The 53,735-nt window shown below is 41.7% G+C and overlaps 4 protein-coding genes across 4 annotated transcripts; 2 read left to right on the top strand and 2 right to left on the bottom strand.

The window, feature by feature from the left end:
- Window positions 1-519: 519 nt before the first annotated feature.
- cbx8b (chromobox homolog 8b) lies at window positions 520-5,133 on the top strand. The gene is made up of 5 exons (XM_061733099.1): window positions 520-677; window positions 770-813; window positions 1,059-1,124; window positions 1,966-2,032; window positions 3,652-5,133. The coding sequence occupies exons 1-5, from the start codon at window positions 609-611 to the stop codon at window positions 4,444-4,446; spliced, it is 1,041 nt and encodes a 346-aa protein (XP_061589083.1). The 5' UTR covers window positions 520-608; the 3' UTR covers window positions 4,447-5,133.
- Window positions 5,134-7,050: 1,917 nt separating this feature from the next.
- On the bottom strand, window positions 7,051-10,779 carry c1h17orf67 (chromosome 1 C17orf67 homolog). The gene is made up of 4 exons (XM_061733098.1): window positions 10,634-10,779; window positions 9,508-9,608; window positions 7,976-8,103; window positions 7,051-7,277 (listed from the first exon to the last, which is right to left on the bottom strand). The coding sequence occupies exons 1-3, from the start codon at window positions 10,716-10,718 to the stop codon at window positions 7,987-7,989; spliced, it is 303 nt and encodes a 100-aa protein (XP_061589082.1). The 5' UTR covers window positions 10,719-10,779; the 3' UTR covers window positions 7,051-7,277; window positions 7,976-7,986.
- A 3,174-nt stretch (window positions 10,780-13,953) lies between these two features.
- On the top strand, window positions 13,954-31,342 carry dgke (diacylglycerol kinase, epsilon). The gene is made up of 11 exons (XM_061724692.1): window positions 13,954-14,559; window positions 18,946-19,105; window positions 19,936-20,055; window positions 20,868-21,011; window positions 22,066-22,223; window positions 23,076-23,124; window positions 23,217-23,330; window positions 23,440-23,511; window positions 25,068-25,195; window positions 26,023-26,134; window positions 30,584-31,342. The coding sequence occupies exons 1-11, from the start codon at window positions 14,108-14,110 to the stop codon at window positions 30,803-30,805; spliced, it is 1,731 nt and encodes a 576-aa protein (XP_061580676.1). The 5' UTR covers window positions 13,954-14,107; the 3' UTR covers window positions 30,806-31,342.
- A 2,905-nt stretch (window positions 31,343-34,247) lies between these two features.
- Window positions 34,248-53,143, bottom strand: LOC133453432 (E3 ubiquitin/ISG15 ligase TRIM25-like). Its single transcript, XM_061733097.1, has 10 exons — window positions 53,039-53,143; window positions 51,531-52,136; window positions 41,948-42,043; window positions 41,600-41,833; window positions 41,351-41,519; window positions 40,971-41,036; window positions 39,027-39,215; window positions 37,216-37,251; window positions 35,616-35,651; window positions 34,248-34,929 (listed from the first exon to the last, which is right to left on the bottom strand). Exons 2-10 carry the CDS (start codon window positions 52,125-52,127, stop codon window positions 34,787-34,789), a joined length of 1,566 nt encoding a protein of 521 aa, XP_061589081.1. The 5' UTR covers window positions 52,128-52,136; window positions 53,039-53,143; the 3' UTR covers window positions 34,248-34,786.
- Between the last annotated feature and the right edge of the window lie 592 nt (window positions 53,144-53,735).

Raw genomic sequence — 53,735 nt, 5'->3', positions numbered from 1 at the left:
TTACGTAACAAAACTGCATGAAACGACAAGAACAAACAGGGACACGTGTGTGTGAGTTTGGTTTATTCATTTTTATTAATCACATGAACTGGTAATTTACTCGACATCAAATAAACACACTGCTTGACTTGATGCAGATAATAAAACCTCCAGTTTCTGTATTAGTCAAGAACAACCGTCGTCAGCCACATGTTTCTCTATTTGACGATTACTCTCCACCTTCACGCCCATTTTACCGGGCCACGTGCATTTATATACACATCTTGTCCTAGATGATTCACTCTTTTGCGCGGGTAAAGTAAAAAAAATAAATAAATAAAAAAATAAAGCCTCCATTTCCCCCTCGACAGAACTCGCGCAGGCATGCAGGCAGGCAGAGGCTCCGCCCCCCTTAGCAACCACAGGGCCCGTAGCAACGGCTCGGCCAATCAGCGTCCTCCTCAAGGTTCCACCGACTGCGGTTTCCTAGCAACGCCGTAAAAAAAAAAAAAAAAGGAAAAGGTCCCACCAGTGACGTGTGTTGTGTTGGGGAGTATTATGGTCTGGCCGGAGGATCCAGCGGGCAGGACTGGGAGCTGCTAGCGGCCAGCAGCTAACGGGGCAGCGGCATGGAGCTGTCCGCCGTCGGGGAGCGAGTGTTCGCGGCGGAGTCGATCATCAAGCGGCGGATCAGGAAGGTAAAGGAGGCGGCGGGGTCCGGGTGGTGGTGGAGGGGCTGGGGGGGAACGAGCTGCTTTAATAATAACCCCCGTTCATGTGTCTCCTGCAGGCTCGGGCTGAGTACCTGGTGAAGTGGAAGGGATGGTCGCCCAAGTAAGTCCCCGCTGCTGCATGTGCGGGTTAGCCGCCCGAGCTAAAGGGAATCAGGCTCTGCGTGCAACCGACGCAGAGCCTACGGCGTAGGTCTCGCGCTTCCGCGTACCCTACGCCGTACCCTACGCCGTACCCTACGCCGTAGGGTACGGCGTAGGGTACGCGGGGGCGCGCTTTAGCTGGCGGGCTAGCGCCGTCCCCGTGCACCGTGCACCCCCCGCTCACGCAGCCCTCTCCCCCCGCAGATACAGCACCTGGGAGCCGGAGGAGAACATCCTGGACTCCCGCCTGTTCACCGCCTTCGAGCAGAGGTAAGAGCAGCCCGGCCTGCGTGCCTGCGCGTCCCCGCAGCAGCAGCGCTGCTCCCGGGAACCCTCACCATAATAGTCCATGGGCCAGAACAGATACCAGCACCACTCTAGGTGACCAAACTTACTTGTGATTTTTGAAAAGATCCATGTCTGTAGATTATATTTTGGTATGATAACCCTTCCTGAGTGGCAGCTGTATCATAGTTATCAGCTCATGAAGTTCAGAAAAATTACATTTTAGATGCTGGTGCATATCCTGGTTCAAACTAATGTACAGGATATCTGTCATTGTTTCACAATATTGTCTTTGGTATCATCTTAAGCATTCATTCAAGCTAAGACGTGAATCTCTCTGACCAACATAGAGGTCACTGCAGCTCTTTAAACTATAAACAAAACACATTTTTACACAATTTTCGCCTAAATGATATAGTATATAGTATATTTTATCCCTGTGTCATCTAGGAACAACAGAGACACAAAATACAAAAATTGGAATACTGAATGCTTTAAAGGTCCCCTTTAAAATGATACCAAAGACAATATTGTGAAACATTGACAGATATCCTGTACATGAGTCTAAACCAGGATATGCAGCAGCATCTAAAATGTAATTTTCTGAACTTCATGAGCTGATAACTATGATCCAGCTGCCACTCAGGAAGGGTTATCATACCAGAATATCATCTATAGACATGGATCTTTTCAAAAATAATACGCAAGTTTGGTCACATTGAGTGGTACTGACAAGTGAAATTTTGGGGTCTGGCCCATGGACTATAATGGCTGTCTGTCTGTCTGACTGACTGACTGTCTGTGTATCGGTGTGTTTCTCTCGCAGGGAGCGTGAAAGGGAGCTCTACGGGCCCAAAAAGAGAGGACCGAAGCCCAAGACCTTTCTGCTGAAGGTAAATGTTGCAATGTGTTACTGGACTTCCCCCTGTTGTCAAACACGCACCATCTTTAACTCTTATTATACAGAATAAACCAGGGTTCCTGCTGCTTGTTTACAGCTGCAGGGTTCCTGTACGGGTGCTTGAAATCCTTGAAAGTGCTTGAATTTTAGTTTTAAGTGCTTGAAATTATAACTGTGTCTTTCACAAAATTGGAATCGGACTGTATAGTTTAGTTATTCCAAGCAGGGTTCCTACACATTTTTCAAGGTCAAATTCAAGCACTTTCAAGGGTCATTTTCAAAATCTTCAAGCACCTTATCGCCGGGGTAAAATATCTACAGGAACATGTATACTCATAATTATTTTTTCCGCTTTTTATCACAATTATGTACATTGTATCGTGCTGTAAACATCTAGCTATGTTTCATCTTACTGATTACTGATTTTATTTCTCCTTGTAATAACCAGGGTTCCTTCGGGTGCTAGAAATCCTTCTAGAAATCCATTGAACTTCAATGTTGTGTTTTTCAAGGCCTGAAAAGTGCTTCAATTTTAGTTTAAGTGCTTGAAATTATAACTGTCTTTCACAAAATTGGGATAAGACTGTATAGTTTAGTTATTACAAGGAGAAATAATATCAGTAAGATGAAACATAACTAGATGTTTACAGCATGACATGTACATAATTGTAATAAAAAGCAGAAAAAATAATTATGAGTGTATATATATATATATATATATATTCCTGTAGATATTTTACCCCAGCGATATGGTGCTTGAAGATTTTGAAAATGACCCTTGAAAGTGCTTGAAAAGTGGGCCGCTCGGTGGCGCAGTGGTTTAAGCAGCGGCTCATATACTGAGGCTACAGTCCTCCTGCAGCGGTCGCAGGTTCGAATCCCAGCCTGCGCACCTTTACTGCATGTCATCCCCAATCTCTCTCTCTACCCCCTTTCATATCTGCAGCTTGAATAAAGGGCCACTAGAGCCCAAAAAAATCTTTAAAAAAAAAAAAAAAAAAAAAGAAAGTGCTTGAAAAGTGCTTGAATTTGACCTTGAAAAATGTGTAGCAACCCTGCAGCTGTCACTTGTCCTTTAAATGCCACCACGACCACTTACAATTGGGTTTGTATTCAGCTCGCTGATTATTCAGTGTCATCCAAAAAGATTTGCATACCTTCACAAAAACCTGCCAATGAGGAAGTCCCTTTATCACCTTGATTTATTTTTTTTTCCCATGTCAATATCTCCCTACAAAAAATCCCACAAAGCGGTCATGCCTGACCTTTTCTAGTCAGCCAGGCGTGAAAATTGCTTAATGAGCGACAAGTTTGTCTCAAAGGAAATGCCACAATCTCTGTTGACAAAGCTGCTTTTAAAAGGGGCGAGAGGAATTTCGCAAAATAGATATACTCTTGGCCTCGGAGGTGTCAGTGCATTATCTGGTAAAGGGTGTCTGTGACACAGGGATCAGCTTCTGGCTTTTTTAAAGCCATAGATGACATGTCAAAACAAGGAATGCAACAGAAACAAAGGTTTACAGTGTTTCAGTGCATCATGCAGGCCGACTTGATGATGCAAAAAAATCAGTATTTACCTTTTTAACTGTCTTTTTTTTTTATTTTTTAAAGGCCCAGGCTAAAGTTAAAGCCAGGTCCTATGAGTTCAGGAGTGAGGCAGTCCGGGGGATGCACATCACCTACCCGACGGCAGAGCCAGTGGTCACCCCGAGGGCCAGGGAGGGCCTGAGAGCCGTCGTCCCCACCATCTACCCGCCCAGCACCGTCAACCGCGGAGAGAGCGTCCGCGTGCAGGCCAGCTCCGACACGCTCATCCACCTACCCAAGAAGAGAGGGCCCAAGCCCAAGCCCCGCTTCAAGGACGGGAGCTGCAGCATCGCCGTCTCCGAACCCCACAAGAGGAGAGCGGCGGACCAGGAGAGCCACGTCCCTCACAAACTGGCCAAGCTCGGGGGCGGCGAGGAGCGGAGCCACAGACACCCGGAGAACCACGGCCACAAACACCACCACCACCACCACTACCAGCACCACCACTCACAGGTCCGGGGAGGCTCCAGCGGGAGCTCCTACAAACACCTGTACTCGGACCACGGCCTGCACTCGGGCAGAACAGACTTGGACTCAAACAGGACTAAGGACAGCTCCGGCTACTTGGCACCGGCGCACTTCAAGCACCACTCCAAAACCCACAGCCCGGTCCGGCCCGCGGCCCCGCCGCAGATGGAGAAGCCGTACTTCCTGGACCGGCCCTCGCCGGCCCGGCTGGACGAGGACTTCGAGGTGACGTGGAGGCCCTGCGTCAGCAACGTGGAGCAGATCCTGGTGACGGACGTGACCAGCAACTTCCTGACCGTCACCATCAAGGAGAGCAGCACGTCCCAGGGCTTCTTCAAGGAGAAAAGATGATCCGGGACGCTCTGTTTTCTGACCGGCGTCAGATATACTCAGATGTTTATAGGATATAGTTTGAATATAAAGCAAAGCTCTTTTTTTTTGTATGTAATGTATAAAGGCAAATTACATAATGTGCATATGTGTATATATTATAAAAGTTGGGCATCTATTTAACAAACTGACCAAATCAGTGGAAGTCAAATTCTTATCTTGCACCGGTGAACATGAGTTTCCTTTGTGGCGGAGAGGCCGCTTTCTGCGTAGTTTGTGAACTCACTATTTAGCAATTACAATTAATTAGAATGTATTTGATTTGTTTCACCCTAATATTGAAAAAAAAAAATATATATATATATATATTATATAAAAATGGGTTGCGATGTGAACCAATTTGACTTGTCCTTTTTTTCAGTGGTCTAATATTAATATTTCAAAAACAAAAAAATACGTAAGCACTTTGAATTCAGACATTTAAAAAAAAAAAAAGAAAAGACTAAGTCTGGGATTTTATTTTATTTTTTTTGTCTTTAACATTTCTAAATATGAGGTAAATTAATACATTTAACATGCTCTTCAGAATTTTCCCAAGGTGCATATAACTACTTTTCTCCCATCTAAATCCTTATATTTTACATTTTCATAAAAATGTATGAAGCTTTGATGTAATGAGATTACAAGTGTCTGACTGCTTTTTAGAAGCTTTTCAATAAATCATTGGATTTTCTCACGTTGTCTTGTCTTTATGAGAGAGCCTCCCAAATTCACTATTTAATACGTGTGTATGGATATATATATATTATATGTGTGTGTATGCGTGTGTGTGTGTGTGTGTGTGTGTGTGTGTGTGTGTGTAAATGGGATAAATCGCTATAGTGAGTTGGGTTTTCTGAAATAAGCTTCTTTTTTATTTGAAACCTGCTGTTGATGCAACAGGGCTCATTACAATACAATTCAGTTTAAAAACGGGCTGCAGGCCTTCAGTGCGCTCATTTATTTTAATATTTAACTTCTTCCAGGCTCAGCTGATTTTAATTGATGCTTAGGCCCCTTTAAAACCCGTCCTGAAAATAAAAGATAAAATGTAGCACGCAGTTACACGAGTCTCTAAATCCACTTTACATGTTTCTTATAGGCCTAGAACTTACTTAAAAAATGACATTCTGAGAGACCAAAGCGTCGTTATTTCTGTGCATTTAACGCGCGGGTTTAAGGACGGTTCCGTGAGTTTACAGCACCTCCGTGTATTTCACGGTTTCAATATAAAGTCTCACAAACATCTGCAAAGTTGGAAAACAAATAAGCAAACAAGCGCGAGAAACCAGACCACGCGCTCCCACCGCTCCGTAAATTAGGTTTCGCTTTTCTATTTCTTTTTTTTCTTTTATTTTACTACTTTTTAATTCAGATTTTTTGTCAGTGCCTGCGCTTTAAGAACACACGTTAAAAACCAACATGTGCACACATCTGCATTTGTTTTATACTGTTAAAGAAATCACAGCCTCTCCCCCCCATATATATAAAATAGATTAAAATGCTCTCTTTATTAATTTAATGCTAAAACAAATCACCCAACCTTATTTATTTTCCTAATATAAAAATGTAATAATGAAGCTTAGAAAAATCACGGACTTTTTGATATAATTTCATTTTCAATACAATCTGTTATTTATCCAATTTTTTTAATGAAAAGCCTAAAAATCCCAATTTTTTTAATTTGAATGTAATTTTATTTCATATTTTTAAAAATGTTTTATTCAGCCAAAAATGCACTTCGTTCTTTTTAAAATAATTTAGACAAAGTCTTTCTTTCTTTCTTTCTTTCTTTCTTTCTTTCTTTCTTTCTTTCTTTCTTTCTTTCTTTCTTTCTTTCTTTCTTTCTTTCTAAAAAAGTGACATGGTGTTTCCACATATAGAAAAAAACGAAAGAAAGAATATATAGAAGAAAACAGTAAATAGTAAGAGTGAGCTTTAAATGCAAAAAATGTGTTGCAACAGTAATATTACATAATAATAATAATAATAATAATAATAATAATAATAATAATAATAATAATAATAATAATGATTAATAATTATAATTATTATTTTAATTATTATTGTTATCATCATGATCATGTGGTTAAAACTTCATTCGTTTCATCTCCCAGCAGGAGTCCTTCTCTGTGGATTTTGCTTGTTCTTCCTATGTAAGTAGAATTTAGAATTTAGAATTTAGAATTTAGAATTTAGAATTTAGAATGTAGAATTTAGAATGTAGGATTTAGAATGTAGAATTTAAAATGTAGAATGTAGAATGTAGAATGTAGAATTTAGAATTTAGAATGTAGAATTTAGACCGTAGAATCATAACTAGGTTAACTGGTGATTCTGAATTTCCTGCAGTGTGTGTTGTTGCTCGTCTCCATGAGGCCCTGTGGCCTGTTGACGTACGTCTAGCAAGTCTGAATCTGCTCTGCAGGTAAATCTTCCCAGACGTGTCTGATCTGTCAGGCAGCCCCGCGGTGGACTGCACATCTGTCCAGGTGTATTCCTGCCTTCCACACTAAAAGACAGCTGGGATAGACCCAGCCGATCCCTGAATAGGAATAAGAAAATGGATGGATGGGTACACAAATACGCTGTATGATTATGATTTATTTTTTTGTTCTTTTACACATAGGACACTAAATTAAGAGACTGCTAAAGAGCAAATTATCAGAATTTACAAGATAATAGAATATCTGCATGTTGTCACATGCACTTAGAGAGTAATAGAGAGTAAAAAAGAGTTTCTATGTTTTAATTGTTCAGAACTTTTAGTGTTGCCGCCGCTGAGTCCATGTCCAGCCCCATCTGGTCCTTTTCTGCATGGAAAGAGAAAAAAGGAGTGTTTCAAACATAAAGTGTCAATATTACAACAGTGAGACTTTCCAAACAAGGAAACATGTGAGAAGGAATATTAGACTATTATGAGAGATGTTTGCTGTTTTTTTTAAATAAATGAGAGATTATTTTCTCTCTATTTATATCTTAAAAGGAGGCTTGAAGTCTTAGTCTTATATTTGTTTGGGTTTTTATTTAAGTGAGCAATTCTATACAACACAGCTACATCATGACTCCTTATTTTAAACCGCTTTCATTTTTTTCTCTGCAAACAGCAAACCTGTATGAGTGAACTGAGGTCGTTTTCTACTGATGCACACTGAGCTGAAGCGTGCGGTCAAAACAGAACCGCTGAATTAATTCAACTGCAGAAATGTGCCAACATTGAAATCCAGATGTGATCCAGGTCTGATTCCAACAAGGAAATCATTTTAAAACATCCCAACCCGATCTGTGTGTGAGACTGCTGTCGGGCCCTCAGGGCCTCATTTACAGGTCAGATAACCACTTGCAGGTATTTAGAGAAAGGTCTAAGCGAAGCCTTGTGAGGAGCGGTGATGAAACGTATGAGAAAACATGACGGTTCTGGTGAAATCTCATGAGACGTTTTGGAGCAGAAACAGAACACGGTGCCGCCCTCGGGGGGGCTTGAGACTGAGAGCGAAAGACGCCTGGCCACCTTCCTCATCCTCAGACCGGGTGTCCGTAGTTCCTGTCGCAGCGCGGGGGGCAGTGAGGGTTCATCCAGTTCTCCATGTTGGTCTCCCGGGCCCGCTGGTCCAGGGCCTGCATGTGCAGCATGTGCTCCTGCGGACACATGGGGGTTTACAGAAAGCGCTGAAACACAAAGACGTGAATAACAACAAAAAGCATGAACGTCCAGCCACGTCTGCACACATGTGAGCCGCTGCTGGAGGACGGGAGGATCCCTGAGTCAGACTGAAACACGCTCAGTCGGCTGCATCTGACTCAACACAGACGGGAACTGCACACATGACTGCAGCTTGTATGTGCATCAAACGTGCAGGAATACCTGACAGGGGTTTATGTTTTACTCCAGTCGGAGCAGAAATGTGAAAGCACTCATCCAGAGACCTTAAAGGGGTTTCCCTCCTCTTACAGTTAGGATTGTCCGCCGTTTAAGCTGAGTTTCAAAGTTTCAAATAGCTTCAGAAAATCTTCAGGTTTATGTTAAATTATAGAACCTTTAAGAGTTTTGGTTTAAATATGTGTTGCTCTAAGGCTTGACCCCCCTGGATGTATCATATTTGACACATGAAGGCTTTTCTCCCACCAGGGGAGTTTTTACCTGCCATAGTTTATGTAGTTGCTCGGGGGTCATGTTCTGGGTCTTTGGAAAGATCCTAGAGATTAATTGCATTGTAATAGACGCTATATAAATAAAATTGAAATAGAACATTTTAATTTTTGAGATCCCTGCACCCCCGTGATACATAAATAAATAAATATAACAAAAATAGAAATATATAGAAACATACATAGGCGCAGTTATAAGTAAAAACATGTTAATTTATAATTAATTTAAACAATAATTTAGAAACTGCTAAAGCCAAAATTTGTTTTTAATTTCAATAGATGTATTTATAACAAACTCAAATAGGAAATGGGATTTTCTGCTTATTATTTCATACGTCAAGCTATAAATGTTCGCTCCTTCACTTGAACTTCAACTCAGCTCTAAACTAACGTTTGAAATCCATTGCACCCATTGGCCCACATCTTTCTTTCTTTATGTTTTAATCTTTTATTTTGGACCATCAGTTTTTTTTTTCCTATTTTACTTTGTCCTAATGATTTTAATTATTTCTTTTATAATTGATTGTTTCTAAAACTCTGCTATATTCTTTTAACTATGAAAAGCATTTTGATTGCTTCTGTATTTGTTCTAAGTAAATCAAGTTTCTTTGCCTTTCCTGAGTGGTTTTCAAAGCACTTCCATCTGTTGCATGCACGTGCACAGAGCTGCATAAATGCTTCATAACGTTATTACTTAATTTGCTGTAAATTCACTGATAAAGAAAAACGTCACATTTCTTGAAGGCCAACTGTGTTGTGAAATATACATTATATTTTTATTCTACTGATGAATTATGGGTAACGAAGAAGGATAGAAATGTTGCAGTATTACTGAGTATAATTGAGTATTTTCAGCCGTGTCAGAGACATTTGCTCCCCCTGACTGGGCCTCACCCTCATGGGCTCGTCGGGGTATCCAGCCTTCATCGGGCGGTCCTGCCTCTTGCTGCGCAGCAGCTGCTTAGCAAACTTTTCCTTGACGACTGGGTTTGCATCTGAGGGGGAAGGAAACAAGCATTTTTATGTAAATGTTTTAATGCTGCAGCATTTCCTTTCAGGTTCATGACCTTTGGATTTTATTCCTTGAGTCAGATGTTCTGAGTGTTGGCCCTGAGTTTAACCTCTGCCCGGATTTTTTAAATCTTATTCTTCTGCACACATAACAGCTGTTTTCTTAGCAGCAGAATATTGGCTAATCAGAGCAGCATTCCTCTCCCTGAAAGCTGCGCTCAGACCTACGAATATCTTTCTCCCCACTATCTGCTGCTGCCTGCCCTGCCTGACCTGATCTGTTGAACTAGTGTCTGTGTGGAGCTGCCGGCTCCCCAGCACCAGCCCCAACGGAGCCGTTCTGGCAAACACTGCTGCTCTCTGCAGAGTGAGGGGTCTCTGTGCCCCTCGCTCCCAACCCAGGCCTGCGTCAGGAGGCCGGCCGAGTAACAAAGTGCCCATTCATCATCCCGGCCTCCCTGGGGAGCCGAGTCCGTGCAGCACGTGACTCCGCCAGGCAGCCAGGGAGGCTCAGCCTTCCTCTGCTGCTGTGAGAACGAAGCCAGTTCTGTCAACACAAGGCCAGAGCTGCTGCTGCTGCTGCTGCTGCTGCTGCTGCGGGGGCCTTCGCAGCAACGTGGCAAAAACACTCCGAGGGATTCCTCAGCTACCTCAGCTAGAAATAGCTTACAAGAGAGGACCTTTTTGGTGATTTATGCAATCATAAAGCAAGCAAAAATAACAGAAACAAACATGAAAATTCACACGCGATTAAATAAAAAGAGCCTAATGTCTAGTGACAAAAATATTGATATTTTAACTATTGCTACAAATCACCCATAAATGCAACTAAATCATGCAAAAGTGTCCAAAACAATCAATATCTCTTTTATAGCATGCATTACTCTTAAAGTTCAGTCCTTATATTACTGTTGGAAAAATAGGGTGACATCCAGGAGGGATGCTTCCAGGAATGAACCTGTAATTTAGTGTGATAATCTGCAGCAGGTAACTTCTCAGATGCTCCTACCTGTCCAGACGGTGAGCACGACTACGCAAAGCAAAAACACCAACAGCTTCTTCATCTTCTTTCTTCCAGTCTCCTGCCCCAGCATTCACTGCTCTGAGGTCCAAAACACAGACCAGAAGGGGTGAAGGGGTAAATTCTCCTCCTCCTCTGGACCTCCTCCCCCTCTGCACCCACACATTCTCACATAAATCCTTTGAGTACAAAGTAAATTATTTAAAACCCTACATGCAGTAATATTTCAGTGTACACTGAGATGTATTTTATATAGGTTCAAATGATTGGTTTAAATAAGAAAAAGCACTGATGGGATTTCCCTGCGAGTCTGTCCTGTTAGGAGTCCCTGTAGGAGCGTGTCCACTAGATGGCAGCGCAAGCGCAGTCTGAAGTATTTATGAGACTTCAGCTTAATAGATCTATTTGTTATCAATTTGCTGTATGTGCAGAACATGTAGAAGAATTGAAATCATCTAGTCTTCAATGACATGCAATTAAAAACATAGAATTGATTAAAATAGAGAATGTTGAGCGACGGTCGTCTCATAATCTGGCCAAGGGATGTACATGTACAATATAAATTAGCTCTTTTTAAATTTGTTGTTTTTCGAGAATGTCTCAAATTTCTAAGTGAAGATTCATGTCCAAAGTTTTCAAAATGTTACATTTATATCTGTCTGACTCACTCATCTATTGTGTTTAACCAATTAACGGCAAATCTCAGCAATCTCAAACTTGGAGATTAATTTAAGGACAACATATTTTGCTTTCTTTTTTTCAAAAGAGGGCCTTAGTAACTCTGTTTCTTAAGGCCTCAAAGAAATGTCCGGGACAGCATTTGGTAAAAATAGCACAAAGTAATTAGGTGCTCCATTTTTATGTGGAAGTTGGAATCATGGAGTTCGGTTAGAAGTGTGAACGTGAACAAAACCTGCACCGTTGGAGGACCACAGGGAGTGCAGGGGTGGAGGGGATCAGGTACTGGGGCCTTCAGGGCCTTCAGGGCCTCCACCCTGCAGCAACGCTTCTACACACATCCACTCTGGCTGTTTAAAAAGAGCAGCCCTGCTCACCTACACTTTTGTTCTTTGTAAATCCCTCCTTCCACTGCACGTCTTCCTTTCTTAATCACTGGTATTTTGAGAGGTGCTATATAAAGCCAAGTAATTATCATTAGCATTATTATAAACTCCTCTCTATACCCTACATTTCACAGTTTATTCCTCTTTTGAAATCAAAGTTAATGTCAAAGTACAGAAACCACAGTTTGATGTTGGGTAGACAGTAACATGAGGAAGTCACATACCAGTAATCCTCTTCTGACATGGTACTTTAATGTCACAGTGCCCCTCGGATCTGACCATCTCACAGAATTACATCTTTCTATATTTAAGAAGGCCCAGTCGAAGTGAGGTTTTGATATGATATGGCTTTTCATACTGGAATCCATTTAGACGCCCAGATATGTGCTCTCAAGCAAAAAAAGAAATACATTTTTTGTCATAATATATATATATATATATATATATATATATATATATATATATATATATATATATATATATATATATATATATATATATATATATATATATATATATATATATATATATATATATATATATATCTCCTTAATAAGGTGATTTATTATTAATGACAGTCAGTATTTAGATCTGTTGATAAATAATGAATGAACTCTTATTTAAGCTTGATAACCAAGTAGATGTTATTACCCTCTCAGCTCTGTAGTTAATAAAGTACAATTACTCTGGGCAGCGTCTGTGACGTACGTGATATGCGTCAATGTGCGTCATTGTTTCCGCCTCTCTTGGTCTCCACTCAATAATCATGTGTTTCCAGAACAGTGTGGGGTTTAATCTATGGTTTAATCATCGTGTTTGCCGGTCCGACCAAGTGTGGCGGCCGTTATTCTCCTTAATGAAATTGTGCACGGTTGTCAGCGCGCGGTGCAGCGCAGGGCGCATGCGCGCTGCGGCCCGCTGCCCTCACGTCGGAGTCATCACAGACTGTAAAGTTGATCAAAGATCATGAATATGTATGAGTATGACTGTCAAAGCCCCTTTTCAGACTGTTAGGGGCACAGAATAATTTGTGAATGGAGAGAAATAAAATTGGTTAACTTCTATGTTGAATTTTAAAATAAAAGAAAACAATCTCACTTCTGACCCTAGCCGTTGTTTTATACTAATTTCAATCCCATAAAAAAACGATTATTGGCTACTCCGTTTGCTGTAGTCTAACAATAAGACATCTCAAGACATTTTAAGGAGAGAAAGCCCCACCAATATCTTTTAAATGACTTAATGGCAACAAGCATGTACTGCTATGTATAGCAGCGAGCGTCTGTGAAATAGACTGCAAGATTGTTTCAATAGTTATTATTTTACCATACATTTTGGATGTTTATTCCAGTGCTCAGGGAAACGCTTCAGCTGTCTGATTTTGACACTGAAACGAGATGTGAAACGGGAGATTCCTCTGTAAATGTCCACCAGCAGCCCTGCAGCTCAGTCTGCGTGGATCTGCTGAAGAATGGACGAAATTTAAATTAAACTAAAAAAAAAATTAAATATGTAAAAACTATTGTCATGTGACTCACTGGTTTCTAAGGAGGGGAAGTGCCTATCATCTGACTTCAAGGTTGGGTCTGTGCGGAACTCATTCAGTTCCTCCATTGTTCACAAGAGGCTGGCTCCAAAAGCGAGTCAAACTACTCAAGTGTTACATTCTCCAGTTTCAGAGTAGAAATTAACACATTTACAGCCTGGTTAAAACTAAAAAAAAAAAAAAAAAAAAAAAACATAACGGGTTTAGATCCAGAACATTAACATTTGTAGGTATGAAATGTTTTCTCAGGAGGGTTAAGAACTGAATAACATAATGTATATCCTTTGAAAACGCATTCAGTAATATACAGCATAATATCAAAAACAATCTGAATATTGATATTGAGTTTAGCACGGATAAAACCATGTCTGACCAGAATTGTTTGGTTTAAACACAATGAAAAAGGTCCAGTGAAGTTTACAGACTGTGGTTCTGATGCATGCTGTATATTCTATTTGCTAAAACTAAAATTAAACGGGGCCTTTAGTGTATATATTCACGTGAAAACAATTAATTGGGCTTTGACATGACTCTGTTTCAAGAGGACTTAATTATTGCTTTGTGTTTGTGTATGATCGCAGCAGAGGAAAGACGCGCTTCCTGTTTGCGCTTTCCTTCACTGATCTGCGCATGCGCGCGGGGATGAATCATTCCCGACTGTTGGGTCGGTACTCTCGTTTCACCAGTTCCCGCGATAACTGGCAGGTACACCATCGCAGCGCCGTCCTCCTGTTTTCCAGGCTTGTGTTTTGCTGACCACATCCTGCCGACGGCCCCGAGCATGAACGCAGCGGCCGGACATGGCGCTGGTGCTGCTGGCCGGTCGTTGAGCTCCCGTTCCCGGTAAGCGCCATGAGCAGCGGCGCGGACGAGGGGGAGGACGGCGGGTCCCGGGACGAGTGGACCCTGCTGCTGTGGACCTGCGTGTCGGTGCTGGTGCCGGTGCTGCTGACCCTGTGGTGCAGCACACAGCGCTCCCGCCGCCAGAGCTTCGTCAAGGACTTCTTCCGCCAGAGCGCGCACGGCTGGCACTACACGGACCTGTTCAACAAGCCCACCTACTGCTGCGTGTGCCAGCAGCACATCCTGCAGGGCGCCTTCTGCGACTGCTGCGGCGCATGCGCAGACGAGCTGTGCCTGCGCAGGGCCGACCGCAGCCTGCAGTGCAAGGAGATCATGGCCCCGTGCAAGGGCCCGCAGGCGGGCCCGCCGCACCGCTGGCTGCGCGGGAACGTGCCGCTGGCCAGCTACTGCGCCGTGTGCGCGCAGCAGTGCGGGACGCAGCCCAAGCTGTGCGACTACAGGTACGCATGCGCGGTGGATGAGTTTACACTGACAGCAGCAGGTCCAGTCCCCTGCACATGTCTGCAGGACTGCATTTTATCACCTCAGAAATATATCTAAAGTAAGATGCTTTCTGTCACAATCAGACTCTGAAAAGCTGGTTCATGCCTTTATCTCCAGTAGATTAGATTATTACAATGCACTTTTTGCAGGACTAACAAAGCAAGTGTTACATAAACTCAAGCTTATTCAAAATGCTGCGGCCAGAATTCTAACAAAAACCAAGAGGTATGAACTAGGGATGGGCGGTATGGACTAAAAAATGTATCACGATAATTTCTGGCATTTATCCCGATAACGATAAAAATTACGATAAAAAAAATACCAATTCAACTCCACCTTTGTAACTATAAATCTATCACCACATTCAGTCTTTGGACCCCCAAAACACTGCTCTAAAAGAATACTAAATGCTACTAAACTACACCAATTAAATTGAATTGATAAAAAACAATTAAATGAGTTACACCTGTACTGCAAAACTGTAATGACTCAGATCCGCCATATTTGTTACACAAACACGTATCAACGGGAATTTATCCTTTTTTCTTGCTAATTTCCTTCCTTCCTTCCTTCCTTCCTTCCTTCCTTCCTTCCTTCCTTTCTTCCTTCACGTACGTTGTGCGTCGATTTAACGCAGAACCATAAATCCGGCTTTACACAAAAACGTCATCAACGGGAATTTATCATTTTTACCGCGAGATGACAAATTCTTACCGTGGAGAATTTTTTTGAGCTTTATCGTGAACGGTAAAATATCGCCCATTCCTAGTATGAACACATCACTCCTGTTTTGTCCTCTCTGCACTGGCTCCCTGTTAAACAAAATATATAGTAAAGTACTTCTTTTTGTCTTTAAATCTATGAATGGCTTAGCTCCCTCCTACATGGTTGACATGCTCACTGAATACATGCCGGACAGATCCCTTAGATCATCAAATAAGAGTCTTCTCATCATACCTAGAATTCACACTAGATCTGCTCATGGTGCTTTCAGTCACTACTACACTCTCTGGAATTCCTTGCCACAGGAACTAAGGTCTGCTCCAATAGTGCCCACTTTCAAAAGCAGACTAAAAACTTACCTTTTTGCACAGACGTTTGACTAAACTCATGGTTGGCTGGGTGATCGCACTTTTGTTAAAATGGAATTATGGTTGTTATTATTGTTTTTTCTCTTGTCATACTCGTTATCTATTTCTGTTATTGTAAACTTGTAATTTTGTTTGTTTATGTATTTTTGAGCACATTGAGTCCATGCTCGTAATGTGAAATGTGCTTTATAAATAAAATTGACTTGACTTGACTTGCACTAGGGTTGCCACCTTTCAGAAATAGAAATAAGAGATGCCCTGATTTCAGCAGCGCCCAAAAAAAGATACATCCCCAAAACTTCTAAACTGCATATAAATGTATTCATTTATATGAAAAAACAAAATGCTTTGATTTAAAGTTTAAAGTGCTTTAATAGCATTGAACTTGCATGACTGTACAGACAGCCAACCATACTATCAACTGAAATATCCTATGCTCCGATGGTAAATATAAATATAGCCTACAGGTGAAGAATATGGTGTAAAAGTTAATTTATTTCAATAATTCAACTTAAAAGGTGAAACTAATATATTACATAGCCTCATTACATGCAATGCAAGATATGTTAAATATTGGTTATAATTTTGGTGATTGAATTGTTTATTGATTTCATAAAATATTCTTTTAGAATATTTCTTTTTTAGATTTTTTTATTTGGGGCTTTCATAAACTGTGAGCCATAATCACCAAAATTATAACAAATAAAGGCTTGAAATACCTCACTTTGAATGTAGTGGGAAATAGTATATTTGTTTCACCTTTAGTTGAATTTACTACGAATTAAGTTTTGAAATATATTCAAATTTTCCAACCTTCACCTGTATATTATGACATCAATAAATAAGAGCATAATATATGTCCGTATTGGTTCAATACGGAACACAACTTTTAATTCCCAATTACGTAACAATTCCGTATTTCAAGGGACGGGTGGCGAACCTACCGTGCACCCATCCCGCTTAATCCGCCTCCAACCTCCTAGAAACGCATCATCTGGCCTCACGTGCACATCTGGATGGCTGCTGTAATCCCTGCTGGTCCTCAGGACCTCCATCCTGCAGCTCCAGGACTCAGAGTACACTGAAACAAATACATCTAAGCGCATGTAAATATAACATATTTAAATCTGTGATATTTAACAATTAAAAATGAAGTTTGTTGCTTTACATGGATACACCTAGTTTTGAACTTAATCTGCATTTTTTTCAAAAAACAAGACATTGTGCATTTTTTCCTTAACCAGCAGTATTTCTGTAATCCCAGGCAATCTTTTCATTTACACACAAACAACAAGCAATGATCTTGTTGTATTTACCTTTCCTTTAACAATTTTAATCTATTGGGCAGATTGACCAACGTTTAGATGAAACATGCTTTATTTGTTTTATGTAGAACACAACAGTAAAAAATATCTTGCTTGATCTACTTTAAAAAAAATGAAGGCGACTTTTTCGCATGAGATTTTTATGTAGATCAAGAAAGACCAGTCTTTGTATAAACTACTAAATTTTTAGTATGTACAAAATTAATTTGCAAGTAAAGTCAACTTAATTTTTGCAAGTAAATTCAACTTAATTTATTATTTTCCTTTTTTTAATTCGTATTTTTTCCCTTTTTTTCCTTTTTCTTCTTTTTTTTCTCTTTTTTCTTTTTTTCTCTTTTTAAAATCAACTTAATTTTGATAAATAAAGTAAACTTAACACAATTAAGTTGATTGTACTTGCAAAGTGTATTATTCACATACATAAAATTAAGTAGTTTATACAAATGTCTTGATCTACATAATAATCTCATGCAAAAAGTTGACTATTTTTTTTAAGTAGACCAAGCACAATATTTGTATCAGTGATAGACCAGCATGACACAGGTCGCCACGGCTACTGCTTCCTTCAGCAGCAGGGGTTCTCACAATCTTTAATTCCTAAAAAGTTTAGATGCGAAATGTAAATGAAAACAGAAGGAAATTAGTTTTTGTTTATCGCATAAACCCAAATTATGTTCAAAACAGAACATGGACAACATCACAGATGTTAGCGGTGAGACAGTTTACTATTAAAAAAAGGCTGAGTTTGAATGACATGTAAGAAAACGTTGGTACATGGGTAACAAAATGAGATTAAAAAAAGAAACACCTAGAGATAACATCTTGTTAACCTAATGCAACTAATTAGGTTAACAGATCAGTCACATGACTAGGTAGAAGAGTGTGTTAGATATGTTCCTCTGGCGACAGTGGCAAAGACAAAATCTTATCTACGGTGCATAAATCCTAGAGACATGGAGACTTTAGATTAATGAAAGTGCAGAGGTGAACACGCTTAAAATCCATGTTGGATTATAGTTCAGCTGGCTCATGATGGGGAGAGTGCACATCTAATATTGAAGGCCATAAAGGTTTTAATGCAACATACACTCAGAAAATCATGTTTCAGGGAAGGTCTTGCATTTTTCAGCAAGACAATAAAAACATAACACAGTTGTAGAATTGAAATTATTTGGAAATAAGAAATAGAGCAAAGAAATGGAAGTTTTGAGGAGGTTAAATCCCGTTTTGGAGAAGAACAAGGCAAGTTTATTTGTATAGCACAATTCAACACAAGGTAATTCAAAGTGCTTTACATCAACATTAAAAGCAGAAAGACACAATTAAACAGTAAATAACAAATACAATTATAAGAAAAGAGGTACAATAATAAAAAGCACAAGTTCTTAAAAAGTGAGGGCAGTAGAGTAGAGCAGGTAAGTATTTAGTTTAAGAGTACGCTTGAGTAAACAGTAATGTTTTTAGGCCTGATTTAAAGGAGCTGACAGTTGCAGCAGACCTCAGGTCAAAAGGAAGTTTGTTCCACCGGTGAGGAGCAGAATAACTGAACGCTGCCTCACCTTGCTCGGTTCTGGTTCTGGAACCACAACAAACCAGATCCAGATGAAGCTCAGGGGTCTGGGAGCTTCATAGGAACTAACAGATCCAGCATGTATTTTGGTCCAAGACCATTCAGGTCTTTGTAGACCAGCAGTAAGATTTTAAACTATATTCTTTGACTCACTGGAAGCCAGTGTAGTGATTTCATGACCGGTGTAATGTGGTCCAGTTTCCTGGTGTTTGTAAGGACTCTGGCGGGACAACATTCATCTCCCAAACGACTCCAGACCCGGCTCTAATCAGTCTTGTTGTTCCTTTTGAGATGGGTTTATTTGGGGATTGTCTGATTGTACATGGATGGTTGTTTGAAGCTGTGCCCCTCCTGCAGGTGTGTGTGGTGTCAGACCACGGTTCACGACGACTGCATGGACAGCCTGCCGGACCCGGACGTGTGTGACCTGGGCGAGTTCCACGGCCTCATCATCCCCCCCCAGTACCTGTACCGCGTCAACAAGCTGCGGCGCCGCCACCCTGACGAGTACGCCAAGGTGCTGGCCCGGTTCCCCGCGCACGCACACGGAGGTTTATAGTTTTATTTGGAGCCCCATTAGCTGCAGCAAAACTGCAGCTATTCTTCCTGGGGTCCGACACATAATACACAGCACATTACAACAAAAAATAAAGAGCAAACCTAAAGAGCTAGTATATAAAAAAAGAAAGGAAAAATAAAAAGTAATTACGTTTAACATTTAGATATAAATAAAAACAATACATATTCATACATTTTATAACATCAACAAATTCAAACAATGTATAGTTATCAGTTTGCACCAATAACCATTTTTAATAAATATTAATTTTATTTATATTATATCCCTATATATATATATATATATATATATATATATATATATATATATATATATATATATATATATATATATATATATATAATTAGTGTGTACACATACCCATATACTATCTACATTATTTATTGATTTAATAATGATTAATTGTTTTATATGTATCTATTCAAGAGATGTTTCTTTACTAACAATTTGAATTCTTTTATGTTAATAGTTTGCTTGAAGTGCTTGAGAAGTGGGTTCCATGCAGACGTAGCTCTGCACATCACCGTTCTTTTACCATAGTCTTTATTTTTGGCAGTGAAAAGTTACCTCTGAGAGCATGTCTTGTGCTGTAGCTATGATTTTCTGAACTGTAACATAATTGTATGTATAGAACTTGCAGGGTTTTTGATATGGATACATTTCTTACAAATATTAATAAAGAATAAAGTCATCTTTCTGTTACAATGAACCAGCGGAGGTGTCGTTGGGAGCGGGAGTAAGACGGCTGTGTGCCTGTGTCTCTGCAGCTGGCGGCGTCCTGCGGCAGCGGCTGGACTCCGGTGCTGGTCCTGGCCAACACGCGCAGCGGCAACAACATGGGAGAAGCTCTGCTGGGGGAGTTTCGCAGCGTGCTCAACCCTGTGCAGGTCAGCCCCCCCTCACGTCCAAACGTGCCCCCCACCAGCAGCTGCGCTCCGTTCTGATTAGGGCTGGGGATCCATTCAAATGTCAAGAATCGATTTGATTCCGATTCTTAAGATTCAAAATCGATTATCAAGATTTGATTCGATCCGATTTGATTCCGATATTGATTTGGGTTAGTGTTATTAAAACTGTTTTTTGAGCTTTTGCATGAATGATATGACTGTAGTTCTGCAACATATTACTACTAGTATTATATTGAGATTCAACAGCAAGTATTGCAGCTAATGATGCTGTAAGGACCAATCACCTCCCAGAATGCTGATAGAACTGCTTTCAGAAACATCGTCGGGCAGAATTATCAAACAGATCCAGGGTAGCAATCAGAGACGTATGAAATTGGTTTTATTTTTTCCCACATTCCGTCTTATTTTTTTCCATTTTTGGTCTATTTCGGTTTTTAATTTTTGAGAATTTGGTTTTTTAGCATTTTATGCACATAGTATATAAAGTAATGAAATATAGACAATTTATGCAATTATAACTGAAAACTTTAATGTTTTCCTACCTTTAAACATATTTAAAGGCAAAAACATGGAACTAGTTATTCTCCTATCCAACAAAAAATTCCTTTTTTGTGGGGCATAAACAAAAAAATACCAAAAGTTGTAATATAATGAGGAAAAAGAAAATTGATCTTTATACATACGATCGATTTTTAGGAATTACGGTAATATGAGAATCGATTTAGAATAGAAAAATCGATTTTTTTTCAACACAGGCCTAGTTCTGATGGGGGTCCCCGTTCTCTCTCCAGGTGTTCGACCTGTCCCAGCTGTCTCCATCCAAGGCCCTCCAGCTGTGCACCCTGCTGCCCCCCGGCAGCGTGCGGGTGCTGGTGTGTGGAGGGGACGGCACCGTGGGCTGGGTGCTCGACGCCATCGACTCCATGAAGCTGAAGGTGAGCCATGCATCGGCTTTGAGAGGGTTTTTATATTTAACTCTGTAGTTTTTAAGTGTTTCCTGTTGTTTTTGTCAGCCTGTCTCAATTTTAGTTTTAGTCTAGCTATCATTTTAGTTTTTATTAGTTTTAGTCACGTTCATTCTCCTTTTAGTCGTGTCAAGTTTCAGTCGACTAAAACTCTGAGCATTTTAGTCTTATTTTAGTCAGAATTGTCCAGGACCATTTTAGTCTAGTTTTAGTCAAAGATTGTATTTAGCCAAACCCATTTTGCAATTCAAACAAGGTTATCTTATTATTATATTATTGTTACCTTATAGACTCAAGAATACATTCATTCCAGATACACAAGACTCTAATTTGAGTTTACAACATATTTATTTTTCCGCATTTCTCTCCGTCTTTTCCTTTTTTGACGACACATTCGGTTTTCTTTTCCACGTCTATGTAGGAAAGTGTATCCAAAGATGGTCTCTTCTTCTTCTTCTCCCAGCCCCAGAAAAGATCCCCGCGTTTCTCTATGTATGTAGAGAAACATACATAGAGAAACGTGTTTTTAATGGACGTGAACCTAGAGCTCTGCGTTAACGGCATCAGCCTCTAACTCTGCAGCTGCATCTTCTGGATCTGATTCCCCGCTGCAGCGACTGAGATTGAGGACGTGACGTAACCCAGAACTAAACCAGAGGAAACTACTGAAAACATGGATGTTAAGGATCTTTGTTAGAACATTTTGTCTCGGCACATTTAACATAGTTTTAATTTTTAATCTACATTTTAGTCTAGTTTTTATTCGTCTACGATATTGCTTTATATATTTAATTATCGCTATCTTCACATGGCCATTATTATTGTCTCGTCTGGTCTCGTTTTCCTCAGGTGATAAAGGTTCGTTGACGATGATATTTAGCCCTAATTTTCATTGACGAAAGCAACTTTAGTGCCAACATCAGTATTCTGTGTGTGTTGCACTGCTTCTTTCTTTGTCACCCCCTTCTCCCCTTCACCTGTTAGATGTTCCAAAATATAAAAACCTGCCACCTTTCTTTGCCAGGGTCAAGACCAGTTCATCCCCCGGGTGACCATCCTCCCCCTGGGAACAGGAAACGACCTCTCCAACACTCTGGGCTGGGGGGCCGGCTACGCCGGGGAGATTCCCGTGGAGCAGGTCCTCCGGAACATCCTGGACGCAGAGGTGGTCAAGATGGACAGGTGAGGCGGCAGCACGACAGGGACTCCACCAGTCTAAAAGCAGCTCTGATTCATCAGACCTGGACTACTAAGAAGTCTTAGCCTTCAGGTGTTCACATGAGGGTGGTGGTTCCTTATCCTCCTTCAGCAACAAGAACAAGCATGTGAACTTCTCCCGGCAGCAGCGGCTCCAAGCAAGCCAAGTCAGACCTGCATAACGTTTTCAAGGGTCTATCATTGACATGCTTGGTTTGTTTTTCCTCTAAAAGCCAAACCAAACCTCAGCATTACGTCTTTCCATGTCATCCAGTGTTGAACCTCTCGTTACTGAGCTTCTGTAGAAGTTCATGGTTCTCAAAGGATGCAGATAACTGTGTTTTTCCTTAAATTAAACAAAAGGAAAGATGTTTGTAGATGCTTCAACACTTGTGTATTAGTTGGCATTCCTGTCCAACCGTGTGCAGATAAACTACTCTTGTTTATGTTGCCAGAGGCCTCCTAAACCACACCTCCAAACACACTGAATGTAATGTTTAATTTACACAGACTTTAGGTGCACAAACTAGTGACTGCAGTGATTTATTAGTCTGTGGGCGTCTTGACCTTCTGCTCCATCACTTTGAATATTTAGTGGTGAGTTCAGTACAGCCAGAATCCACTATAACTGTGTGATCGCGTTAATGTTGTGTTTGTCTATTATTGTGACTAAGATGAAGATCCAATCCACATCTCACCAGTATTGTTTAAAAAAAGCAAAACAAGTATGGAGAAGACTTTGGATCAGTTCTGAGGATTAGAGAAAAAATATTTCACGAGTTTTAAATGTGGTGTTGTGATTCTGGTTCTGGTAATAGCAACGATAATGATTTTCAGGTGGAAAGTCCAGGTCGCTTCAAAAGGCCTCTACTTTCGTAAACCAAAGGTGAGTCTCATCTCTTTAGACTTAGATCAATATTCCCCCTCCTGTTTTGCGACCCACGACCCGCCACTAAAGAGCGCTCGTCTGCCCCTCAGGTTCTGTCCATGAACAACTACTTCTCCGTGGGGCCCGACGCTCTGATGGCGCTCAACTTCCACGCCCACCGCGAGAAAACGCCCTCCTTCTTTTCCAGCCGCATCATTAACAAGGTCTGAACGCTCCATTTGAATACACAAATTCTTGGTTTGGATTTTCCTCTGAAAGCAGGACCAGCAGCTCCGCCTCGCCGGCTCATTCACCGTCTTCTCTTCCCCCCAGGCTGTGTACTTCTTGTACGGCACCAAAGACTGTTTAGTGCAGGAATGTAAAGATCTGGATAAGAGGATTGAGGTACGGTAAACTCGGACATGTGATGCAGCCTCGTGCCAGTCCAGCACGTGCATGTCTGTAATCAGGTTTATGTGTAATTCTTGACATTTCCCTGCAAACAGTCGCAGAGTTAAACAGACAAATTACACAGTAAGCATTAGATGAAAAACACATGATGGAAATGCTTATTTGTTGCATTTCCCAATAAAACTAGAATGTTTGGCATTGATTAAAGCACTCCAATAATATGTTTACATTCAACTTCAGGGGAGTCGGGTCTGCTGTTTGCTCTCCTTAAATGAGACATATAATGCACTTGTTTAAATGACTGACACAGTTTATTGAGATCTTAATGAAATGTCTGACACACTTTGGTCAAAACAACAGAGATTCAGTAATAAAAACCTGCTTTTAAACCAGTAACCTGGTTTTAGGGGTGGAGTCTAACATGTGTCTCCGCCCCCGTCTGTGAGGTCTTCCTCTTTGGAAATAGACAGGAAAAATACAGAAAATGAACTTGGGTGTAAATAAAGGTGGAGAAGCTGCACACTTCTGCTCTGACCTGCATCTGTGACGTCACTAAGCTGCAAATCAGACTGAGGACTGGAGGTTGTTGTTTTGAGTTGGTGAACATTTCAGAAACCTAAATCTCAAGCACAGGATAATTATATATTTTTTCACATGAGCCCTGTCTTTAAGTCTTAATGCTAAATTGAGTTATGTAAATGATTAATTGAGGTTTCCACAACCCCAGTTTCCAATATTGTCTAAATTGCAGATAAAGAGATTGCAATCATTTACAAATACTTAAAACTTTACAGTTTATTCAAAATAGTACAAAGGGAACACCGACAAATCGTGTCGGTCGGTGTGATAAAAGATAAGAGAGTATATTTTGGACCTTAACTTCGCCTTTGATGCAGTTAATCGCAGCATCTCATTAAACAAGACCTTTGGGATTTCAGGGATCTGATGTTGCTGACTGTTCAAGTGTTTAAATGGGTTAATGTCAAAGGCTACAGGCCTGCCTTGTGGGGTCCCTCAGGGCTCTGCTTTAGGCCCTATGCTTTTTTGATTGTATATTTTTCCCCCCAGTATAGCTACTATATAGAGTTTAGTATGATTTTTGTAGCATCTCAGAAGGTTGTTATGCTGATGATATTCTTTACTGCTTCTATAAAGAGTGAGATTTATATATTGTTTGACTTTTATTTCTTTCTCATTTAGATTAATTTATAACCCACTGGTTATAATTAAAAAAAGATTGTTTTCAGATTGTGTAAACTACAGCAATAAAGGTCAAACCTTGCATCCAGATCTAAAGCACATAAAATCATCTTCTGGTCATGTTAGCAGGGTTGTTGTTTCTATCACGTTGACATTTAACAGTGGAGAAAGGTTCAGCCTATCCTGCTCCCAACTCTTATAAGATATTAAAAAGCTTTATCTTGTTTAATTTGGGGGTGTATATTGTTATCAGATATGTCTAATACTCTATTAGTTTTATATGTACACAGGTTAACAGTTTCAGAAAATGGGCAGGATTTGAAGAGTTGAGTTTGTTTGTTGGTCCCCAGCTGGAGTTGGACGGGGAGCGGGTGGCGCTGCCCAGTCTGGAGGGAATCATCGTCTGTAACATCGGCTACTGGGGTGGAGGCTGCAGACTCTGGGACGGGATGGGAGACGAACCCTGCCCCCCGACTCGGTAAGACCTGCCGCTGGTGAGGTTGTACACTGACGGTTTGTTCATGAACAATGACTACGTTTACATGCAGTCAAAATTGGGGTTATTGCTAATATTCCGGTTACTGAAACATTCGGAATATTCCATTTACATGCGTGAGCAAACAGGGTTTTCCCTGTATACATGGTAATTAATCATTCGGGATATCTGGATCAAACCAGCGACGCGCGGAGAACGTGATGACTCAATTACCGCCATTTCCGCTTCTTCTTCCTGTATCCAAATTCAAAACAAATGCTGCTTTGTGCAACTTCTTGTAAATCTCACTATCCCGGTACTTTCTACCGTCTACAAATGCAGAAATGTTCATATCCTTCATCACATTTATGAAGTGATTAGTCTCCTCCTGGTCTTGGTTTCTCCGTGTTTATAAGAACTTCCTGAACTCAAAAGACCAGGATTCCTTGTGAACAGAGCATGCGCAGAAAAAAAATTCCTGTTCCGTTTGATGGGGATATCCCGTTTGGTGTTTACATGACCCAATATTCAGATTTTAAAAGGAGTAACCCAGGGGTCATATTCAGGTTTTTAAAAACCAGAATATGAGCAAATTCGGGTTATTCAAAGGAGTTATTGGTGTTTACATGGCCGTGCAAATTCAGGTTATTGCCAATATTCGGGTTTTAAAAGGGTTATTGATGCATGGAAACACAGTCATAGTCAAACCACCATCAGATGTGAGCAGAATTCTTATTGTTTTAAAGCCTTTCTATTCATTTAAATGTGTTTTTATATTAGTTGTTTGCTGTTACTATGGTAACTAAAAGTGCCTTTTCGTCCCCCCCCAGGCTGGATGATGGTCTGCTGGAGGTCGTGGGCGTGTTTGGCTCCTTCCATTGTGCTCAGATCCAGGTCAAGCTGGCCAACCCTGTGCGTCTTGGGCAGGCGCACACCGTCAGGGTAATAACACACACGCACACACGCACACACGCACACACACACACACACACACGTGCACAGGCCTGCCACGCAGCTTCCTGTTTACTTCATTAAGTGGGTGTGGAGAGGGAAGACAAGCAGGGAATGAAATGGCCTCCATGCAGCAGCTGAGAATCTAATTTGAACTAATCTGATTGAGCTTGTGCTGTTCGCCTCCTGCATGCGCTCATTTTTCCTGCTGGCCGTCTCTGCTCTGGATCTGATCATGTCAAACTCTTCAGTAAAAATCCACTGTAGCATTAATAATTACAAAAAATGCTTCTGAAGATGCAGAAAAAACAGATATACTGAGACTTGAGTGCTCTCAACAGGCTCTTGACTGATAACTAAAATAGTGAGAGGACGGCTGTGGTTCCTTTTTATTCCTTTTTATTTTATTCTGTTTTTTGCTTTTACTGATTAGGAAAATCCTGCAGTTATTCTTCAAAGTGTGAGTGGTAGTTAGGAGAGTTAGAAACATGAGGTAAATGTCTGCAGGAACGGTTGACTCAGATCCTACATATTCAACCTCATTTACAGAAAAATAGATTTTCCTCTTAAACCAAACATTCAGCTTGCTACTTCAGAGTAAAACTACCAACTTGTTCAAGCATTTAAACAAAAAATATACCCCAGAGCCATGTACGACAGATGTGTGGCTAAAATGTAGTCAGACAAGCCAAAGGCCGGGATCATCGACCAAAATGTTTGAAAGTGTCGCTCCTTACGACTGCAGTTTAAAACAGGACATTTAAATCCTTCTGACAATAACCTCAGCTAAAGATGTGGTGCCAGCGCGGTGACCGGGCCTGAGTTCACGGCATTGATAGACGGTACAGATGCTGCATTTGTTCTGACTGAGTACACAAGAGTAAAAGACACAATGCTGAAGTTAGTTTCTGAATCACAGTGAGACGAGGCCTCGGACCAGAACCCGTCAGAAGACACGATACTTAAACTGCTCAAACCAGGATTAAATTAACCCTGGGAACCGTTGAATTTCTTTTATTATTCCATTTGTGAAAATCTTAAATATTCAATTCCTCTGTTTTTATTCATGCCAATATTAAATATTTTGTAAAATTTGATTTAAAAAAAAAAACAAACATACAAAAAAATTAGGTCTTTCAAATTCGTATTACCTTAATTGTTCTGTCAGTGTAAACTTTGTCTCTGTGTTTGTGGTTTTGAAGTAACTTTCTAGATAAAACATTAGTGATATTATTATTATTATTATTATTATTATTATTATTATTATTAGTCTGTAGATTGTATTTACTGGCTCAATTAAAATATGCAAGACTTAAAACAAAGATGCCCAGTCTTTGGAAGAAAAAGGTTATACTAAATGTATATAATATTGTGTTAATATTAAAATCATCCATTAGGTTTTATTGAAGAAAACAAGTCGTATATTAAATCGCAATATTGGGTAGAAAAATGGCAATGATATTATTTTCCAAAATCGTATATTTTTGTCTGTTTTTACACATCAGCGTTACAGTCTCTTTTCAATACTTTATTTCCTCATAATCAGGAAGATTTTGCATTTAAAACGTAGTCCGATAGACCTTATTGCCACCAGTTTTATTTTTGACCTGTAAAGCATTTTAAAAGATTTTAAGATTTGATGAAGCAAATAAAAATAATTTCTTTGTAGTGGGTCTTAGCACCAGTCAAAACTCAGATGAACATCTTTTCTTTTTCATCGTGCCATTTTTGGTTTAACAAGCATGTCAAGTAAAAACAAAGAACCACACGGGTGTGATGCCCAGGATTTAAGAGCGCTGCCGCAGCCGGGCGCCACTTGTACCCATCGGCCTCAGCAGGAGGAGCAGATGTTTGGGCGGTTTACTGCTCGCCAGCACTCACAAGTCTAACAGTTCCAAGATCAAAAGACAAACACTGGTTTTAGAGGAGCAATTGAGCCATCAGTAAGTCCCTTAGTTACTGTTGCTATGCTGCTCAGTGTGGCAGTGTTTTTACAGTTTTAAAGGTGGGACTTCCTGCATGGAAAACCTTGTCTCCAGACACATTTTTGACATAAAAACACCTACTCCCGGGACTTAAATACGCCCCGGAGAGATACAGGATGTACAAACTCTTGTTAGGGTTCAGTTAGAGGTGAGCTTACAGATCACAGAGCAGGCATCTTACCACATCCACATCAACACTGCTCATGCTTCGCAGGGTGGGATTAAATTACTTTTAATTAGTTTGATTTTAAAAAGGCATAACTTTACATTAACTGTGCTACAAACCTTCACACCTAGTCCAGCAAGTGAAGTTATATCACTACATAACCTCAGGTCTTCTATCAGCCACACACCACTAGATTTAGAGTTGTAACTTTGCGTCTGGTGGTTGGTAACTGCTTAGTCTGAGGAAATCTCATCCCAATTAATGGGAACTGGTCGTAACGCGAGATGGTGAATATCTAAGATATCTAAGGAACTGAGTAACTGCTGGGGACGTTAGCAGGATTCATGAAGGCATTTCTGCTTTGATTTACCTGAGAATAAATGTAGACATCCTTGTTGATCTTCTGGATGTTATATTGATCCAAAGCAGACATTAAGCTTTGTTATGTTTGGATTTAGGAAACAGAAAATAAACCCTCCGGGAATACCTGGAGTTAGTAAGTACCCAGATACACTGTTGGACAACAACAACACTTTGGCATAAACTCCATAAAACAGTTGAGAGTTCAGTAGGGGTGGGTGTGGCCAAGGACCTCACGATAGCATATACGTCACAATACTTATACAATATTGCAATATCCAAATTTTACGATATATTGTGTTGTTATGCATCTTAATATCTGAGTTGCACGTACATCACATTATAGTGATAATTCATGGGACAAACTGAGTCAAAACAATGTAATTGAAATTATCCATGCCATTTTATTATAACTATACAAGCTAAAGTTTGCATGTTTTTCACATTATTTACATAATGTGAAATTAAAATTAACATTATTATTCAAGCCCATGGATACAATAAAGTCACACTTACAACCCATCTGAAACATGATTTATTATTTGAGGGGGGAAAAAATTAATATAGTGATATATTGCAATATAGATAATTTTGCCCAAGCCTAGATTTCAGGATCTTCCAGTGTTTTTTATGGAGCTGAAAGCTCAGGTTCCTGTACAACTGATAATCCAACAAAAACCGTCTCATCTGTGCTGGAGGCGCTGCACATCAACCAGGAGAAGGTCATAAACTGTTTCAAGTTGGAATTCAAGGTTGTTCAGTAAGAAAGATAATCTACATGCAGCCAATCGCCCTGGAGCGGACGATTTACCCCGAAATCAGAGCGTTCAATGCTCCGAAAAATGGACAAAACCCAGGGATTTCAATTGAATTTTGATTTATATAGCGTCTATTACAACAGAAGTTGTATCTAGGATCTTTCCAGAGACCCAGAACATGATCCCCGAGCAATTATTACATAAACATAACAAACAATGGCAGGTAAAACCATTTATTAGGGCCCGAGCACTGACAGTGCCAAGGCCCTATTGTATCTGTAGGAGTTCTCGTTTTTTTAATTCATTTTTATTTTCCTCGTTTTTATTTTTCCGATGAAAGGAGGGCCTTTTTTCCCCCCTAAACGTGCCCCAAAAGTCACCAAATTTTGCACACAAGCCAGGCCTGGCGAAAAATGTGATATTTAATGGTTTGCATTAATGGGTGTGACCTAATGGCTCAACAGCGCTCCCTAGAAAACTTTGTGCTTCAAGCCCCACAATACGGTTTGACGTACATGCACGAAAATCACACAACTTAAAGAAAAGTCTCTTGGCGTCATGGCCGAAACCCAACAGGAAGTTTTGAATTAATCGTGTTTTTGGCGCAATTTATGCCATTTCTTCAGCCGCTTCTTCACCCGAACCGTAACGTGCACCCAGGTGTGTTATACATCAAAATGTGCGTCTCGATCCTGCGATGATGGGCATTACTTTTCTCAGTCAAAAGCGTTACCGTGACGACGCTAGACGCCAAAAAGCGCGCGCCCCCTTGATCTGGTTGGTCCATATTTGATAGATCCTACTTTCTGCCATAACTTTTGAATAGTTTGACATAGAGAGTCGTGGATGGTGTAATTTCTGATATGTTTATGATGATAAGTTGAGTTTTATGTGAACAGCAAAGGCACTTTTTATAATATTAATGACCTAGGAATGTGGGGGGAACCCGGGGGGTGGCCATGAGTGCGAGGACTCGTTCATTGCTGCTTGCAGCTTTAATTTATTATTAAACTTTTGATGTGGTTGAATTTGATGTCGTAGTCATGGTAACAGTGTGGCTTTAGAAAACAACAGAACACACTTGAGAAGTAAACAAAATGCAGTAACTACTGATGTCATCAGCTGTGGGCGGTCGTACTAAAGCGCGGGGGGTTTACTCTTCCTCCTCCAGCTGGTTCTGAAGACGTCCACGATGCCGATGCAGGTGGACGGGGAGCCGTGGGCCCAGGGCCCCTGCACCATCACCATCACCCACAAGACGCAGGCGTTCATGCTGTACCACAGCGCGGAGCAGACGGACGACGACGACGAGGAGTCCAGCGTCTCCGAGGCGGAGAGCCCCACGCCGCACGACTCGCCCCGGCCCGCGGGGCCGGACTCTGACACCATGTGACCCGCCGTTCGCCTCACTCTCTCCCCTGAGTTTGTTTGATCCATCGTTTCTTTTAGTTGCTCTCCCCTCCAGCTCTTTTAACTCCTAACACGCAATCAAGTTTTTCTGTGCAATACGTTTTCAGAGAGCTCCTATAGTTTGGAGTTCTGCCTCAACCTTCAGGTCCCTCAGAGCTCAGGCACTCCCCGCCCAGGCAGCCAGGAATATGTTGGAGAAAGACTGCTGTTTATTTGCACTGATCCTTTGTGCCATAGCGCCTGTAGTTGACTGTATTGTATTTATTATAGTGTATTTCCAGAGGAATGCCCAGTGCAGCCCTGCAGGTATCGGAAAGCCATTCTTGACATGCTTCCCAGGTCCAACCCACTCCTTGAAAGCCATGTTTAAATCCACAGCAGGTGGTGAAGCTGGAAACTCTCAGAACAGCGCTGTTACATGATGGTTGTGGAAGTCTAGCGGATGCCACATACCTTCTTTTCCCACCAAAGTACGGCCAATCAGAGCGGTGTGCATAAAATATCTGCTCAAATTCTTTCTTTCTTTCTTTCGTTTTTAGTTTTTACTCTCTCGGCTTTCTCAAAGTCAGCTTTGGTCCCGTCTGAACCTCAGCAAAGTGTTGTCGATCACTGGATGTTAACGTTGCCTGATTCGTCGAGAAGTGTGTGACGTATTTGAGGATCATCTTTGGCTTTATATGAAATCTTTAGTTTATCCTCCGCTTCACCGAGTTCCTCCTGTTTACATATGTTGTTGCACTGTTTGAAGCCCCACGGCGTCGCTCGCCTACGTGTACCCTTGATGTTACTGCCGCCAGCCCAGCCTCCTGCTGAGATTATACTTGTTAGTTTAAAGATGTTGGAGTAGTTCACTTGCATCTCATCCATATGTGCTATGCCTCATCGTCACCACAAGGTGGCACACTGATGACAGTATTTCAACTCAAACCACTACAGGTGGGATATTTACAGCATCCGTTGCATGTGTAGCTTCCAGGTGACGTGGATCTACCTGTTTTACTGACTGACTTGCACCTACAAGGCCATCCGGACCCACCTTTTACCCACAACCGTGTCACAAAGGTCTTTTAATGAGAACCTGAAGCAGACTTTGCCTCAAAATGATACACCTTCCTCACAACAAACCTCGCGGTTTCATCACCACGTTTGTTTGGGAAATGTGCAGCTGCCCAATATTACCTTTTACCTTGTTTAACCCATGTTTACCAGAGGAGTGTGTGAGTGTGTGAGTGTGTGAGTGTGTGAGTGTGTGAGTGTGTGAGTGTGTGAGTGTGTGAGTGTGTGAGTGTGTGAGTGTGTGCGTGTGTGCGTGTGTGCGTGTGTGTGTGAATTGCAGTGAATTTACTCAACTGTATCAAAGGTTACATGGCTCTCCCTCTGGTTTCAAAACATTCAACAACTGTTTTCTAGAAAGATTTGGACTGATTCCCTGTGATAGTGATGGCTGAGTGAGGTCGACTGTAAAGCCAGAGAAGCAGGCTGCACAAAGCGAACCATGCAACCGTTTCCTGCCAGAGTTCCTGTCGTCCTTCGGGGTGCAGGGTGAGGAGATCAGTGACTTCTGCACTCAAAAACTCAAAATCTTAATAAGAATATTTGTCTCATTTCTAGTTAAAATGTCTCATTTTTAGTAAAAAAAAATCTCATTACACTTAAAACAAGACTCATCACTGGAAAAAACAACATTTTTCACCTGTTTCAAGTAGATTTTTACTTAAAATAAGTAGAAAAATCTGCCAGTGGAACAAGATTTTTTGCTTGTAATGAGAAGATAAATCTTGTCCCACTGGCAGATTTTTCTACTTATTTCAAGTGAAAATTTACTTGAAACAGGTGAAAATTGTCAAATAAGTTATTTTGACTCTTAATGACTCTTGTTTTAAAATTTTAACTTTTAAATAACATTTGAATTAGAAATAAGACAAATATTCCTGGTAAGATTGAGTTTTTGCAGTGTGGTGCAGGTTCTGGTTTCGCTGACCTCGCTTTGTGCCGTCTCTGATCTATCAGGAAACGTTTATTTAAACCTTTATTTATCAGCCAAAATATGAAAAGCTATCGTACCGTGTGCCCTTTTTTAGCTGCTTCAGTGTTTGATGGTGTGGTCTACCTAAAGGCTTTGATTACTAATGATTGTATATTTAAACTTGTCTGCATATAGTCCTGCTCAACAGTTCAGAGAGTTTGATATAGTCTGCAGGAAACTAGATCAGAATTTTGACTACATTATTATCCCCATCCCCAAGCCCTCTCTGCCCTCTGCTTTAAAAAATAAAAAAGTGACTATATTTGGGAAAAGATGAGCCATTAGTGTGGCTTATTTGAATATCAATCATTTTAAACGTGGCTGTTTACAAAAAGGTGAAAAGAACTGATTTAGATTGAAATGAATGTACAAAGGTGGTGGTAAGAATTTTAAGACATTCCCATAAATATTTTCATATATAAGCTCGGTTGTCTGCGTCTTGATTTAATCATAAAAGAGTTGATGACTGTTGGGAAAGACATCAGTCGCAGGTTGGAGGTGAGAGGTCGGAGCAGCAGCCGTTCACCAGGTAAACTCTGAGCTCCTGAACAGCAGATGTTTGTTTGGATTCAAGGCTGCCAGTCAGTCCCGCGCGTAATCATGTGAAATATATAAATCATGGCATCAAAAATCCACAAAGACCAGAACTAAAAGATGTGGTTATATTTATACAGTATGTGTTGGGGTTGGACTCGGAGAGGCACAACCCTGAAGGCCCAGAGGAAGTCGTTTAGATTGGGGCTGGGCCGTGAATAAAAGTGAAAAAAGGGAAGACGGTTAAAAGTCATGGAACAGAGAAGAAAAACTGGAAACTACTACTACTTGAGATACAGTACGATATTGCAATATCCAAATTTTGCGATATATTGCGTTGTTATACATAGTTCACTGAAAACTGTAAAAGTCATTATGCATCTTAATACCTGAGTTGCACGTACATCAGATTATAGTGGTAATTCATGGGACAAACTGAGTCAAAACAATGTAATTCACATTATCCATGCCATTTTATTGTAACTATACAAGCTAAAGTTTGCATGTTTTTCATATTATTTACATAATATGAAATTAACGTTAATATTATTTAAGCCCATGGATACAATAAAGTCATACTGGAAAATGGGAAGACGGTTAAAACTCAGGGAACAGAGAAGAAAAACTGGAAACTACTCCAAACATTCAGAACACAAAAAAATAAACTCATGCACAGAGAATTTCACCTTAAGTCCAGCGGCAGCAGACTCTCCGAGAAGCAGGAGGGGAAAGATCCAGAAATACTTCCTGAAGATGCTCTCAGTGATGAACTGCTGAGTGAGAGTCTCAGGCAGCAGAAACGAGGAAGAAGATGAGGAGGAAGCATCATGTGGTGGACATATGGTGTTGAGAAAACAACACAAACTAGACACAAAATCCATTTTAATTCCAATTTGTGAGACAGGAAGATGGGAAACATCCAGGAAAAAGAAATACAAGGATCCAAGCAAACACTGGAGCTGGAGAGGAGGTTCAAGGCTTTACATTTCTGCACCTGCTAAAGTCCTTCCCTCATGCTAACAACCAGGACTCTGACAAAACAGACAACATTCAAGGTTCAATCTACTGATTTCTTAACTGAAGAATGACACTTGAAAATGACAAATCTGAGCCTGTTTTTCTTATTTTTTATTAACAAGTGTTAGGTCTGCTTGAAAAGAAGAAAAGTTGGAAAATGTAGATTTACATCCGACCTCATAATGGAACAAAATAAAACATCTAAACATATCAACGAACAGGTGTGTATTTATGAGTAATCCGTATGAGTAGATCCTTTAAGCAAACAGTTTAAGCGGTGGAATCACCTGTCAAGCAGGATTATCCATCATGTGATACTTTAATGATACCTAATTCCTTTTTGTATCAGGTGTGCTGACGCAAATACAAATACAAATACCGCCGCTCCTATTTGTTTTTTTTAGGGTGTGGGTGGTGGCCAGCGGGTTTGTGTGAGGGCGGGTGACTCTTGGGTTTATCTTTCTTGGTGGAATCAGATCCTGGTGCGTGTGGCTTGTGTCCTGGAGTACCGGCTCCCTTTCTGTCTTGCTCTGAAAGGAAACAGAGAGGTTGTCATTTGTAGAGATACAAGCAGCTGCACCAGGTCCGAGTAATCGGAAAGATGCTCAAGTTACTTTGGAAGACGTGGTTACAGCAGAATCAACAAGCCCCTCAGAGTTACACACTTGGTCATTTACGTCTTTGTGGAGCTTTTGCAGCAACCTATCAAATATCGACCAATCAGAAGAAGGGGCGGGGCTAATTTGCACCAATTATGGTCAAGGACTCAAAACCGAGCCCAATGACACCACCCACGACACCACCCACGACTCCATCCATCCATCCATCCATCCATCCATCCATCCATCCATCCATCCATCCATCCATCCATCCATCCATCCATCCTGTACAGGTCTCCAGTCAATCATAGGTGAAAGATTATCCACAAGTGTAAAACCTTCAAGACAGTTGCCAGTCTTCACATTTGTGAGCGTTCTAGTAATTTTATCATAACATCAACACAAACAATACAAAGAGAAATTGCAGAAAAAAGTTAGCCGTCATTTTAAAGCATTACATTTGATGAACTCATCACATCAAACACCCTTTTCTTTTTTTTTTTTTTTTTACAAAACTGTACATTAAACGCTCCAAGACTGAGTGCAGGAATAGTGTTCACAACCAACAAGCAAAATAGCAATTTCATTTCGATATGCAAGAACGTTATTTGACATACTGTGGAAGGGTTGGTGGCCACCGTCACTCTTCTTGTCTGAAGACAAAACAGGAACATAATTAGAAACATGAAATATGGTGCAGGCAGACGTCAACTATCAAATGTATAGCAAACTGCTGCAATCAGTTCTTATATACAGAGGTGGGTAGTAACAAGCTACATTTACTCCGTTACATTTACTTGAGTAAGTTTTGGGAAATTTTGTACTTTTAGGAGTTTTGAATCACTATACTTTTTACTTTTACTTGAGTAGATTTGTGAAAAAGAAACTGTTCCTCTTACTCCGCTACATTAGGCTACGTTGAGCTGTTACTTTTCTTTTATCCCTTTTATCCACGTACGCGTCAATCTCATGACATCACTGGGTGATTCTTTGGGAAAAATGTTTGTTTTTAGATGTTTTGTCACATTTACACAGACTCAAACACACACAGAGTTTCTATGAGTGCATGGGCTTGTTCTAGTTCTGCCTGGTTAAAAAAGAAAAGTACAAAGGCTTGAAAGTTTGTGCTACTTGTGCTTAATTAATTTTTTTATTCTGTTATTATTTTATTTTATTATTTATTAAAGTACTTGAATTTACTTTAAGATTATTTTAATTTTAGCTATTTTTTATTTTTTATTAATTTTAATTTATTTTATTGATTTAATTTGCCTGAAGATGATTATTTTGTACTTTTGTCTGTTTGATTGGTTGTGTTAAAAAAATTAATCAGACGTTACTCAGCAGTTACTCAGTACTTGAGTAGTTTTTTCACCAAGTACTTTTTTACTTTTACTCGAGTAATTATTTGGATGACTACTTTTTACTTCTACTTGAGTCATATTATTCTGAAGTAACAGTACTTTTACTTGAGTACAATTTTTGGCTACTCTACCCACCTCTGCTTATACTGTATATGAGAAATGATTAGTATAATCTGGCAGGTCTGTTTTTAATGGTCCAGGAACGAATTGTCTGTTTCATTGTTGACAAAATATAATACGGGTCAGCTTTCAGACTGCAAAGACTGAGCAAATAGAAAAGGAAAATCAAATACAAGAGTAAATATTAACAAAGTACGAGAAATGTTTGGTTTCATCATAACACCAAGATCTGCTTGCAATTGCCACCTGACAGTGAAAACTGAGGTCACAGGAGCGAGTCTCCAATAGACAGAAGCGCTTCATTATTATTTTCCAAACACAAATTTGTCTGCAACGTTAAAATTGTTGTAAAATGTTATGCATAAGGCTGGCATAAGTGCTTTCAGGATAGATCACCGAAGAGCAGTGAGTAAAGCCCTGAGAACTGAATCATTGCTGCAAAACAAGAAAGTGGACTAGATTCTTTCTTGCACTATTTCTTATTTTTGGCTTCGATGATTTATTCTTTTTTATTAAATAATAATTGTGCTGTATTATGTAACATGTTGTAAAACTGAGGTTGTATTTGCCTAATTTTAAATACTCTTTTGAATTTATGCAGAGAAACGTGCAACCTTAGAACTGAAGTACTTCCTTTTTCACACAACTGCCCCAGAGGCAGAAATACTGAGCACAGCCATTAACAAGCAATAACAGTTCAATATGCAAAACAATACAAGGGAATATCACATACTGTGGAAAGGTTGATGGCCACCATCACTCTTCTTATCTGAGAATAAAACAGAAATGCATAATTAAAGATATAAAAGGCAGTTGTTGGCTTCCGACATTTATCAGGTGCATTTTTGACAGCAGTGTCCTCAACACAGGCGACTGTAAATCCAGTACAACATTTTACAATACCATGAATACAACAATGTCCGACCTGGACAGACTAATTTGTGTCTTCATATCAAACATTCCCTTGAAAATAAGCTGTTGTTATCAATACTTACATTGCAATAATACTGTAATTTTAATCTGGAATAAGCATTTCATGATGATTCAGAAATTAATTTTGTGCTTCACTCTCAAAACTAAAAAAACTCATCCAATCAAATCAAATCAAACTTTATTTATATAGCGCTTTTCATACATTTATAAAATGCAACACAAACTGCTTTTCATAAAGAATTTAAACAATCATAAAACTTAAAGATCATATAAAGGTCATATTTCTACAAGGCTTGCCAACAGACATATGACTTATAGTTCAGCAAGTTATCATCAATAGGATCCACAGCCAGTGTAAGCTTCTTTGTTTAAACCATTTTTATTTTCCAAAACTCTGAACATAATTACGGTAAGAACTTTAATTCTTTGTTACAACATGGCAGGATTGTGAAGCGAAATTATTTCCTTTTTAATCTCAACAAATTGCTTTATCGCCTCATCATCCAGGGTTTATTCAGGGAAAAAGTGTATGAAAAGCAAAGCTCAGTCAAACTGAGCCTGACTGAACAGAAATAACTGCAGCGACGTGGACTCTGTACTGACTGCATTATATCATGACTAACGCGGTTATGTTTGAATAACTCATGATTGCCTCCAGTGAGTCGGCCTCAGCTGACCAGACGTTTACAAAGTCCAAATGTTTTCAAAGAAATATCATTGTATGGTGTCAACAGTGGGAGAGGGAGTGTTGTACAACAAATGGAGTGCTGGTTCAGTTATTACAGTTATTAATATTATTTTTACGATAGTTATTGATAATTAATAATTAAGATGACTTATCAAAATCAACTAAAAAAATGAATCAATCAAAACGGGGCACCACCTGACTTTATCATGAAATAATAACTAAACAGCAAAATCAGTCTCAAAGTATTCTCAATGGCGATCTCCAAACAGCTACATTTGTGGTTAATTTCCGCTAAGCTGAGCTTGCAACTTCTCCAAGGTCTTTTCCATCCCGCCAATGAGTTTGAAATCTACCTGGCAGGTAGCCTGCGATTCTGTTTGAGAATCGCATCGCAGTTTGTGATTTTGTTCACACAGCGTCTGAGTTTGAGTGTTGATAGCGCGACATATTCATGACACACGAGCCAGGCAGCCTGGAAATGGCCAGAAAAGCTGCCGACGTTTTCCAAATTTGTCGATATGTTAGGTAACCGCCGATGGTTCTGCACGGTAAGCGGTTTGATGGTTCAATCATGGCGGAAAATCATCCCTCACTTCTTCCTCGTTGGATTCATGGTTCATTAATTAATTAAACTAAATGTATGACTGTGGCAGGGTGGAGGAGCTGCAGCCACTCAGGTTGATTGGGGCACAGGTCAACCCCAATCAACCTCTCCACCCTGCCAGCCTTGATAAGGCATGGCTGCACAGCAGAAAGGGTCTCGTCTGCTGTGAAGGAGCTGAAGCACGTGTGTCTTGGGTGTGTCTGGAGAAAATAAAGAGGTTTTGCACTGAAACCTGTGTCCTCTGTCCTGTCGGTCGGCCCCCGCAGCACTCGCCGTGCTACAATGACATTTAAGCGGTTCCAGGTTTTCTGTTACTTACGCGCTTTCTCTCCGGTGAAAAATGGACGACCCCCGGAAAAGCCATGGGACTGGCCCCGAGGAAACTGCGGGTGGTACGATGGCTGTGACTGGATGTAGAAGGGTACGTGAACCGGCTGGTAGATGGGCTGAATGATTGGAGGAGCAGGACTTTTGGACCTGGCTTGGCGTGTCTGGTCTGCGGCAGATGCTGAAAAAGAACCTGTGAAATTAGTATGTTTTATCACAAAGTAAAGACTCATGTTACATGAAACATCTCAGTTTCCAAACCATACACACATGCTGTGATGTGAAGACCCACAAACCGAACCTCCTTTTCTTACTAAACTGTGGAATCATGTAGAAAGATTAGTACCATAACATCAAATCCTACATTTTTTTCTGTAAAATCAAACAACAAACTCACACAAACAAACAAGCAAAAAACCATTTGAGACAGCAGCCAATCGTCTCAGGACCGGACTTCTCTGCGAATTTACACCAAATACAACGCGCGTAATGCTCAGAGAAATCCAAGGAAAACAGAAAGAACAGGTACATCTTAGAACCTGCAGGCTTCACTGGGTATTTTAAATGCTGAAGATCATAGCATCACAATAAGAAGGACAAGTTTTCCAAGAGAAAGCAACTTTTATCAAAAAAGAACATACAAGCACAACTGAGGTTTGCAGACCTGCATCTAAAAACAAACAAGCCTTATGGAATAATTTACTGTCTACAAGCAAGACCAAAGTGGTGTTGTTTTCACCTTAATGACTGGTGCCATGTTTGGTGAGAACCACGCAACATTCTTACTGTCAAGTGGAGAGGTGATGACTGAAGCATCCTGCAATTCCTGACTGATCCATGAACTCTGAGCAAAGTGTGAGGCCAGCTGTATGACAGCTAAACTTTGGTCAAAATCATCTCATGGAACAGGACAACGATCTAAAGCACCCCAGCAAACCTCCATCGGGCAGGCTGAATGGATGAACAAATGAAGTCCAGCCCAAATGAAATGACCCAAAACATTTCAGCTGGCTGAGGTTTGTGCAAAGTTGTTCATATGCAAACAGTCACAAACCTCCATAAACTCAAGTGATGTGGTAAAGAGGACTGGGCCAAAATTCCTGCACAATTATGTGAGACTCATAAAGTCATACAGGAAATGACTGATTAGAGTGATCACTGCCAAAGATTGACGTGCAAGCTGATGAATCATGGGGATACTGCAGGTCATAATGCTCAATTCGCTTTTTTTTTTTTGTGGTTCACGTCAATATTTGAAATGCGCTCATATCAGTCTTCGTTGTGAACAGGCTTCTGTTTTGAAGTGACCCGCATGTGTAGAAAAATTAAGTGACATTGAACACAGTAGGTCAGGCGTAAGGATGTAAACAAAGATGCAGCAGCAGTGAGCGTCAATGATTTCTTTTTGAAGTTCCTGTGCTGTGGAAGTGGACAAAGAAACCAGAAGAAAGGAAGCGATGGCTTCAACATCTGAACGGAGACGTGTGTGGATGAAGGATCAGAGCCAGGAGTTACCTGACAGTTCAGACTGAAGTTGCATGAGAAAACATTAGATATGTATCCGATTAGTACCACATATGAAAAGTGACCCAAGTCTGATGTGAAAAATACAAACAAAAACAAACGATTTTGGTGTCATTTGAGCTGTTCAGACAGCCAGTAGATAATCCGATATGGGCAAAAAGAAAAGGATTGAGGTTGCCCATGTATTTTTCTTTTCTTTCTGATTCATTTTTGTTAAATAAAAATGGCACAGTGGCAAAAAAAAAAAAAAAAAATCCATGTTGTAATTTCTCTGTGGTCTTTGACCCAGTATGACCTTATGATTTTCATGTTTTTACACAAAAAAGGATGCTTGTATCATATGCATGGCCAGATGTAATCAGATTACAGATGAGCCTGGTACTGTTTTGGGGTATTTATTAGATGTACGTACAGGATTCTGGCTGGGATGCAGCACCTTCAGTTGATGCAGTAGATGAGGAAAAGCCTTCTTTTTCACCTTTAAAAAGAAAGCGTTGCATTACATAATATACTTTTCCTCCTATAAATCACCCTTGCACATGAACTGAGGTGTGCAAAACAATGCTGACGATGATTGGACACTTTATATACTCAATAAATGAAACAGTTGTCCCACCACTAAACGACATCTGTGTAAAAGTAATCAGTATTTCACAAAACCTGAACTTGCCGGATGTAAGAATGCAAAAGTTAAGTTTTATAACAAAATTAAACTTATTTTTATCTTTATTGCACTTTTATTATACCAATATAAATGTAAACTCTACCACTAAAATGTGCGTACACATTTACCTGACTGAAGTAATGGTAATCTGGCCTCAAAGGGCTGAGCCAGGATCTCCTGCAGATTCTCTTTCAGGGTTGCAGAGAAGCTCTGTGTCGCCATCACCTTTCTGGAGTCCAGGTGGACTCGAGGTGCGTGAGGCTCGAACTTAACGACCTTTGGCAATTCCACTGAAGCCTGGGCGGAGGAAGGGAAAGAAAATGTTTTTACTCCACATCCCCCCACCCCATCTCCACCCACGTTAGTGCTCATCCCACCTGCAGAAACGCCGGGCTTTGGGACTGACTCAGCAGACTGGTGACGTCCTCTCTGGCCTTTTTCATCCTCTCGCTGTTCTCAGTGAATCTCTTCATGAAGTCCCGAAGTTTCATCTGACCGACCTCCAGCTCGCAGTCCACCTCGTGTTGAGCCGCATGTTCATCCTGAGCCAACATGTCTCTCATCTGCTGATACACAGCGGCCAGTGCTGTCTTCTTTTTGTTAGCTGCGTCCTGTGGAGGGATGGATTCATGGGCATATGGAACATTAAACCACTCTCAAGGGAATACGTTCTTAATATGGTTCCTAGAAATGATGAGAGGTGACGTGTGATTGCAGAAAAGTACCTTGAGTTTGCTCTGCATGTCATTCATTTGGAAGAGAACATCATCAGTCCTCTCAATCTTCCCTTCGAGTAAACCCAACTTCTCTATAAAGTCATTCTGCAGACACAGACACCAGACAAAAAAATCAATTTTTCAATTCTAAATCGATTCTCATATCAATTCCTAAAAATCGATTTGTATGTCTAAAGATCGATTTTTTTTTTTGTTATTACATTTTCGCCCGGTGAACTTTAATCCCAGTAGTCACGTCATTAAATTCAAGCCTGCGCGTGGTGTGAAACTGGCAAACATTGAACATGGCGTCGAAGGGTAGGGGTAGCGATAAGAAAGTGCCAGTTTTGAAAACTCCTGAAAGCCTTAAATCACTTATCTGGTGCCATTTCGGTTTCAAAAAACAACGGCGAGAAAGGTAAGCTGGACAAAAGCAAAGCAATTTGCAAGGCATGCGTAATGGAAATTAAGTATTGCAGTAATACAAGAAATCTCAGGAACCATTTGTTGCGGCATCACGACATCTCCTGGCCGAGCCGAAACTCACACAAACGTTACATCTACCAGCCAATTCTACATGTTCTGTCAAAATAACCGAGGCGATTGGTGGGTTAATTTTCTAAAGATATGCACCCGTATTCTGTGGTTGAGAACGAGGGCTTCAGGCAGCTAATGAGACTAAGAGAACCAAACTATGTCATGATGTCTCGAAAACGTCTGTCTGAAGAGGTAAGTTAATTCTGACCAAGTACCAATCGGTCAAAGACAATGTGAAAAATAAGCCTCAGTCATCTGAAAGAGTGGGCATTACAGGTGACACCTGGACATCCGTGGCTACAGAATCTTACATAAGTGTGACGACACACTACATAGATGAGGAGTGGAACCTCATCTCATACGAACTTCAGACTACAGAAGTTGAAACTGACCATCGTTCTGCTCGTCACGCAGAAATGTTGACGGTGGCAATAACAGAATGCATCCTCAAAGAAAAACAAAATCTACTGCACTTGAAAGCTCACAATTGATGTTGTGACCCGGTGGAACAGTGCACTGGAAATGCTAGGACGCTTTCTGGAGCAGCAACTGCAATATCTGCTGCTCTGCTCTCACCCATGCATGTCCTGCTGCTGACGGAAATGACCAGCCTCCCAGAAGACTCAAAAGTTGCCAAAGACCTCAAGGATGAGATCAAGAAAAACCTGAGCACAAGGTAGGCCTGTGCTGTGTTGTGAGAGGAATTAAAGGAAACATAATTAAATAAAAATATTATTTGTTTGTCTATTTTTTTAACCAGGCTACTTATGATGGTATAAATTGATTTAAATATATGAAATTTAAACTTCCGATATGTGAACCAGAGGGCCAAGCTGCATGTTGCCTCAGCTGTTGATCCGCGCTTCAAAGCCCTGCCGGTCCTGAGTGAGGAGGAGCGAGAGAGAACACCTTTTCCAGACTGAATCAGTGGCTGTGATGGAGGAAGAAGCATGTAATGTAAGTAAAAATAAGAAGCCCTGTGGAAAAATCCAAGTCAATCTCTCTCTCACACGCACACACACCATAGTCACCAGCACATCTTCATGAGCAACACACACACACCTCTGTATACAATACACATGCTCTCTACTTTCTCAAACAGCAAAATAATGCTAATGATGAAGCTGATGGAATGGATGGAGAGGGGAAGAAGGGGAGAAGGAGATGGACTATCTTCTTTTGGCTCACATGGCAAAGCGATATCTGTGTCCCTGGGACCTGTGTCGCATTTTGAGAGGGTTTTTTCAACTGCAGGTGATATCATCACTGCAAAAAGCATGCCAGGGCATGTCAATCAGTTACTTTTCCTGCAAAAGAATCTTTCCATTCCCAAGTGAGGTGACAGAGTCTGTCTTAGGTGAAGTTAAACTTAACAGTTTATTTTTGTTTACAGTTTAATAGGCGCATATAAACGCCTTTCTATTTTGTAAATATTTTCTATTTATAGTTAAAGTTTTCAAATTTTAAGTTTACATGTTTGCACTTTAAACCCAGTAACCAGCATTGTTTACATCGTCACTGAGTGATTTTTTTCACGTTAAACTTAAAATAAAATTGCATTTGTATTCAACAATAACAGCTTTTGGGTGAATTTTTAATGTCATATTTTCTACCAGGTTAGTGTCCTAGCCGCAGTGCACTGCTGCAGATACAGACACCTCTGGCCTCCTCTGTTTGCTGCCCTGGATCTGTTTGGTAATTCTGCTCCACAATGTTTCTGAAAGCAGTTCTATCAGCATTCTGGGAGGTGATTGGTCCTTACAGCATCATAAGCTGCTAATACTTGCTGTTGAATCTCAATATAATACGAGTGTTCAGTCATATAATTCAGGTAACAGCTCAAAATACATTTTTAATAACACTAACCCAAATTGATATCAGATCGAATCAAGTCGTGATAATCGATTCTGAATGGAATCAATTTGACATTTGAATCCATCCCCAGCCCTAGTAACTACAGAAAATGTAAATTACTGTGTCCAAAGCCTCCTTCTCTGGAACCAAACGTATTTGTGGAATTTAGTGGGAAAACAGTAGACCACATTGTCCCGAAGACTTCCCTCTGGACATTTCCCAACCAGAAGCCGTGGGTGGGCAGATCTACCTGCGATGCCCTAGCGATGCCCCAGCAGCAGCAGCAGCAGCAGCAGCAGCAGCAGCAGCAGCAGCAGCAGATGCAGCAGCAGCAGCAGCAGCAGCAGCAGCAGCAGCAGCAGATGCAGCAGCAGCAGCAGCAGCAGCAGCAGCAGCAGCAGATGCAGCAGCAGCAGCAGCAGCAGCAGCAGCAGCAGCAGCAGCAGCAGCAGATGCAGCAGCAGCAGCAGCAGCAGCAGCAGCAGCAGCAGCAGCAGCAGCAGCAGCAGCAGATGCAGCAGCAGCAGCAGCAGCAGCAGCAGATGCAGCAGCAGCAGTCTAACCCCAAAGGAATGTGGCAGGGACTAAAGACTGTGATGGACTACACAGCACCCACATCCCAGCTGGGCACTGACACCGACCAACTCAACTGCTTACTACCATCTTCAACCTCTCCCTTTCAGAGTGTATTATCCCCAAGAAAGCCCAGCCCACCACCGTGAACGACTACTGCCAGGTAGCCCTCATCTGGTGAGGAAGTGTTTTGAGCAGCCGGTTAAAAACTTCATCACCTCCTCCCTCCCTGCTCTCCTGGGTTCCCTGCAGTTCACCCATCGTCCCTTCACCACAGTCAACGCTGTTGTGAAGAAGGCCCATTCTAATCACCACAGACTGCACCCATCCTGCCTTTCATCTGTTTGACCTGCACCCTCAGACAGACACTACAGGTCAATCAAAACAAGGACAAATACTCAGGAATAGTTTCTTCCCTCAGTCAGTCACCACATTGAACACACACATACACTGAAAAATATAAATCTAAGCACATCTAAATATAACATATTTAAATATTTAAATCTGTGATATTAACAATTAAAAATGAAGTTTGTTGCATTACATGAATACATCTAGTTTTGAACTTAATCTGCATTTGTTCAAAAAACAAGACATTGTGCATTTTTCTCCTGTTGTGCGTCGCCCATGTGAAATCTGGACTTATAAATGTATGAATATTTTGTGATTTTGAGGACCTGTAAAACCAGACTTTGCCCCTTCTTCCTGAAGTCCTGCGACCCCCTGCTGCTAACTCCTGGTTATCTCGGCCTGGGTCGAGATAGTCCGTTTACGACCCCACTGCATGGCCGGAGATCAAAACAAGGACCCAGCAGGGTTTCTGCCAGGGAAAACAGACTTCCTTGGGGTTTTATGACACCTAAGCAGGGGTCGGGAAGCAGCGGAGCCCTAAAACCAGGCCTCTTTGGACAGACACAAAACCTACCAGCAACCCCCCCAGCCTGGAACTGGCTTTAATGTGCCTCATAAAATGGCGACCGTGCCATGAACCACAATCCCAGCATGCCTTGCGGGATGGGGCGGCGCCTGAAAGCGCGCGCATCCAATCGCAATGAGGCACCGATGACGTCACTGCAGCGCGCGTAGGATCAAAACCCCTGCCGCTGCTTCTTTTTCGCTCTTCCGATCAACCTCTCTTCCTGAGCAGCAGGACCAAAGGATCCCATCTCCCTTCTCTCCCCCCGGCTGGGGGGAGGCGGAAGGCCCGCAACGGACCGGGCCTGCGGAGCTCCGGCTCCCATTGACTCTCTTCTCAACTACATCTCGTCCTGGAACAGCTGGATCTTCTTGGCTCTGGGCCAAAGATCTTTCCTCTCTCTCCCCCCGGGCTGGGGGGAGGCAGGAGGCCCGCACCGGACCGGGCCCTGCGGGGTCCGGCCGTTGAAGCCGCGGTCCCCCGGGAGGCTCCGATTTCTCACTAAACTCTGTTCCTCTTTAAGTTCACAGATCCAAGCTTCCGACGCCCACGCGCTCCCGGCAACCAGATCGGGACACAGCTGCGATTGAGTTCTCTGACTGAACCCCCCCTCCCCGCTCCGAGCCCCTGTCTGCGAACCGGCGCAGGGATCGGGGACGGACGGCCGGCGTCTCGCCCGGCGTGAGCTCTCCCGGGGCCCGGACGGCCGCGCGTCGGCGACCGGCGCAGAGAGGGAAGCACGGCAAGGAGAGACCGGTCCCCCCGCCGCGCCTAGGAATGCGTGTGAGCCTCCGTTTGGTCCGGAACCACGGCCCGGCACGAGGCGGCCCCGCCGCTGTCTAATCCGTTTCAGGGGAAGGGACGGGACGCGATAGCCTGACTGCGAAACCCCAGCAGGACCGCGAACCCGACAAACCCGCAGGCACCCGATTCCGGATCCCAGAGGAGACGTGAGCCCGCGTAGCAGTGATCAGTAGGATTTAAGAGTGTTCAGAACTGTGTGTGAGATTGTGAGACCTGGGTGTATGAGTTTAACTGGGAGTGTTACAGAGCTAAATCTGTGTTCAGAGCTGAGATTACACCACCATCATTATAAGGACTGTTTTCATTAATTTGTAGTCACTACTTTCTGCTAGTCATTCATGTTTTAAAGCGCTGTTTTCTGCAGTTGATCACGGTTTAACACCGGGATCACCATCCGTGCTAATTACACGTGGCCCAGAGGGCGCGTCCATCTTTAAAAGACCACAGGAACCCTGTTTGAACTGTAGATGTTCTGTATCTTCGTTATTATTGCTTGATTTCTTTTCGTTTTCATTCCATGCATTTAACGTTTATGTTTCATTTTATTGATTGTTGTTTTTCTTGTTAGTTAATGGTTTTATAATAATGTCGTGTGCCATCAGATTTATTCGGGTACTTATTTACATCTCTTTTGATACCCGTATGTAAATAAACTCTGATTGATTTCTTTATGAGTGGTTGTGTTATTTCATGCAAGATTTGGTCACAAATTGATTTGTTTAAGCAGAGCCTAGTGTTCGGATATCACGCCTTCACTGTTATTCTGTAAGATTTGCTGTTCTGCAGGATAATTCAAATCATAATGAGACTGATTTTCTGCTGTTAGTTATCGAATCCCACCGGAAGTAAGGCCCCGGCGGTGGTGCCCCTACGAGAATTATCATTTTTGATAATACAATTTGATAAATAGTCAACTTTATTAATTATTAATAATTCTTTAATAGAATTATCACTAGCCTTGATAACTGGACAGCCAAGCTACCTATGAGTTGCACAACACTCCTTAACAAGCAGTATTTATGTAATCCCAGGCAATCATTTTATTTACACACAAACAAGCAATGATCTTGTTGGGCTGAGACCTGACACCTCCCGGAATAACAGCAAGCGCAGCGTTCCTTTTTTTCACTTCTTTTTTCACATCGGCTGTGAGATGGGCGCATAGAGTCACAGATCAACAGCGATGGTGATGCGTGGAAAAAACCACCTGGTCATTCTCATGGTGGCCTCAACTACATCGCACATTTTGAAAAAAATATAAGACGTTTATATACGCCTTATGGTCGGGAAAATACGGTATACTGTGATACAGAGTCTATTTTATTTTGTACTATTTTATTTTATACTTATTCTACTTTTTTACACTCATTTTTGAAGGAAAACACCACTCCGTGCTGCTTTAATTTTGTTGTATGCGTCGTAAAATGACAATAAAAAGTCTGAAGTCTGTTTTCTCTTTTCCTGCTATGCCCAGCTGGCCCTTGTGAGCCTGGTCCTGCTCAAGGTTTCTTCCCTCCTAAACGGGAGTTTTTCCTTGCCATTGTTTGGTTTAAAGTTTTTCTCACTAGGGGAGTTTTTACCTGCCATTGTTTATGTTATGTTCATGTATTAATTGTTCGGGGGTCATGTTCTGGATCTCTGGAAAGCGCCTAGAGACAACTTCTGTTGTAATAGATGTTATATAAATAAAATTGAATTGAATTGAAAATTGAATTGAACTGGTCACTGGAATCACAAATCTCCCTCATCCTGTCGTCTACTCCTGATGAACTGCCTTCCCATTACAATCTGCTTGACACGCTAGCCCCTTAAAAATGTGGCCAGTCACTTTAACCTAATCAGCACCCTGTTCTACATCTGAACTTCACCAGCTCAGAGCCAAATGTTCTCAACTGGAACGTCTCTACAATAAAACTGGTCTCACAATGACGTGTTTATGAATCACATTGTTTTCAATAAGGACTCTCTCTCCACTGCAAATCCAGTTACTCTGCAGGTTTGATCAGTCTCCGTCATGGTAATTCACAAGCATTTTTTTCCCTGATAACAAATCATTGTGTCCACCTGACTATCTCCCTGCCCATCTTTACTCAAGCAATATTTTCCAGAACTGGCATTTATTTTTATTGCTATGCAGATGACACCCATTTCTATCTGTCCATTCACTTCCTCCCACTTCCCTCTATGATTGCCTACAGGAAATCAGATCCTGGTTCCCTCAAAACTTTCTCAAACTCAACAGTGATAAAACTAAGGTCCTACTCATTGGCACTAAATCCACTCCCTCCTGATGTGTTCCCATCAGCTTCCCAGGCAACATAGCTGCATGACCTACGAGGAAAAAGAGGCCACTCTTAAAACCACTCTTCAGAAACCTAAGGGTCACAATGCTTTGCCCATTGTTGTAACGGTGTATGGTAGGAATTAGGGGTAATGCCCCCTGGTGTTCAATGCACAGAAATACAGTTCTTTATGGATGGGTTGGCTCAGTGCTAATGCTAAAGATACTAACTTTGGTAACACCAATCTAATTGTTACCATAGAAGAGCCTTCAATTTCACTACATGGTTAAATAACTTAAAAAGTCAGTTTTTCAAAAACACGCTAGTTATTTGAGCTTTGCTTGCTGGCACTGGATGCTAGTTCTGTGCATGTGTTCAGGAATGAAGGGAAGAATCGGCGCACAGACGCAACTGGACACAAACATGTCTCACAGCTTTGTACAACACACTTCTGAGGTAGGCTAAACCAATGTGAAACTGGGGGAAGATAAGGTTTGGGAAGCTACTGAATTCCTCACAGTATACTGCGTTGTACGATATTAAGAAAACCTGTGATATGCAAAATCATAGCTGAAAATTGCAATTATGAAATGACTTGCAATATATAAACAAATTTGTGGAGTCTCTGTCTTTATGCTTTGCAGCTAAAATTGGCCCAACTTTTCACTTTCACCTTTCACTTATCCGTTCCCGGGTCACGGGGGCAGCAGTCTCAATAGAGATGCCCAGACTTCCTTCACCCCAGACACTTCCTCCAGCTCTTCCGAGGGGAGTCCGAGGCGTTCCCAGGCCAGCCGAGAGACATAGTCTCTCCAGCGTGTCCTGGGTCTTCCCTGGGGTCTCCTCCCGGAGGGACATGCCTGGAACACCTCCCTAGGGAGGAGGGACATGCCTGGAACACCTCCCTAGGGAGGCGTCCAGGAAGCATCCGGTACAGATGCCCAAGCCACCTCAGCTGACTCCTCTCAATGTGAAGGAGCAGCGGCTCGACTCCGAGTTCCTCCCGGGTGACCGAACTCCTCACCCTATCTCTAAGGGAGCGTCCAGCCACCCTGCGGAGGAAACTCATCTCGGCCGCTTGTATCCGCGATCTTGTCCTTTCAGTCACTACCCAAAGTTCATGACCATAGGTGAGGGTAGGGGCGTAGATTGACCGGTAAATCGAGAGCTTCGCCTTTCGACTCAGCTCCTTCTTCATCACGACGGTCAGGTACATCGACCGCATAACTGCGGACGCTGCACCGATCCGTCTGTCAAACTCCCGCTCCATCATTCCCTCACTCGTGAACAAGACCCCGAGATACTTGAACTCCTCCACCTGAGGCAGGACTTCTCCACCCACCCGGAGAAGGCGCGCCACCCTTTCCCGGTGGAGAACCATGGCCTCGGTCTTGGAGGTGCTGATTCTCATCCCTGCCGCGTCGCACTCGGCCGCAAACCGCCCCAGCACATGCTGAAGGTCCCGGCCCGATGAAGCCAACAGGACAACATCATCTGCAAAAAGCAGAGATGAAATCCTGTGGTTCCCAAACCGGATCCCCTCCGGCCCCTGGCTGCGCCTAGAAATCCTGTCCATAAAAATTATGAACAGGACCGGTGACAAAGGGCAGCCCTGCTGAAGTCCAACATGCACCGGGAACAAGTCTGATCTACTGCCGGCAATGTGAACCAGACTCCTGCTCCGATCATATAGAGACCGGACAGCCCTTAGTAGAGGGCCCCGGACTCCATACTCACTCAGCACCCCCCACAGAATGGCACGAGGGACACGGTCAAATGCCTTCTCCAGATCCACAAAGCACATGTAGACTGGTTGGGCAAATTCCCATGAACCCTCGAGCACCCTGCGGAGGGTGTAGAGCTGGTCCAGTGTTCCACGACCGGGACGAAAACCGCATTGTTCCTTCTGAATCCGAGGTTCAACTATCGGCCGTATTCTCCTCTCCAGTACCCTGGCGTAGACTTTCCCCGGGAGGCTGAGAAGTGTGATCCCCCTATAGTTGGAACACACTCTCCGGTCCCCCTTTTTAAAAAGAGGGACCACCACCCCGGTTTGCCACTCCAGCTGTACTGTCCCCTTCCTCCATGCAATGTCGCAGAGGCGTGTCAACCAAGACAGCCCTACGACATCCAGAGACTTGAGGTACTCAGGGCGAAGCTCATCCACCCCCGGTGCCACCGAGGAGCTTATGAACCACCTCAGTGACCTCGGCTTGGGTGATGGATGAGCACGCCCCAGAGTCCCCACCGTCTGCTTCCTCAATGGAAGGCATGTCAGTCGGGTTGAGGAGATCATCGAAGTATTCCTTCCACCGTCCGATGATGTCCCCAGTCGAGGTCAACAGCTCCCCACCCACACCGTAAACGGTAGAGTACTGCTTCCCCCTTCTGAGGCACCGAACGGTCCTCCAGAATTTCCTCGAGGCCGACCGAAAGTCTTCTTTCATGGCCTCACCGAACTCCTCCCAGACCAGAGTTTTTGCCTCCAGGACCGCCCGAGCCGCGGCTTGCTTGGCCTACCGGTACCTATCTACTGCGTCAGGAGTCCCACAGGTGTTCTTAATTATTTGTATGATTTTTTTCTAAAGACTGAATGAGGTGAAAGTCGTGTGGTGTGAACACTCGCCTCTTTCACGCTCCTCTGCTCCTCCGGGGAGGTGAAGGAGCATCCTTTGTGGACCTGCTGGAGGCAGAGGCTGCAGATCAGGCGGTCGTGTTGGGTGCAGAAGTGCTCCATCAGCTTGTGGTGGTCGGAGCAGACATGCTGCGACAGATCTCCCACAGGGTCGCTCAGCTGGTGGACCCGGAAGATGGGGTTGTCCCGGTGCGGCCGCAGGTGCTGCTCGCAGAAAGAGGCCATGCAGGTGAGGCAGGTCTGCGCCGCCTCCGCCTCCATGCAGGTGTCGCAGCGGATGACATCCTTCTCCCGGGGCTGGGTCTCCTCCAGAAGCGGACTGCTGTCCCTCTGGATGGTCCTCAAGCCCAGGGTCTCCACCACGGTGCTGAGGACCGTGTTTTTCTTCAGCTCCGGCTTGATGTCGAAGGGGGTCCTGCACTGGGGGCAGGTGTTGGAATCCCTCCAGGTGGCCAGCAGGCAGTCCTGGCAGAAGTTGTGTCCGCAGGGGATGGTGACCGGACAGTCGAAGGTACTGAGACAGATGCTGCAGGTCAGCTCATCCTCCAGACTCATCAGGGACAAGCCCGTCTCGTCCACGTCAGCCATCACAAGAAGCTAGAACAAGGCAAGGCAAATTTATTTATAAAGCACATTTCACATGATGAGCATGGACTCAATGTGCTCAAATACATAAACAACAAACAAACAAAATGACAGGTTTACAATATCAGAAACAGACAAAAGTATGTCAAGAGAAAAGAACAATAACAACAATAATTCCATTTTAACAAAATTGCGATCACCCAGCCAACCATGTAGAGTTTACTCAAACGCCTGAGCAAAAAAGGTAAGTTTTTAGTCTGCTTACTTACAGTACTTATTGTGTCAAAATCAAAAGTATAAACAGGCCATTTGTAATTTTAGGATGAATAACACCAGAATCCCAAAAGTCACCGGAAGGTATAAAGGTCTGGATAGAAGTCAGAGATTCTGTAACTCTGTAATGTCAACCGTATTGGAGATGAGTTTCATATTTTGTTCGAATGTAAAAATGTAAATATAATGAATCTCAGACAAAAATATCTACCAAAGTATTATACAAACCGACCATCTATGTTTAAATTGATTTTGTTACTACAATCTAATAAGTTAAATGTTATTTATAAATTAAGTGCCTTGTTGAAGAATGTCCTTCCTCTGTTCAAATTATATTTATTTTGCCAAATTGAGTATTTTAGTTGATGTACAGCCTGCCACTTGCTATAAATGTACAATCGTTTGTATACTTGTGCTCCAAATATGTGATCATGGTCGTGAGTTAAATGAATAAATCCAGTTCTCTGGATGAGAACTGCAGGCTGAGGGGAGAAACGAAACTTATCCGTGTGCGGGGCTGCTATGAAATAATTCACGCTCCCAGGCCAAATAGAGCTGGAGCAGAAAAGATTCACCTACGATTAATGTTTTCTGATCAAGCCAAGACATACGGAAATCGACCGCATCATCCTTTTACTTACTGCGTTTTATGTCAGGAAGTCCCGCAAAGGGAGGAAAGCGACAGGAAACCGCAGAAAAGGTCCGGGACCGGGATCAGGGAAACAGAGCAGTGGGTAATGTTTTGTTCACCGATCTCACGGAAACACGGACGTCCACACGTCACTACACGTGACAAAGTCTCTTTTCCGTCAATCTTGTGTTTCCTGATCACTTTGTAACAAAATGTTGCAATAGCAGTATATCAAGAATATATATTTAAAAAAAAATGCAAATATATATTAAAAATAGAGTAGGCTATAAAAGTTAAGTGATCCAGTGTCTTTAAGATAACTGAGAGAAAACAAAAAGTATTATTATATTGGAAAATATTATCCTTTATTTCTCCCTCAATGGGGAAAGTCACTTTGTGCAGCAGCAGTTACACTCAACACACGCATGCAGGAGAGGGTAAAAAAGTAATAATTATGAAATATAAACAGTAGGCTATACAGGACTGTCTCAGAAAATTAGAATATTGTGTTAAAGTTCTTTATTTTCTGTAATGCAATTAAAAAATCACAAATGTCATACATTCTGGATTCATTACAAATCAACTGAAATATTGCAAGCCTTTTATTATTTTAATATTGCTGATTATGGCTTACAGTTTAAGATTAAGATTCTCAGAATATTCTAATTTTTTGAGATAGGATATTTGAGTTTTCTTAAGCTGTAAAC

This window comes from Cololabis saira, chromosome 1 (assembly GCF_033807715.1).
Source record: "Cololabis saira isolate AMF1-May2022 chromosome 1, fColSai1.1, whole genome shotgun sequence".
In the NCBI taxonomy this organism is placed as follows: Eukaryota; Metazoa; Chordata; class Actinopteri; order Beloniformes; family Belonidae; genus Cololabis; species Cololabis saira.
Note: the sequence above shows the minus strand (reverse complement) of the source record. Positions and strands in the feature narration are given on the sequence as shown.

Bases quoted from the DNA above. Each gene is read 5' to 3' on its own strand.
- dgke (XM_061724692.1), top strand. From the start codon at position 14,108: ATGAGCAGCGGCGCGGACGAGGGGGAGGACGGCGGGTCCCGGGACGAG. The intron at 20,056-20,867 runs GTCAGCCCCCCC...TTCTCTCTCCAG, and splicing joins GCGTGCTCAACCCTGTGCAG to GTGTTCGACCTGTCCCAGCT. The intron at 23,331-23,439 runs GTCTGAACGCTC...TCTTCCCCCCAG, and splicing joins CCAGCCGCATCATTAACAAG to GCTGTGTACTTCTTGTACGG.
- c1h17orf67 (XM_061733098.1), bottom strand. From the start codon at position 10,718: ATGCTGGGGCAGGAGACTGGAAGAAAGAAGATGAAGAAGCTGTTGGTG. The intron at 9,609-10,633 runs GTAGGAGCATCT...CTTCCCCCTCAG, and splicing joins CGTGCTCACCGTCTGGACAG to ATGCAAACCCAGTCGTCAAG. The intron at 8,104-9,507 runs GTGAGGCCCAGT...ATGTGTCCGCAG, and splicing joins ACCCCGACGAGCCCATGAGG to GAGCACATGCTGCACATGCA.
- LOC133453432 (XM_061733097.1), bottom strand. From the start codon at position 52,127: ATGGCTGACGTGGACGAGACGGGCTTGTCCCTGATGAGTCTGGAGGAT. The intron at 41,520-41,599 runs GTGGGATGAGCA...TCCTCCGCCCAG, and splicing joins AAAGCCCGGCGTTTCTGCAG to GCTTCAGTGGAATTGCCAAA. The intron at 37,252-39,026 runs GTAAGTAACAGA...TTTTATTCTCAG, and splicing joins TTTCACCGGAGAGAAAGCGC to ATAAGAAGAGTGATGGTGGC.
- cbx8b (XM_061733099.1), top strand. From the start codon at position 609: ATGGAGCTGTCCGCCGTCGGGGAGCGAGTGTTCGCGGCGGAGTCGATC. The intron at 814-1,058 runs GTAAGTCCCCGC...CTCCCCCCGCAG, and splicing joins TGGAAGGGATGGTCGCCCAA to ATACAGCACCTGGGAGCCGG. The intron at 2,033-3,651 runs GTAAATGTTGCA...TATTTTTTAAAG, and splicing joins CCAAGACCTTTCTGCTGAAG to GCCCAGGCTAAAGTTAAAGC.